At 42.1% G+C, this 72,089-nt stretch overlaps 3 protein-coding genes, 1 non-coding gene and 1 pseudogene across 4 annotated transcripts; 2 read left to right on the forward strand and 3 right to left on the reverse strand.

Annotated features, from left to right (window-relative positions):
- Positions 1-6,452: 6,452 nt before the first annotated feature.
- On the forward strand, positions 6,453-9,245 carry LOC107279089 (proline-rich receptor-like protein kinase PERK1; annotated as a pseudogene).
- A 3,141-nt stretch (positions 9,246-12,386) lies between these two features.
- Positions 12,387-14,878, forward strand: LOC9269880 (leucine-rich repeat extensin-like protein 5). Its single transcript, XM_026020702.2, is given in 3 exon segments — positions 12,387-12,632; positions 13,911-14,193; positions 14,196-14,878. Coding segments are annotated over 3 exon segments (1,212 nt in total).
- A 499-nt stretch (positions 14,879-15,377) lies between these two features.
- LOC4348571 (origin of replication complex subunit 3-like) lies at positions 15,378-21,487 on the reverse strand. The gene is made up of 17 exons (NM_001423022.1): positions 21,296-21,487; positions 20,942-21,190; positions 20,632-20,806; positions 20,373-20,542; positions 20,130-20,260; positions 19,017-19,290; positions 18,831-18,905; positions 18,598-18,674; positions 18,444-18,534; positions 17,949-18,106; positions 17,630-17,699; positions 17,204-17,283; positions 16,945-17,022; positions 16,694-16,769; positions 16,454-16,581; positions 16,049-16,216; positions 15,378-15,920 (listed from the first exon to the last, which is right to left on the reverse strand). The coding sequence occupies exons 1-17, from the start codon at positions 21,344-21,346 to the stop codon at positions 15,815-15,817; spliced, it is 2,157 nt and encodes a 718-aa protein (NP_001409951.1). The 5' UTR covers positions 21,347-21,487; the 3' UTR covers positions 15,378-15,814.
- Positions 21,488-21,569: 82 nt separating this feature from the next.
- TRNAW-CCA (transfer RNA tryptophan (anticodon CCA)) lies at positions 21,570-21,641 on the reverse strand. Its single transcript has one exon. It is a non-coding gene; the product is annotated as a tRNA-Trp (tRNA).
- Positions 21,642-26,601: 4,960 nt separating this feature from the next.
- On the reverse strand, positions 26,602-29,197 carry LOC4348573 (phenolic glucoside malonyltransferase 1). The gene is made up of 2 exons (XM_015758426.3): positions 28,428-29,197; positions 26,602-27,419 (listed from the first exon to the last, which is right to left on the reverse strand). Exons 1-2 carry the CDS (start codon positions 29,115-29,117, stop codon positions 26,739-26,741), a joined length of 1,371 nt encoding a protein of 456 aa, XP_015613912.1. The 5' UTR covers positions 29,118-29,197; the 3' UTR covers positions 26,602-26,738.
- Between the last annotated feature and the right edge of the window lie 42,892 nt (positions 29,198-72,089).

Below are 72,089 nucleotides of genomic sequence, written 5' to 3' on the forward strand. Positions count from 1 at the left end.
CGGCTTCGCCATGCCTCGCCGCACACCGGCCACCGCTCCATTTGCACAAACCTCCGCCGAAACTCCCCTTCCACCATGCACCCGAGTCACCACCACCCTAAACCGCCTCCAGCCGCATGTCGTCGCCACCTGAGCCGCACCCGCGCCCTGCCACCACCGCAGCCGGCTTCGCTGCCGCGCGGGCAAGCCCGGCCACCGATCCGTTTATCCCCTCCACCACCGAAAAACCACCCCCACCGCCAACCTGAGGCCGACGTTGCATTTGCCGCCTCCGGCCGCCTCCTGCTGCCGTCCCAGACCACCTTAATATGCGCCGTCGCCTCCATCGGCTTCTTCGTCTGGTGCCGCCCCTTCGCCCTCGCCATTCACCGCTGGAGTCCTCTACTTCCCGTCGAGGTGAGCTACTCCCCATGTTGCCGGCCTCCGGCCGCTTTTTTTTCCACCGCCTCGCGCCTCCTCCCTTTCCCCTAATCATTCCATCGCCCTCCTAGGTCATCCCGGCCTCCGTCCGCCGTTTCCCGCCCGTGGAGCCGCCGCGGGAGCGCCATCCTGCAATCGTCCCGAGGAGCTCGCCGCCGCGCTCGTCGCCCTTCGCCGCCCGGCGCACGGTGAGGCCTCCTTCCTCCCTTTTCCCTTCTGCCTCCCTTGTCCGGCGCCGCGTCGTGCTGCCATCGCCGACGGCCGTCCGTGCGTGTGCCGCCGCCTTGTCGGGCTGGCCGGCGAGCCCGCCCCTTGCCGCTCTGTTCGCTGCCCGTGGTCCGGGTCCACGGTGCCGCTAGGCCGCGGTGGACCGAGTCCACCGTGCGCCCGCCCCTTTGTGCCGCTGACGTGCGGGGCCCGCGTGTCGGCGCCGGCGCCCCTTGCTGACGTCAGCGAATGCCTTTTCCTTTGAGAAAATAATTGATAATTGCGCAATAAATCATTAATAATTATAGAAATCTATTTAAATGGCTCAAAACTTCTAAAATTCATATCTAATTCATTCGAACTCCGAATTAGGCCATTCAAATTGCAAAATTCATCTAAAATTGAGTTCTACATGTTTGTTTACTTTTTATGTACTGTTTGCTTGGTTTTATTAGGGTTTTTCCTCATTTTGCGTGCCAGCGTGTAGAATCCGTCGTTTCGGAAGATCGCGGTCGCGAGGAAAAGAGTTAAGAAAATCCAAGTGAAGAAGCAAGGCAAGTCACACATTCCCCTTGAGCATGTTGTTCCCAATTTATAAATGTTTTACCGTTTGCAAATAAATATGCATGTTTTGCTAATTACATGGGATCAGGGTTTACCTATCTGCTCGCTTGTGCCATGTTTACTTGATATCTGTTCTTTGTCAACCATGGGTGATAAATCGCTTAGCTTATGTTACTTTGATGACCTAGCTAGAACTATATGATTAGCCATGCTTAATTACCACTAGCTCAGTCGATGGGATAATTACAGTATTAGACATTCTAGTATCTTGTTGAGCTGCGTGCTCGAGACATCTGGCCATGTTTCATGGTCGTAATTATCCAACTAAAATGCGACTGAATGGTGGGCTGTGGGTGCATGGTTTTGTGAGTCGCACCCATGGCAATTAAGGACCGGTTCACGGGAAACCCTAGAAGACTTACAGCGCTTGCCACAAGCGGGAGTGGGTAACTGCTTGATCTGAAGTATAGCTCGACCCTTTCCTAGGCACCGGTGGCGAGGGTGGGCGTGATGGAGTTGGGTAGGCCGGGGTGTCCGGTTGTCCAGCTGCCGGATTCGCCACGGCACAAGAGGGGACCACCCACTACCTTTTGAGGGGTGGGGGTGAAACCTTAGCGTGGTGTGGATGGTTAGGGGAGGGTTATGCGAAGGGTCTCGTCACAATCACTCGACATGGTGACGTGTGCATCATGGGCACATGATGACGCGGTGACATGTCGGTGGGTTGTGTCTTGTGGGTATAGTTGTGCACCTCTGGCCAGAGTAAAACTATTCGAATAGCCGTGCCCGCAGTTATGGGCGATCGACCAGATTCACCGTGAATAGTCTCACACTTAATAAATCGAGTCAATGCACTGTAGTACAGGTGGGTTGGTTGGGCCTGTTCAACGTGGTGTAGCGTTGATCAGTGGAGATCTAATTTACCTTTATTATTCAACAGTTTTACTGTTTGCTAAATAAAATGTTTTACAACCGCCTTTATGCAAATAGCCACAAACCGTCCTTGTATCCCTTTGCACGTTTGCATCATTGGTGTGGCTTGCTGAGTACGGTGGTTGTACTCAGCCTTGCTATTATTTCCCCTTTTCAGAAGTGTAGTGCTTCTAAGCTGAAGACGAAGTTGGAAGACCAAGGCTCAGACCCTAGTTGAGTTTTGCCTGTGGAGTGGAGCTGAAGCCCCGCTAGGATCGCCTTTTCCGCTACTGCTGCTTTTGTTTCGGTGTGAGGACTAAGTGCCTCTTCTGTAAGTATTTTACGCTTTATTTACATTTGGAACTGTATATTACTTGTCGTTTTGTGTACCCTGGCTGGTCCTGGACAGGGATTTAACACACAAAATAGTCTGAAAATTTGGGCTAAATTTCTGGGCTTGACATCCTTGAAGGTTGAGTAGCCGATCCATCATTAAGGTCGATGAAATTTCTCCTCGGTATTGGATCTTGTCGGCAAAGAATAAGCCGATTGGGAGTTGGCCCATTCCAAGTTATCTAGCTGAGCTCATTGGATGATAGAATTCGTAAGCTTGGATGTTTCTTCCTTAATGAATGCCAACAGGAAGGATGCATGGGCTAATTACAGCCGAGAAAATTTTCCTGGATGATTGGTATATTTCATGGTTGATGTCTTCGAATCTGAAGTCCAATGGGTGTTCAAGTTCTGCAGAATCTTCATAAAGAAACCAAACTCGAGCATCTTTTTGAAAGCCTTCATAGAAGCTGCAGAACCAATCTTTGAGCAGTTCAGCCGATAGTTTTGCCCCAGCATCAGTTGGCGTAGAAGCGTATTCTCCGTATGATGTGCATCTCCGATGAGTACTCTCTTCTCCATCATCTCCTACAATCGGCTCTAGTCTTGGGAATTTAGCTTCTGATACGGATGGCCGATTGACAACCTTCATAACTATCAGGTTTAACCAGGTTTGTAGCAGCCACCAGGGTCCACCTGCTCCAACTACTGAGCCGACGGCTATCTTAGCCGATGCATTGTTCAACATCTGGTATAGGTAGCCGAGGAGAATTTTGCCCAAGGAGATTTGTCTCTTTGTTTCTAGAGCTTCAGCTAGAAATTGCCAGTTGGTTGTGGGGCCGCAACTTGATCCACAGAACAGAAATTTTTCTAGCCACATTAACAAAAAGGCCACATGTTCCTGAGGGGTGACCGAGCCCTGACCCATATATGCCGCTACATAGCCTGACCAACCTCCTATGCTTTTGGTCTTGAAGTCATATTGGTTCTTTGTGTTCAAGCTCATAGGGTTGGCTGATGAGGTGACATCCAGACCCGTGATCATGCTGATATCTATGAGAGTTGGGGTCATCGGCCCTTGATTGAACAAAAAGGCATTAATGGTGTTTGACCAGAAGTAGGAAGCAGCTGCCATCAGGGGTTCATCTTTGGCCGAGTTTGCTATAGTAAGGTCAAGTGCTTGGCCGATTCCAATTTCATCCCAGTAAACCCTCTTACTAGCTGATACACGTTTGAACCATGTAGTCCAGCTCTTTTCTGGTGGAACTTTCTCTAGAGACGGCCAGGACTTGAAAGTATTCTTCCAGTGACCTAGATCTGGGTTGGTTAATCTGAAGGGGATCCTATTAATTTCACCAATAATGAACTCGGTGGGGTCAGGATTGCCGATTGGGCCGAGAAAGTAGTGGTTTTCATGCGTCAGACTGGGAATTGCGACTTGGTGGGAAATATGCTACAAATCCGAGGCAACCAAGAGAAGGAAAGCAATATGAGGTAGGAGAAAATCGATCTGCTGCTAAGGAAGGGGATTTAGCCGATGAGAACTTACCTCAGTGTATTCGGCTGATAGCGCACCAGATGGGCTGGCAGAAGACGACATTGGTGCGGGCGGAGATCTCGTTGAGGAGGAAGTCGCCTAGAAATCGCCTTTGCACCGGGGGAATCACCGGAGAAGAGAGAGAAGAGGTTTCGCTTGAGCGGTGAAAACGGAAGTCACGGCGTGAGATTTCTCGGGGGTAACGGTTAGTATTTAAAGTGCTGGAATAACAGTCAAAAGCGGCGGAGTGCGAAACTTGCTCGGAGCCGGTACATGGCAAATCCAGAACATTATCAAATATCCCGGACTTGGGGGGCATGTGTTAACGACCAAATTTGGTAACATTTGTGTCAGGAAAGAAGATTTGATCAAAGCGAAGTCGGAGGCGGAGATCGAGTTCGGAAACAGAGCAGGAATCGGCTGGAGTCCAGATCGGCTACGATTAGGATCGGCTGGGTTTGAGTCGGGCTAAGTAAGCTGATACAGCCGATTCCGACAATATGACTTGTACACGACATCGGGTTCAAGTTAATGTACCTCAAGATGATTGCCACGCACGGATAGAGTCCTGGGAAGGCAATTGTATCTATTAATTAGGATATCTTATGTAAATTCCTTATAGATAAATACGGGCAAAAGTCTGCCGCAAAGACTTATGGTATCTTAGAGTTTGTTAGAGATAATAGTCGTGTCCGGTATGGGCATATCTTGTAATTCTCGGGTATAAATAGACCCCGAGCCCTATGTAATTAACAACATACACGTTCAATACAATCTCGGCGCATCGCCACCTTTTTGCTTTAGTTTTATTTTGACGAGTTCTTGCTTTCGGGTTGAGCTGCATCGGTTTCGATCTTCAACAAGAGGTAAAACTTGTTATGATGAATTATGTTCTCGGGATTAGTGCTTCCATCTTTATGATACTCTAATCTTGTCTATGTAATTCGTCAAGTTATCATATATCTTACATAATCTTCGACAATATCGTCATCTAACCTACAATCGGCTAACATCTGTTAACAGAAGGCAGCCGATTTGGTTAAATAGCGACGTTGACCTAGATTATATAAGATATCTACCACTCTATGAAACTTCCAGCGGCTTGATTGTCTAGATATTGTTCTTCTTTTCGTACTTAATGTTGCATCAGTTGAGTTTGATCTATTAAGTCATGCTTAGAATATCAATCTCTAGCCTGTACTCTGGTTACCGATTAGGGTAGTATCGGAGTTTCAGCCAATCTTATCTGATTTAACCATATTCGCTCTATATGTTTCACTGACATGTTAAATCCGCCCTCTGTGTCAAGATATCGTCGCAATCTAAATATATTAAGCTTCTGTTTAATACATTATACCTATTTTAATATCTTGATGTAGAGTAGTATCGGAGTATTAGCCGATACACGCTAGATCTATCTGATCGGTTATGCTATAGACATATATAATCCTGTTATTAATATATATTTCGATCTAAGTGATTTATACTGTCTCGGCACGATGACCGACCTATCCCAATCACTTGATTTAAGTATATATTAATATAAGAACTATATATCGTTAATATCTACAGCCGATCGAATAGATTTAGTTCCTTACTATTTATTTATAATCGCCGATTGATTCATATGACATCGGCTCAAAGATAAATGATGTGTCATCGGTACCTAGCCGATCGGCTATCATTTATAGATTTAACTGCGGTTTCTTTGCTTCTATTTCTTGTTGATTACAGGATCAAATCAACTGGCACACTCATACATTCGAATGCGAGCTTTGGACCTGCACTGGAGTTAAGCAGATCTCCCAGGCCTCGTGTTTTCTGTCAACAACCGGGTAATTCGGTCGACCACAATAGTTCGTGGGGTACTTCGTACTTTTTCCTACTAAAAAATATTCAATTAAAAAAGAAGTGACCCCTGTTCCCAACTTCCCCATCTCGTTTTTCGCGCGCACGCTTTTTAAACTACTAAACGGTGTGTTTTTTAAAAAAAGTTTCTATACGAAAGTTGCTTAAAAAATCATATTAATCTATTTTTGAAAAAAAAATAGCTAACACTTAATTAATCACGCGCTAATTGCCTCTCCGTTTTTCGTGCGCACTGTTCCGGTTGGGATCGCTGACTTGCGAACACAGATATGGTCCTGAAAAGTGATTTGCTGTCAACAATTTCAGGCAACAAATTATAGCAACGTAACATAAGTACAACCATTAGCAGTCACAAGCTCATAGATGAACTTCAAAACTAGCAGCGCTAGAACATTGGCTAAAATCTGAATTTTGTGATTCATGGATCGGTCTGATGAGGAGAGGAGGGATGAGTCGCCGGTTACTTGATTGGCGCCCTGCTGGCTGCTGGCGCGTGAGAAATTAACTGAGAATGAGATCGAGGCGGATCGGAGGTGCCGACGTTGGGAAGATCGGGAGCGAATCGATCGAGCGCCAAAGCAATACTGTAACAAACAGATAAAGAAACGGGATGCTGCACGCATATGCTCTCGAAAGGAAAGCGTACGAGCGACCGGAGAACGTGTGTGGGAATCGGAAGTGGAAGTGGAGGAGATCAACGCGCGCGGACGGCGTCAAGGGAGAGTTTTTTTTTAAAAAAAAAAAGAGGGAGTATTAGTATTGACATACGTGCAAAACATTATACACCAAATAGTATGTCCGCCTGGCTGCCACAATTGGAAATAGCAGCCGGTCTCTCACATCATGTTTTACATCGTATTCCTACTCTTACTCCCCTTCGATTTCCCCCAAATTGAATTCGAACCAAACAGTCGCCTCACGCCCTCCCCTCAAATATGCAGCCCATGCCACGCCGCGCGCGAGCGCCGCCACCGCGACTGATCACGACTCGGCTAGCTCTCTCTCTATCTCACCGACTAATTAATCCTCTCTCCTCCTGGTTGACTACAACTCTAACCAACTAACTCGCCCGCCATTGCAGAACAGCCACCGGAAGGCGGCGGCGACGGCGGTGGCAACAACAATGGGAAGTGGAAGGGGAAGGAGAAGGTGGTGCCCAAGCACGGCAAGAACCGGCACGGCATGCTTGTCGGCTGCTACTTCGTCCCCAAGGACCCTGGAGCTCTTCGCCATCCTCAGGTGCAAGCTCGTATGCGGCCAGCTCCCCGGTGCCCTCAACAACGTCTTCGAGCATATCAGGATCCTCGAATTCCACCCCGCCCTCCTCCATGGTATGCCCGCTTCGCCGCCCCCTCTCTACCTCTCTCTTTCTGTCCCCTTCATCAATCACCGTCCTCCTCCTCCTCTTCTTCTTCTCCGGTGATGACATGTGTAGAGACGTACATCGGGAAAGAGGAGGATGGGTACATCTACTTCTTCAACAGGTGGCAGTTCGCGACGAAGGCAGGGAACAAGAGGCGGCCGACACAGGTGGCGAAGGGCGGGACGTGGAAGGCGTCTAGTGGGAGCAAGACGGTGAGGAGCAAGAAGGTCGGCGGCATCGACATCGGCCAGAAGCTCACCATGATGTTCTACGAGCGCAGGTTCGAGGGTGACCGGAACCCCATCAAGACCAATTGGGGCATGCACGAGTTCACCAAGATCATTGATGACTCCAAAAACCAAAAACCAGGTAGTCCTTGTTAATTTAATTGAAATTTAAATTTAAATCAATCTGCATTACGTTGCAATCTACTTTCACCATTTTATATTATAAGTCATTTGGACATTTTTTTTTCAAGTTAAACTCTCTAAGTTTAATAAAATTTATAAAAATTAACAACTTCTACAATATAAAATCAGTTTCATTAAATATAAACATTGGATATATATTGATAATATGCTTGTTTAATGTTAATTATTGTTATGTTTTGGTTAAACTTATAAAGTTATACTTACAAAAAGAAAAAGTCAAGATCAACTTGTATATAATATAAAATAGAGAGAGTATATTTAAACATTGTGTTTTGTTCGTCTTGTAATTAACTGATTGATGCTCAAGTGGATTGATCGATTTTGTTGTTTGAGTTTGAATTTTGGATACAATTTGTGCTAATTTGGGCTGATCAATTTCTGTGGATTTTGCCAAGCTTGAGGACCTTGCCGTGTACCACTTGTAGAAGATAAAAGGAAGGAGGACGAAGAGAATCGGTGAACGCTGCCTCCGCGGCGTCGACGAGCCCTCCACGTCGTCGGCACTGCCACCTCCTACGCCACCGCGGCCATTGCCGGACATGGCCGGACCGTCGTCAGCAACGCCGCTACTGCCACTGCAATTGCCGGACATGGCCGGACAGTCGTCAGCAACGCCGCTACTGCCACTGCAATTGCTGGGCTTGGCCGGATCGTCGTCGGCGATGTCGCTGCCTGTACTGCAGCTGCCGGGCATGGCCGGGTCGTCGTCGGCGATTGCCGGGCCTGGCTGGAGAGATGATGTCCATGGCGGACCAGGCGAACATGGCCTCGACGTCGCAGGCGTCCACACCGTCGTCGGAGCTCCTGCAAGACTGGTACGACGAGTTCGAGATCACGTACGGCGCCGTGACGCCGCCGTCTCCTAGCACGATCAGCTGGGAGGCGCCGCAGAGCTCGCCGATGGGGTGGTGGCCGTCACCGAACGGCGGGCTGGTGCAGCACGACGGCTACCTCAGGATGGCGGCGGATCCAACGTGGTACATGCTAGAACACCTGTTGCCCACCGCGGCGATCCCGCCGGAACCGATGACGCCGAAGAAGAGCTCGCCGGCGCCACCACCAGCCGTCGACCACCACCACCGGCTCTCGCCTCCGCATGACGCCGCCGGCTACAACGGCGGCATCCAGGCGCAGCACGAGAATCAGCATCATCCGCAGGAGCCGCAGCCGGCATTGCTGGTGGATGGCGAGGACGGCTACGGCGCCATGGCCGACAGCAACGACACACAGCTGGGCGGCACGGAGTTTGACACCGAACGAATCGCCGAAATGGTAAAAGTTCAAATTCGAGGATAACACCGTCCTTAAGTACAACGAAGTCTTTCCTGACGACGACGAGGTGGTGGCGGCGCCGATGATGATCGACAGCGGTGCGATGGTGCAGAGGGATGTGATGGAGACGACCCATTCGACAATTAGGGCCCTCGTTCGAAAACCGCTGGAATTTCAAGTTTCCCTGGCTATAAATTCTTTGTCTTCAAATTTTACTCGATTTTGTAAGTTAATGTTCATATTTACTATTTGCTCCATGTTTTTAGTTTCGTATAGACCTTTGGTAATTTTACTATTTCACTAAGAACATGTACAATAAAGGGCGGTAGGAGGTCCACATAGGATTTTTTGTTGAGCTGGAAAAATGAGAGGAAAAGAGAGAATGGGCAGGCGACTAATTAACCACCTGGCTACACGCGCGACCCGAGGTGTGGGCCCGTAATGCTACCATCGCTACCAGTTCTCGTTCCTCTGCGCGTCTTTCTGCGTCACCATCGTCGCCATCTTCCGTGGCCGCCATCGTCCCACCACCCTCATCCACGGCCGTGGCGGCCACCGTCCTCATCCTCGTCCGCCATCACCATCTTCCGCGGTCGTTCTCGTCCTTGGTTGCTACCGACGTTGCCCGCGGCCATCCCACCACCCTCGCCTGCAGTCGCCATCCTCGTCCTTCGCGTCCACAACCATTGCTTGCATTCGTCCCGCCGTCCTCATCCTCCGCACGGCAGGGTACATTCATCCCACATCCACACCCGTGTCCGCCACGGTCGTTGTCCTCATCCACTACGACCGCCGTTGTCGTCCGCGGCCGTCCGGCCATCCTCGCCTGTGGTCGACGTCCTTGTCCCTCACATCCGTCCTGCCATCCTCGCTCGTATCCGTTGCCGTTGCTCGCTTCCATCCCACTGTCCTCGTCCTCCGCGGCGGAGGCCCACGTCCGTCCCACCGTCCACACCCGTGTTCGTCGTCCTCGTCCACCGCAGCCGTCGTCGTCGCCCTTGCCCTTGTCCACAGCGGCCGCCACCTTCGTCTGCATCCACCGTAGTGACATACACGCCATCACCTGTGTCCGCCGCAGCCGCCGCCCTCGCCATTGTCCGTGTCCGCCCATGTCCGTTGCCTGCATCCGCGCAAGGTTGGGAAAAAGAAAGAGAAGAGGAGAAGATGTGGGCCCATAAAAACAATAGAATATTTATGTTACATTAAGCATAGGATATCTCTATTGTATACCTTAGTTATAACGCTAACTACAAGTGACGTGTTCACCTATTATATTGCAGCCAACAACGGGCTTTCTTATCAGTCAATACATTGTTCTTAGGATACTCCTGGCCTCTGCACCACAACAGTACAAGTTATGTGTTGCTCTAGAGAGGGTATAGATTATTAACAAAATTCCATCAAAAAAGAAGCGACCTTGAAATTCCGAATAAATATGCCCCTGAAAAGTGCTTTGCTTTCACCAATTTTAGGCCACAAATTAGCAAAGCAACATAATACAACCATTAGCATTCAGAAGTTCGTAGATGGAATACTCATCAAAGCTAGTAGTGCAATTCTCGCTATAACTTTGGTTATATAACTAGTTTGTCATACATCGACTCCGAAGAAATCATAGTTACGAAATTCTAGATTGGTAAGAGAGTGTTAATTGCTCAGCACTAATCATGTCAACATCTCTGTTGATGAAGTGAATAGACATGTGCCCAGCCATTCCAACCCCAGCTCGGTATGCAAATTAAACTACTCCCTCCTTTCCTAAATGTTTGACACCGTTGACTTTTTTTAAACATGTTTAACTGTTCGTTTTATTCAAAAACTTTTGTGATATGTGTAAAACTATATGTATACATAAAAATATATTTAACAATAAATCAAATGATAGAAAAAGAATTAACAATTACTTAAATTTTTTGAATAAGACGAACGGTCAAACATTTTTAAAAAAGTCAACGGCGTCAAACATTTTGGGATGGAGGTAGTATTACCATAGGCGGTTCTCAATTATGGTGGAAACAATATATTTCATTGTTGCCTGCAGAAGTAACAAAATTGTTTCATATACATACACGAGAATACTATTGATTCCAATGCAAAATAACGGGGTCTAACCTCAGAACACACTAATATGCACAGTACAATCGACCATGCTTGCTGATTTGGCAAGATTCAGGAGAAAAACATGGAGAATTACAGTCATATATGAAGGTAAGTTCAAATAATACCTGGGAATGATCCTTCAGACCAAGAGATATCATCAATGACCGTGCTGATGAGCCACTACCACTGCAACAAAGAATATTCCTTTAGTATGCGTCTGCAAGAAAATGGAGTGTGGTACAAGTGCCAAAGGACAGTTTACAATCAGAGCTGGACAATTTATGTAACTAACTTCAGCAACCCAAGTGTCACAATAATTGCGTGAAATAAAAAAAAATCATTGACAACAATTAAAAGGGCCATTGCTGGAGACATTTGCAACTAAATAATGAAATCCAAGAGCAGCTTAAATTTTGTGTGAATTTGAATGACATATACGAATCGATGAGAATAGTAGTGTCATTCATCCAAAATGACAGATTTGTAATGACATGGATCCAATTAACGCAGAAATTTAATGAATGCACCAAACGGGTAAGTACTAGCATATCTCAAAATAGCTCTCGAATTGTAATGATACAGGTCGTTTAATAGTAATGACATTTTTCGAAATGGGTAAAGCAATAATGGCATGGATCCACTAACCGAAAATTCGATTGGGTTGCATGCAGCCTGTTCGGACTAGAAGCAGGAACACTTGTTTTCCCACTTATCTTAACAATAATGATTTACATTATTGTTCTAAATAATAACGTGTAAATCCGAATTTTATTCAAATTTGGATTTTTTTTTTTGGAACTCCTGGTTAGCATAGGCCCAAATTCAAGGCCCATCAGGCCCACGTGTCTGGCCATTAAAAAGAAGAAACGAAAGAAAGAAAGAAAAAGGAAAAAAAAAAGAAAGAAGAAAACTCTCTACCCACACGCCCTATATAGTCCCCTTCGCCGTTGGCGAGCGGCGGCTCTCTACCCGCCGGCCTGCCTCCACCACCGCCATCGCCATGGAACCAGGAGCGGCGTCGCGCGCGACCGAGCCGCCGCGGTCCCCATGAATCACCACCACCGCAAGGTCCACCCGCCCTTCTCTCCCTCCGCCCGTGGCGGCTGCGGCGGCGGCGGCGGCGGCGGCGAGCCCACCGTCAGTCTCACCTTCGTGATGATCTGCCAACGTCAGCCCAATCTCCATGGCTTACGCCGTTGTCCGCAACCCGATGCCCGATGGCGGCGAGTTCATGTATTGGATTAAAAAAAAATCAAAAACGTTCCCCTAAATTGAATTCGAATCAAATGACCGCCTCACTCCCACAAAAAGAAGAGAACATCTCGCGCCACCCCTCAAATACGCAGTCCTCGTCACACCACGCGCGAGCAGCCGGCGGATGGGGACGGCGGCGGCAGCGGTGGAAGCAACAACAACAATGGGAAGTTGAAGGGGAAGGAGAAGGTGGTGCCGGAGTACGGCAAGAACCGGCACGGCATGCCTGTCGGTTTCTACTTCGTCCCCATGGACCTAGAGCTTTTCGCCATCCTCATGTGCAAGCTCGTCCGAGGTGAGGTCCCCGGCGCCCTCAATAACGTCTTTGAGCATATCAGGATACTTGAATTCCACCCCGCCCTCCTCCGTGGTACGCCCGCTTCGCCGCCACCGTCACTCTACCCCTCTCTTGTTGTTTCCTTCGTCATTAGTATTTTAAATAGTGGGATAAGACATTTAGCGGTTGGGTTTCTCAAACAGCAATACCTATAGTGGGTTAAATGGAGTTATTACAGTTAAATTATACATAAAAGCAAATAGTTGGACCCTTCTTTTAACATTTATAACCGAAGAATAGCAGCAGCTATAACTGAGGATTTAAAACCATGTTCATCATTGTCTTCTTCTTCTCCGGCGATGGCGTGTGCAGAGACGTATATCGAGAACATGGAGGACAGATGCATCTACTTCTTTAGCAGGAGGCTATTCGCAGCGAAGGCTAGGAACAAGAGGCAGCCGATGAGGGTGGCAAACGGTGGGACGTGGAAGGCATCTGGTGGGAGCAAGACGGTGAGGAGCAAGAAGGTTGGCGGCATCGATGTTGGTCAGAAGCTCACCATGGTGTTCTACGAGCGTAGGTTCGAGGGCGACCAAAACCCTGTCAAGACCAACTGGGCCATGCACGAGTACACCAAGATCATTCCTAGCTCCAAAAACCAGGTAGTACTTGGTAATTTATATTTAAATTCAAATCAGTCCGCAAATACATTACATTACGATCTATATCTAAATAGGGTGTAGCTATATTTATGGCGTCATACTTTTTATAAAAAAATAGTCGGCATGTATTTATATTGTAAGTTCATAAATTACATATGTAATTTTAGTGTATTTACAATGTAAGTCTCAAAATTACATATGTAAGTACTAAAATTACATATGTAAATTCGAAAATTACATACTAATTGCATATGTAAGTGGGGTGTAAATGAGGTGTAACTACTGTGTAAGTGGCTGAAAAAAATCGACTATATTTCTAGCAACTCCGTCTAAATATTGTGTTTTGTCTTGTAATTAACATTCCATTATACGGCCTCCATTACATATTATAAGTCGATTTGACTTTTTCATAGTTAAACTTCAAGTTTATAGACAAATATAATAACATCTAAAACATCAAACTAGTTTCATTAAATCTAACATTAAATATATTTTGATAATATATATATTTTTGAAATACTACCATATTTTTTCTATAAATTTATTTAGTCAAACATTAAACTGAAAAAAGTTTAAATTAGAAAAAAATTAAAATGACTTATAATATAAAACGTATAAAATGGAGGGAGTATTCATGATCAAGCGGATTGATCGAATTCAATTTGTGCTAATTTGGCTTGATAAATTAATTTTGTGGATTTTGGACAAGCTTGAGGACCTTGCCGTGTACCGCCTGTACAAGATCAGAAGGAAGGAGGACACAGAGCCGGTGAACGCTGCCGCCGCGGCGTCGAGCACGGACAAGCCCTCCACGCCGGAGGCACTGCCACCGCCTACGCCACCGCCACGGCCATTGCTGAACATGGCCGGATCATCGTCGGCAACGTCGCTACTGCCACCGCAATTGCCAGGCCTGGCTGGGTCGTCGTCGACGATGCCGCTGGCACTGCCACTGCAGCTGCCTGGCCTGCCCGGGTCGTCGGCGGCGATGTCGCTCTGCCGGGCTTGGCTGGAGAGATGACGTCCATGGCGGACCAGGCGAACATGGCCTCGACGTCACAGGCGTCAGCACCGTCGTCGGAGCTCCCGCAGGACTGGTACGACGAGTACGAGGTCGCGTACGGTGCCGCGGCGCCGCCGTCTCCTAGCACGATCAGCTGCGCGGCGCTGCCGAGCTCGCCGACGGCGTGGTGGCCGTCATCGATCGGCGGGCCGGTGCAGCACGACGGCTACCTCGGGATGGCGGATCCTGCGTCGTGTAATACGTTGGAACACCTGTTGCCCAGCGCGGCGATCCCACCAGAGCCAATGGCGCCGCCGAAGAACTCGCCGGCGGCGCCACCACCGGCCGACGCCGGCGGCAACTACGACCACCCGGAGCTCGCCGACTACGGCGGCGGCGTCCAGGCGCAGCACGAGCATCATCAGCCGCAGGAGCTGACGGATGGCGCGGACGGCGACGCACAGCTAGAGCTAGGCGCCGCGGAGTTTGATTCCGAACGAGTAGCCGAAATGATATCCCAAATAATGGATGGTGAATTCGTGTTTAAATTTGAGGACGACACCATTGTTAGCTTCAACGAGGTGGCGGCGGCGCCGATGTTGATCGACGGCGGTGGGGACGGCGACGGCGATGGTGCAGATGGAGGTGTCGGAGATGATCCATTCGATAATTAGGCCACTGTGTTCGAAAACCGTTGGAATTTTCAGTTTTCCTAACTATAGAATTATGTCTTCAAATTTACTCCTTTTTTGTAAGTCAATGTTCATATTTATTTTTTTAGATAATGTTCATATTTATTATGGCTGCATGTTTTTAGTTCTGTTCAGACCATTGGTAATTGTACTTTACTATGCATGCGTAACTAATCGAGATCTACTGTTCATTCTGAATTGCTCGAGCATATGATTGCATTTTGGACAAGATGAATTGCCTCTCCGCGTCAGTCGAGTTAGAAGTACGAATAATCCATTTATGGGACATAGACAAAGGGGTTCATAGTCTATGCTAACGGTAGTTTTTCGATCTGTGGATGGTTGCTAATTGTTGTAAGTAGTGATGATTGGCAATTGCTCCACTGAAATGAAGCTTTGCAGCTTTCATGCTGTTGCTGACTTGCTGTTATTGATGCCATGCAAGTTAGTTAACCATTTGTCTAAACTTTTGAAACGCTGATTACTACCAGTATATCGAGATCAATTTTACGAAAATTGAAGGGCACTCGTATGGATTGTTAGTGCGTCAGAATTCACATACTCGAATTACAAAAATTACAAGCTTGATGAGTTAGGCTGCATCAGATGTACAGAGAACAAAGCCGAGAACTAATGCTACTGACTGCAAGAATAAAAGACAATATCCAGTATGCAGTGCAAACAAGCAGTCATAAATTCCAAATGGGCAACGGTAGCTGCTTCATTTTGTCAACCGAATATCAAGTTTCCAGCCGTCGTTGGGGTTTCTGAATAATCCATATTTCCTCCATTTGCACGATAACATCATATAAACTCACATGCCATCATCATTCATCAGCAACCGCCATGTGCAAAAGCTGTGAGCATCACAAGTCTGAAAAACACTGGTTTGCAGTTGGTAAACTAGCGTTGAAGGTCTCAAAGGCCGAATGCGATTCTCTGCACAAGATCTGGCCTTCTCTTGCTCGGCATCCGAAGAAGTCCGGTGATCTGTAGCTCGGTGACAGCTCTGCAAAACCTTGCTCTGGAACCAATGAGTCAAGGATTACCTGGATTTAATGATTACAAGAAATGCTGCCCTAGTATCTGTACAAATATATTTGTGGACGTTTAGTATATTAAATTGTAATAAAAAGGTTAGTTCAAGGATACTGGATCATGGCTTCACTCTCCGCAGCAACGGGTTTTGATTTCTTTTTCGAGGGAGATGTGTGCGGTTTCCTTTTGATTTTTGAATGCACGCTATTGATAATGCCATCGAAAGATATGTACCAGTCATGAAGGTTGATTACATCACCATATTCTTGGGCTAGATTGCACCTGCAAGATTAAAAAGGATAATACGTGTCAGCATAAAAATACATTAAAAAATGGGTTTAATGATCACATCAGGATAAAGGATGGTTAACATGGCATGCTATGTCAACAGAATGACGTCTGTTATTTTGAGCTTTAGATTCCAAACATTAGAACTTAGTATGCCAATTGATTAAGTTTTCACCATATGGCTATTTCCACCAGATGCGCCGCTCAATAAGAATACTTTCCAGGACTTACATAATTGATGTATCATGCATGGATGCCAACACAGCAATTCCATTCTTCCTGCAGCAAGAGCATTTAAGATGTTTGTGTGACTTGACTAGATCAAGCTGGACCATTCTTCTCGGATTTCCAATTAAAGCCTACAATGAGATGTGATAGAATTTAAAACAGTTAATTTGATAGTTATAGATTATTATGTAAGTAAGTAGTACATAATGGTACCGGCTTTCTTTCTGTAAAGGAAAAACTTACAGATTGAAGAATGCTAACATTCTTGAAACAGACGATTTCATGAAAAGGTAAACACTCAACAGAGACCAGAAATTTCCTGTTTGAAATATCTAGGCATTAGATGCTGAAAGAACTTTAAGTTATTGAAAAGCAAACAAAATAGAGAAAGATAATCCCAGTTCAATTGTACTAATCATCTGAATAAATAGATCTAGTAAGTTATATAAGATTAAAATAGTACTTAGTTGATTCAATCTTATAATAACATTTACCTGGTAACATCATCCAACAGCATAGCCACTTTATCATTCAGTGCTACTGTACTATTTCCAGTACTATTTGTTGATCTCCTGATATGCCATGAAAATGATTTTCAGCCAGTTTCAGATAATCGAAACTGAAAAATGCAGTACAGATTCGTCCACTAGAGATACTCAACCTCATTATGCTATTGCAACTTGTTTTGGCATTCTTAATATTTGTTTGGCTAATAAAATTTTTAAATGAAATATGGAATAAAGCAGGAAGTACCTAGGCCACTTATCCTTTGTGATCCTCACACTGTCTGTACTGATTGTGGTGGACTGAAGCTCTTTCACCTTGTTTGTTATCTGGGATTAGAATGAACACATTCTCAACTAGAGTCACACCACAGTTTTAAAAAGTACATTTAGTACACTAGGCTCTATGCCAGAAGCCTTCAACTGGTAAAAACTAGGAATGAGTTATCTGACTTGGTCAAAACAAAAACTGTGACAAATGCTCAAGCCATCTCGACACAAAAGGTATTACTTCGAACATCAAATGACCAAAAGCAATTATCTCCCTTCAGAATGTTTTGAATAAAGATTGCAGACAGCAACCAAGTAAAGTGGCCATCTGAAACTTGAACCCATATGGTATGGCAGTTCATAGCATATCCAAAAAGTTTTCTACAAAAATTAGCAATAAGCATACCTTATCCATCCCGTTTAGATGGATGCTCCAAACTTCTAGAAGACAAAATAGTGTTTCCACTGGAAGGTACCTGATCCAATAAAACACACTCATCAAGAGGAGCTAAGCATTACAGTAAAGGGTCCACCTCCATCAGTCGGTACTATTATGTCGCTGCCCCCAAAATTTTACAATCCCAAATTCCCCTTTGCTCCCATAGTAATTATAAGCTACAATGGATATTAATCAACAATACCCTACTAAATGCCGCTAGATAATCTAGAGCAATGAATCAGAAGCTTCGCATCCAAAAACCTGAAACCAACTCCCATCAACATACCTTATTGTATCCATCACCTGATCTATAAATCTTCTACTAGTTCCTGACTTCTCATTTGGTAGATTGGGTGCCTTCTGAGTGTGCAGGTCAGGGTTTACAGCCTCACAGAAAATATCCAAAAGTTGCACTTTACCATGTTTTCCAGCTTCATACAAGCACTGCATAATCACAACATACGAAATACATTATTCGATGGTATGGCTCTATAACTTAAGCAGAAAAAAAGGCCCTTTGCATGATATTATCCAAGTATTCATAAGTACAAAGGAAGTGATAATCCAGAATTCCACTGTCTCTAATTGCAAATGGTAACACATTTGTTGGTACCCATCAAGTTTAGATCACGAGTAAACCACATTTCGTTAGCTTTTATTTAGACATCACAAGGTCAATAGACAAATGAACTTGAAAATCTGAGTCTTAAAGAAAAAAAATAGCTGGGCAACTCTGTTTTCTAGAAACATAAGAAAGTTCTGGAGAACAAAGAAAACTTACCAAGAGAACTGAACTCCAATCTTTTTGAATATTCATAAGCTCAGACAACCCGTCAACCATATTGTCGCCAGACTTGGTTGAGTCCTTTTCCCTGCAATGGAAATTTTTAGACAAAGTATATTACTGGTGAAAATCTTTAAAGTCAGTATTGTACCTTGTGCATGACGGGAGACCAGATGCATATTTCCGCAATTCTTGGGGTAGTGCATTAAACTTATCATGCCAGAAGTTCTGTGGGATAAGACAGAAAGAAATAAATCCATGTCAATACAAGATATTAGTTTGTACCGAAAGATATGGAAACTTAAAAATATTTATTTTCCAGTTAGTGATAGAAGAACATAATTAGCTAACATTGAATTATGTTTGGAAGAAAATAAAACAGACCTCACGATCCTCTTCAAGCATTCCCATGCACAAGAAGCTCAGAGGTTCGACAGAGAAGTGCTTACTACAAGCAAGCTGCATAAAATTTGATTTAGTACTAGCATCCATCAAAAATAAGGGGAAAAACATAAATAACAACTTGTTAACATCAGTGAAAAGAGATTAAGATTAACATGAAGAACCAACCTTGAGAGCACTAATAAAAGATGTTATGGTCCCATCATGCTTGAAAAAGTAATTTCTAAGGAAAACTGCAACTTCATGACTGATACAGAATCCAGCACATGGTTTGACAAGGATAGCCTCAACAAGTGCGTTCATTCTATCAGAAGGAGACCCCAAGGTCAGCTTGCACGGCTCTAATCTTTGAAGATCTTCTGATGAGAGTAGTTTCCTTGGTGCGTCAAGGGTGGTTGCAATCCCCATCACAAAGAAGATGGGAATTTTAATCACCCACTCGCTGCAACAGATAGAATATTCAGGTTAAAATCATACCCAAGACTATAAATTTTATTAGGTGAAACTAAGGATATAAATGAAAGATAAAACCAGGTTCATTTTCTTAATTGTAAGAAGAATATCTTCTAAAAGAGGATTAAACAAGGGATTGGTGAGTTCCACACCAAAACAGAGAAAAAAATATCATACAACAAATTGGTATGCTTTTATGCTATCTCAGTTATAATGAAGCATGACAAGAAGGCTGAAGTAGAAGACTAGAAGGGGGATAGAAGGGGAAGTGTCATGATGGCAAGACAGAAGACATGGATGCTTATGAAAGTAAAATGCTGCTGTTTTGGCTCAAAAACCGGGGAGGGTTTATGAAACCGAGTTGTTATGTGTGATTTAGGAACTGTAATCTGAAAATGTAGCAGTTGCTCTCTAGTTTAGCTTCATGATTGCGTTCAAAATTTTAGCATCTTGAAACTTTTTAGCTGAAAATAGTGGGATCACGCTATCCAGGGCTAAAAGGTGGGGTCTGTTTTAGCCTTAATCTTGTAATCTGGATGGTGTGGTCACTGTTTTGCTTCTGATAATAGAAATGGGAGAGGATCCTTCCTCTCTTTCTAGAGAGAGAGAGAGAAGATAAAAACAAATACTCCCTGTGTTTCTTTTTGTATGACGTTGGCTAGTTAAAAAATGAACTAAACAACAAGAAATATTTCAGAACGGAGGGGCTATATGTTAAGCAACCATATTAAGGTATAGAACCGTGGTCAAAACAACTTTTATGTACTTCATGTTTGATGTAACCGCAGTTGTTTAAACCCATTGAATGCTATGAAACATAAATTTTACCTTAGCATCATCACAAGCTCTCCCAGGACATCACCAGAGCATTGCTCTAAATCATCAATTACGACGACTATAGGCTGATCATAGTTCTCAGCTGCAGAGTACCAAGATGCAAGTGCAAATATATCCGCTACCTATTCGAGTGACAAAACCAGAACAGACAACAAGTAAGGCTATGCACTCCAGTCTCAAACTCTCAAGTAAAGTACAGCTAAAAAAGACTTGAGAGCAGGCCATGTCACTCACATCTGGAACATCTGAAAGTAGCTGCCTCAACAAGCTCCTGAAGCAACAACCAACTCCATTTTTTTCCGATAATTCAGTCGCCGACAGCTTGGCCAGGTGACATCCATTGGACTCAAGATACTCTGCAAGATCCCGGAATGTCGTGATGTCGTCAACGAACTCCGCATTCTCTGCAAAATTAAGAAGCCCAAACCATCAAACCGAGCAATTCTTCGCCACACCTACCAACCAGCTGAACAAATTGATGGCGGATTCTCACTGGTGAGAACAAAAGCCGTCGGTATCTTCCTGCAGATCACATCGGTGAGGAGAGGGTATGGCTGCCGCACCTCGGCTGCGGAAGGTCTCGCAATGGAGCGGACTGCGGAGAAGGATTCCTGCACCCATCGCAGCACCTGGTCGAACAGCTTGAGGCTGATCCCCCGAAGAACCTCCTGCCCACACGAGCAATCGAAAATTGGATCAATCCCAAGATGAGAAATCGCACTCGTCAGATTCTGCAATTGCTGAGGAATTAAGCGAGTGAGTAGTAAACGAATCGATGGAATATGGGGGAATTGAGTTTGCACATTGATGGTGGACTGGATCTTGGACCAAACGCGGTGGAAGGCGTCGAGGCGGAGCCGCTCGTACAGCTCGTCGTCGTCGTCGTCCTCAGCGGCGTCGTCGTCGCGGGATCTCTTCCCGGGTTTGGGGTTGGGAGATGCCAGCCCGGAAACGTCGATCCGGCGGCGCGCCCGGCCGGACGACGGCAGCGAGGGAGCCGACGAGGAGGACGACGAGGCAGCGGCGCCGCCCTTGTGGAGGACATAGAACGGCTGCAAGGAGAACGGAAGTTAATCCCAGAGCAGCAGCGGCGCCCGCCGGCCGGCGAGAGGGGCAGCAACCGCCTGAGAGAGAGAGAGAGAGAGATGGAAACGCACCTCGATGTTGGTGGCGGCGGTGAGCGGAGCCTCACCGGGCGGCGCAGCCATTGTCGCGCTAACCACGGCGGCGGCGCGGGTGGTTCGGGGTGGCGATCTCCGACGGCGGGGAATGAGGCGGCGGCTGCGGCTGCGGCTGCGGCGGCGGGATTAGGGCAGTAGCGCGGAAGAGGGGGCTTCTTTTGGCGGGAAAGGCTCGCGCCAAAATGAAAACTGGGAAAAGGTAAAAAAAATTGAAAAAAAGAAAAATAAACCCGGATATGGTTCGGGGGTTTGAACCCGACGTGAATCGAACACGCAACCTTCTGATCTGGAGTCAGACGCGCTACCATTGCGCCACGGATCCGGCTGTGACAAATGGTAGGCAAGCTTGTATTCACTCATAAAAAAAAACCATATGCGCATATACATTTATCCGGATACGCTCTGGTGTCACATTCCCACTCACTCCTGTTTAGTTCCAAAACAAAAATTTTCACATATCACATTGAATATTTTGAATATTTCACACATGTATGAAATATTAAATATAGAAAAAAAACAATTACACAGATTACGTGTAAATTACGAGATGAATCTTTTAAGCCTAATTGCGCCATGATTTGAAAGTGTGGTGCTACAGGAAACATTTGGTAATGATGGATTAATTAGGCTTAATAAATTCGTCTCGCAGTTTCCTGATGGGATCTATAATTTGTTTTGTTATTAAACTATGTTTAATACTTTAAATGTGTGTCCATATATCCGATGTGACAACCAAACTGAAAAATTTTCCCCAACTAAACGAGGCCTTATATTAGGTTTTTATGGGACGGAGGAAGTACTAAAATGCAGCTACGTTTAAAATTTATAGAAGTACTAAAATACAACTACTTTAAAATTTAAAACTCAACTACTTTTAAAAGTTGAGTTCAACTAAAATGCAACTACATTCCTTTCATATTATAAGTCATTTTAACTTTTTTAAGTCAAACTTCTTTAGATTTGATAAACTTCTTTATAAAACAATATAGCATATTTAAAAAAATTAAACAAAAACAATCAACAATATTCAATGTCCAATGTAACAAAACTAATTTAGCGCTATAAGTGTTGTTACACTTTTTCTTTATAAATTTGTTCAAACTTTAAAAAAGTTTGCTTTTAAAACAGTCAAATCTACTTGTAACGCGAAATGGTTGGAGTAGCACTTAATTCGTTTCATATTATAAGGCGTTTTAATTTTTTTAATCAAACTTTTTAAGGTCTGACCAATTTTTTGAAAATTTTTAACAATATTTGCCACATCAAATTAGTTTCATTAAATAGAATATTGAATATATTTTAATAGTATATTTATTTTGTGTTAAAAACTTTTATATGTTTGGGTAAACTTAAAAACATTTGACTAGAACTAAAGTCAAAGCGACTTACAATATAAAACGAATGGAGTACGTAGGCCATGTTTAGATCACACCCCAAGATTTTTCACCCTATCACATCGAACGTTTAAACACTTGCATAAAGTATTAAATATAGGCTAAAAAATAACTAATTGCATAGATTGCGACTAATTTGTGAGACGAATCTTTTAAGCCTAATTGCTCCATATTTTGACAATGTGGTGCTACAGCAAACATTTACTAATGACGGATTAATCAGGCTTAATAAATTTGTTTCGCGATTTACTGACAGATTTTGTAATTAGTTTTTTTATTAGTACCCGAACACCTCATGCAACACCCTAAATAATACCCAATGTGGCACGTTAAAACCTTACACCCCTGGATATAAACACCCCCGTAGTAGCAAGTCTCATTGTATCCAGCAACTATCTCGTTTTTCTTTAGCACACTTCCCGAAGTATTAAACGATATATTTTGTACATATTTATATAAGTTTCTTTAAAAAATTAAACAAATCTATTTCTCAATTTTATAATAGTTAGTAGTTAATTAATTATATGCAAGTATGCTGAGAAAAGCTAACCATTTAGCTTCTAAATCGAACGCAACCTAAATGATAGCAGAAGCATCCATGTTCACACTTCAGAAAAATTCGCCAGATTTGCAAGCTCATTATTTGCCTTATGCTGCTTATGCATATACTTATTTGTATGTCTTATTAGTAATTAAAAATAATTTACAGATTACTAATAATAATTTACAAGTAAAACTTTTATATACACGTTAATAAAATACAGTGAAAACCCATATTATTAATTCTAAAATTAAGTTTTAAAATTTAAATTTTAGCTTATGCTCGTAAGTGGAAAGATGAGGCAGTTCTCTCTAATGCTTCGATCAAATAAAGCATTGAAAACCTTGTCTTTGAGTATGCGTACTTTCCGCATATCTATGGTATTTGTTCTTTTTATTTGTCTTAGATTGTGTTTTCTTAGTTTATGATCACACTAAGCAACGAACAGTTACTTCGAAATGCTCCTCTAGTTATAAATATGACAACATTTGATTAAACTTTCGAAACTTTCACCATAAATAGCGTTTTAGATATTTATTTTAATAATTATCTTCATAGATTTTTCCTGAAAAGTATTTTGGACTTAATTAGATTTTATGAGCCTACTCTAGTATAAATTTGATTGTCAAAGATTTTAAAACGTTTGGCTGAATCTTATTCTACCCATGTCAAATATTCCCTCCGTACTTATAAAAAAAGTCGTTTAGGATATTGTTTAAGTCAAACCTTGAGAATATAAATCATCAATAACTCTCAAGTTATTGAGTTTGAAAATGTAAAAATTATATTAATAGATTTGTCTTGAAAAATACTTTCATAAAAATATACATATATCACTTTTCAATAAATATTTTTATAGAAACAAAAAGTAAAAGTTGTGTTTTAGAGACCGTGTCGCTGTCCTAAACGACTTACTTTACGAGTACGGAGAGAGTATTTGTGAGTAAATAGAGAGCGAGATTTTCAGGCAAAATACGGGCAGAACGTTCCCAAAAACGTACAGTAGTCAGCAGTCTTCTGCATCTATGGCGGGATTGGTATGCATTAATTGAGAACTGAAAAATTAGGCATGAATTGGAATTTTTATTTCTCGTTGCAACATAATTTTCGTTTTGTCCTTGAACGGTTTAACCTACTCTCTCGGCATATTACACCAATCTCTACTATTATAAATATTGAAGATATTTTTGCTAGTACTTGGTACATCATCCGTGTATGAGTCAGTTTTTAAGTTTGTTCCTTTTGAAAATATAAATCCGTATTTGAGTCGGTTTTTAAATTCGTTCGCTTTTAGAAATATAGGAGGAATCATATAAAAAATCTCTTTAAAAAACTCGCATGCTAATTTAAAATGATCGGACTCCTAATTACGGCTCATGATTTTCTAAATAAATGATCCAAACGAGTTCTCATAGTAGATTTTAAAACATATAATAATAATAAGATTAAAATAGCATTTATCCGTTGCAACGCACGGGTATTTTTTTCTAGTCTAAATATATACTCACTCCATGTAAAAAAGCAACCTAGGAGGACCCTCCTAGTTGTCCAGATTTGTTCAATTAGAAGATATCACATTACTACCTTCTATGTTGTGTTTTTTTTTTTTTTGACCGAGGGACCTAATATAAGGGATCATTGTCACTTTAACAAAAATTAAGGTGGTGACCAGAAGACCCATATACCCCTCAAAAGGTAGAATGTACTACTCCAGTAATCAAAGTAAACTGCAAAAGGATACTTCAACTAACGGGATGTCAGACACATCTCCCGCAATGTTAGACATAACTCAAGCGTGGGACTTAGACCCTGTTTAAGTTCGCGAAAAGAAAAATTTTGGAACTCGCATCGGATGTTTGACCGGATATTAGAAGAGGTTTTTGGACACGAATAAAAAAATTAATTTTATAACTCGCCTGGAAACCGCGAGACGAATCTTTTGAGCCTAACTAAGCCGTCATTAACACATATAGGCAAATCATGGACTAATTATGCTCAAAAGATTCATCTCGCGATTTCCATACAAACTGTGCAATTAGTTTATTTAATACTCTTTGCATGTATCCAAAGATTCGATATGATGTTTTTGGGAAAAAAAATTTGGGAACTGAACCAGGCCTTAATTCAATCAATCAACTATAATGAACAAGTTGCAAGTGACTGTACCCTAATTTAATGGAGAAAATTATTTTTCAATCGTATGAATGATTTATCATCAGTTCAAATCATCATATTCGTCGTATATTTAACAATAAAATTATCGCAAAATTAAGATTTTAGGGTTTAAATCCTTAGCACTAATTTTATGTTTGGGTTATAAATGTCAAGTTTTGTTATTCTGTGATAATTTTTTATTAAATATGTAGTTTTATGATATTCCACTTTAAATTCATAGTTTTGTGATAAATTTAGTGTTAAATCTGTAGTTTTATGATACACCATGTTAAATATATAGCTTTATGATAATTTGGATAAATATATGTAGTTTTTACTCTTAATATAAGTATAGCCTTTTAAATTTTGATATAGGAGTACGTTAAAGAGAAAAAGTACAATATGCCACTCTTTTCGTGTGGTTTCAACAAAATGCCACCCATTAGAATAGCAAGGATAAAATGCCACTCAATAGGTTATCTTTAGGTTATTTTGCCACTTTGAGGAGTTTTAAGACTGCAATACCCTTGCTATGGATAGAGAGGAAGGGAGAGGGAAGCGCCGGGGAGAAGGCCGAGCTGGTGCTCGCCGGCGGCGGGCGGCGAGCGCGCGGGGGTGGACTGCAATGGGCGGCGCTGAGGAGGAGGACAATAGGGCGACGAGGTGGAGGCGGGTGGCGGCGGAGACGACACATCAGAGGGAGAGGAGGCGACGATGTGTAGGGCACTAGGGCGGCGTCGACGGTGGGAGGAGGACGGCGGCGCTTGCAGCTCGCCGCGCGTGTGCGCACTCGCTGCCTCCGATGACGACGGGGGAGGAGGACAGAGTAGGTAATACCTCCATCTACCTCGTCGCCCATCTTCCTCCCAGCGTAGCGCCACCGTCCTCCTTCCCCGTCGCCGCTAGCCGCCCTCCCCGCGTGCTCGCAGCCCGCAACCGCGCTCCCCTGCTCGCGACCGCCGCCGGTGAGCACCAGCTGCCGCTCCCCTCTCTCTCCCTTCCTCTCTATCAACAATAGGGGCATTATGGTCTTAAAACTCCTTAATGTGGTAAAATATCTCAAAGCAACCTATTAAGTAGTATTTTATCCTTACCATTCTAATGGGTGGCATGTTGAAACCCACTAAAAGTGGCATATTGTTCTTTTTCTCGTATGTTAAATTGGTTAAGGACATGGTTTTATAAAACGTAAGAACCATAAAAACTAGGGTTATATATCTCTTGCCAAAATCCCGATGGTTTTGGGTGACCTGGTCCATAATAGATAGGGTTTTACGAAAATTACATTTTATTTCATTATACTAAAATCTATAATTAGACATAAAAAGAACTAGTTCGAGTCAGGCTCGCCCCATCCGCACCCAACCACAAACATCTCACGGAACGCCGGCATCTTGTCGGCGGCGATCGCCACCGACGCCTGGACCGACCCAGCCTCCCTCCCGGCGACGAGCACCACCTCCCCGTCGTGGTTCATGGACGCCAGCTCCGCCCTCGCCGCCGGCCTGCCCAAGCCGAACTCCACCGCGTACGCCGGGAACCACGGCGACCCGGCCATGATCATCGCGCGCCCGGGCGGGATGCGCGCGAACTTGTCGTGCCACCGCGCGCGGTCGCCGAGCGGGTCGCGCCTCGCGGCGTCGACGGCGCCCCCGACGGCCGCGGCCGCCCGCGCGTGCGCGTGCGCGTCCGCCCCGGCGGCGAGCTCCGCCCCTTCCAGCGACGCCGCGCACACCGCGACGCAGTTGCCGGCGTAGGCGCCGGGCGCCGGCGGCGACATGAGCGCGCGGGCGTCCGCGAGGAAGACGGCGAACACGGGGCCGCCGCCGTCGTCGGCGAGGCCGCTGGCGCGCGCGATGGAGACCCACCCGTGCGCCGCCATGGCCGCGAACGTGGACGGCGTCTTGCCGCCGCCGACGGTGGCGCGCTGCTTCAGGAGCTTCACCGCCGGCGCGGCGAACGTGAACGTTCGCCGGCTGAGAGGGCATTGGCGCAGGGGCGCGTGAACGATCTGCAGGAGATTGTCAGTGACACTCTCAAATATGCTTATCAAATTGACATTGTAAGTTTGTAATTACTTTCTCTCTGTTTCACAATGTAAGTCATTCTAGTATTTCCTATATTCATATTAATATTAATGAATCTAAATAGATATATATGTCTAGATTCATTAATATCAATATGAATGTGGGAAATGCTAGAATGACTTACATTGTGAAACGGGGGGAGTAAGAAACTTCACAGTTTACTCATTGAACTTAAAAAATGCTAATTTTCATGACGAAATGCTCCATTTTCGTTTTTAAGATTGACTATTCCAAATTCATAATCACTAGATCCTCAAATGCAGAAATCACCAGATTTATGTGTAATTTTTTAGGCACTTTTGTAATATATCTTAGTCGTTGCAGAGGTCAAAAGTCACGATACATTTTCTTTTCTTTTTTACAAAAGATGTAACTGAGGCATCTCCATCTCCATGATCAAAGATAATCAAGCCCGTCCTTTTCAATTTTCATAGCATTACGAAGAATTCGATCTGAAGCCAATACAGATGTCATACGCTCTATTGGCACTGATTCAAATTAACATCTCACCTCCGAATTTTCAAATCTTGCAAAATCATAGTAGCAAAAGAAGGGGCAACCAACATCTCGGCTTATGGCTGACGATGAATCAAGAGTAACACACGAAGAATTTCAGGATAGTTTTGAATGGAAGAACATGAACTCCAGAGTAATCAGAACTACAGTTTCCCATATTTTTGTTCTGAACTTTTTGTCAGAATTTTTAACAGAATTCATTGATTACAAATGGAACCATGTCAAATACCGAAGGTGTCCAAATTTTTCTACGAGAGAATGTTAACTACTTGACTCCTCATTGCGCATGCTGAATTGCTAATACTACTGTAATTATTATTTGAATTTGTCATGGTATATCAATTTCATTTCGATTTCTTTGGTCATGATGGCTAATTAAGCTAGAGCATGGTGGGAACAGAACAGAGCGAGCTCACCTTGGGCAAGTCCGGCGCGATCTGCCGCAAGAACAGCCGGGCCAGCTCGCCGTCGCCGTCGAACCGCACCAGCGTCCGGTCGTGGAGCGGCGGTGGGAGGGCCTCCCTGACACTGGTGGCCACGGCCGCTGCGGCGGCGGCGGACCACATCTCCAAGAATCGCCAGAGGCCGCGGCCGTCCGCCGCCGCGTGGTGCATGGCCACCCCGACCGCCACGCCCCCGCCACCGCCGACGAACTCCGTCACCTGCGCCGCCATGACGGGCGCGGGGAGCTCGTCGCGGCGGATGTCCGGGACGAGCTGCCGCAGCGCGTCCTCGTCGTGCTCCTCCCCTTCGTCGACGAGCCTCCCGAGGTCGAGGTCCGTCTCGGCCTCCACGAACGCCACGCCGCCACCGGCCTCCACGACAATGGACAGCGATTCCTCCTCCGGCGAGTAGACCAGCGCGCCGGCGAAGGGGTAGAACGCCGGGAGCACCGCCTCGAGGGAGTCCCTGAGCGCGCGTACGACGTCTCCGAACGGCGGCGGGGACGGGAAGAGGAAGACGCGGCGGACGGGCGGCAGCGCGACCCAGTACGCGTCGAACGGGGAGAGCGGCACGCGGCGACAGCCGCCGCCATCTCCGTGCGTCGGGAGCGCGACGGAGGTGACGCTCCTCGTGCGCACCGACGGCGGCGGCGGCGGCGGCATCTCGGGGACGGCGAACTCCTCCACCGTGTTCCGAATTTCGCCAAAGCTTGTGGGGTGGTTTGACCACCAAGCGGGGTGGCGCTGACCACCGCCCCCTCGACGGGAGAAAGTTCGGACCGACAAATAGTGGGCCAAATAGGCCCAGAAGTTCTATCCAGGCCCAATACAGATCGAATAATGGGCCAATAATGGTTTATGCAATGTAGTTGAGGCCCAATACGCATCGAACAAAAGCTGGATGAAAAATTTGGATATTCGTGCACGTTTTTTAAACGTTTCGAGCGGAAACTTCCTATATGATAGTCGCTCTAAAATATCAGATAAATATATTTTTTAAGTTTGTAATAATTAAATCTTAATTAATAATATGTTAATACCATCTTGTTTTATGTAAAACACTTAATTTTATCTTCATAACTATATGAGTTTCAAACGCCATCGCAATGTGATGAAACAATATAGGATTACTGCTATTTACTATGGGCTTCAATTGAGAATATTAGGGACAATTACTAAAAAAATAAAAAAAATCAAAATAATCGACTGAGCTATTTTATCGAGTGGGATCACCCAAGTGGTCTGCTACTACGTTTCGTTTTTGTAATTGTCATTCTTTTATGTGTTTAATGTTGAAAGAAATATTCTATAATGTGTCTGGCAGAAGGATCTCTTGGGTGCTTTTTAGTAGGACTCAGGTCTTAATCACTATTTCATTTTTTTAATCCTTTCGAATTGTTTACCCACATTTTAATCCATGTGCCTTTGAAATTTCCAAATTTTTATGATGGTTGCTTAGGACTTGATCTCGGAAAGGGAGGCGAAAGAATGCAGCAAAGCCATCAATTACCATCTTCAATGACTTGGGCGAAAGAAGGGCTTATTTTCAATGATACAAACTCATCCATTTATTATCTTTGTTACCTTGTCTTTATACCTGCGAGACATTCCATTCCTTTTCTTCGGTAACTTTGATGAAATGTAGTACGATGTCAATGACGAAATTTGTGATAATCTTTATATGCATTTTAACACAATATCGATATGGTTTTTTACTGCCAATTTGGTGGATTTCTACCTGCTACGTCACTTGTATTACTGCTTATCAATTTCTGGTTTTGGTGGCTAGCAGTGTTGCCATAGCGTTAGCACACACATATTACTAATTGTTCCTAATTTAGAAAGCTAAGTTCAAGAAAACCCAAAATCAGAGAAAACCCTAAATCCCCTCCCCCTCCCGTGCGGATCCGTCCGCCGCTCCACCCCCCATGCACGCAGATCCGCCAGCGGCGGCTACGGAAGGGGCAGATCTGGCGTCCCTCCCCCTCCCGCATGGATCCCTCTACCTCTCTGGCCCCTACACGCAAGGATCAGCCGCCGGCGGTGACGGGAGGGCCAGATCCAGCGCCCCATTCCCCTCCCATGTGGATCTCGCCGCCTCTCCATCTCGCGCAGCGCGAGGATCCACCGGCTGGTTTGAGTAACGAGGACAAGGATGATGACGATGATGGCAGGTGGCGATGGCGGAGCTCGAGGGTGGTGGATCCGGTGGCATCGCTATCGGGATGTGCGGATCTGCCATCCCCGACCCTCGGTCCTTGTTGACAGCTGCTACGGCAACGACGACCCGCCTTGGGGAGCTAGGGTTTTGGCCAGCAGTGGGCTAGGGTTTTGGCTAATTTTTTTCTTGAATTTTTATATATTTCACCGAAATTATTTTTCCACGCAGTCGGTATATGTGACTGGATGCGAAAATGAGATTCGCATGCGGTTGTGCTGGCCGCATGGAAAAATATGACTTTCGCAGACACCTGGGTGCATGCGGGCTGCCTAGCCACCTGTGAAAATCGATTTGGCCGTATGCAAAAATTAATTATGTAGTAGCGATATTTGATCTTGCCGAAATATCTAAGTAGATAATTTCCTCAACAAGATTATCACAACTTTTTTGTGAGATGGTTGAATTTTTATTTCCGGGAGGCAAAAGAAGGGACAACTACTCTCGTCAATTTTATTCCTAATTGCCTACCATCCATCATCACAATTCATGCCTCTCACATTCTAGCAAAGCACATTTCAATTTCTCCCATTACTCATTTAAGCAACCAGAAAGAAGCAGTAAGCATAATATAGCCATATAGTCTAGTAGCATAAAACATTACAACCATTAAAAGGTTTTATGTTTCATCCCTATAGCACAAAAACAAACTAAAAAGCCCGACACAGAAAACAAGAACAACAAAATATAACAAATATCATCATGTTAATCATTCTAAATTAAATAGTGTTGCATGGATTGAAGAGTGATAAATATGGTAACTTCTTCATCACCTCCATGGTCACCTCCTCCAAGGAAGAACCATGCACACGTCAACCCCTATCACGTGCAAACAATATTCCTAAAAATAGTTTCCTTATCTATGAAAAATGAAGAGCATATGCCGTGCACAATGGGATAATTTGGACAATACCACCACACAGATAAGTTAGTTGCAAAATACAATCCTATATATGTGAGACCCGTGTGTCAACCATAACACACAATGGTATTTTCCAACTCTGTGATTTTTGCGATCGTATTAAATAAATTGGCTTGTGCACAATTTAGTTGGTCAGAATATAAAACACATCATATAAACTTTAACAAATTCATTCCTTGCTTCTAAAACAGAAAAAAAAACTAAAATATGCCCAAAAGCTAACAAACTCTAGAAATAGATGCGACCATGAGTGATCATTTTTAATAAAACTAAATGGCCAATAAGTATATATAATACATATAAATGTATCAAGTGAAAAAACTGTACCTAGCTTGAAAGCCTGTAAGTGACCAATATAGTTGTGTTGCTAATTTTATATTTCAATTGCTTCAAGTAAGTTCTTCATATGGTTTTTTTGGACAATTCTAAAAGTCATATGTAACTCAAGCTGAAAAGTAATATACCATGTGGTATGCGTATGTTAATACTACCATCAGACTAGTTCAATAGAAACCGAAAATTTAGATGCGAACTCTATTTCATTCTTTATCTGGATTTATTTCAACTTGGTGACTAGAAAAAGTGAGGATGGAAGCTAGATGTGGTTGGGCCAGAGTCTTGTGTGTACATGCAGGCGAGATCATGGGAATATGTGTCATATGGATTAACTAATTTGCATGGTTTGAAGAAGACATGCTTTATTAGCCATGGTAAGACATGGCTCTACCAGCTTCATCTGACAAGATACATATTTTGCTGCTATATTGTAACTATTGTCGAATTTGTCTACAATGAATCATAAAGACACCAATATAATTATGATGATACTGTTGATGGCAGTTAAATACCAAATTTACACCGTCAATACATGCATAATTTTGAAAATATAAAACATCCAATATAGTGGTAGGTTTTAATTTTAACAATTTCCACGAGTGTTGGTATATATTTGGATACAGGTGACAAACAACCAAAGTTGAGATGAAATATACATAAAGGAGGGTGTCGACGGGGGATACTCGTAAACTAGATGATGAGGGTACTAGGGTACGTTGGTACGAGGATTTACACGATTTGACATCAAGCAAACAAGGAGACAAGGATTATACTGGTTCAAGCCCCTCGTAAGGTAATAGCTCTAATCCGGTTTATGTGGGATTATAGAGAAAACCACAGAGTGCAGAGAAGACAACGGATCTCCGAGATTACCGACGAGATCCTTGTCAAGAGGGGCTTGATGAGATCTTTCGGCGAATAGGCTTCAAGTCCTCCGGATTGCTTATGTGGTGGTGGGTGTCTTGCCCTTAGGATTCGATGCCCTGAACCCCTCAGGGGGTGTGTATTTATACCGCAGGTCAGCTTTATCTCCAAGTAGAACTCGGAGACATCGGACCCTGCACGATACAATACCATGTTTCTCTTATCTGAGTAGGACACATATATAGCCCTACTCATAAAGGATATTTACCATACCGATTTGCTGATTTCCTTACTTTACACTTGTCCTTTCCATATATCACGATATATACCGTATTCGTATATCTCATAACTCCTAGGATAGAGGGTATGCCTTATCCGTGGGGACGGCTGATTAGCGACTGACCGCGCGCCTACAGCCGCGCGCGGTCAGTCCAGCCCCTTATGTCTCGTTGTACTACTACTAGTATACTATCCTTCCTCTTTATACTGCTATACTAGTATTTTATACTACTACTAGTACTATACTATGTGTATGTGTGTGTATATATATACATACATAAAAAAAGTTTGTATTAGCACGTATACAAATTTTGTATACACGCGTATACAAACTTTGTATACACGCATATAACAACTTTGTATACGTGTATACAAACTTTATATACGCGTGTATACAAAGTTTGTATAAGTGTATACAAAGTTTGTATATGTACATATAACAACCCAAAAAATACACGTATACAAAGTTTGTATACGTGTATATAAAGTTTGTATATGTACATATATAAAGTTTGCATACATATGTATTAGAAAAATTGAAAAAGATACGGAAAGAAAAAACAGAAAAAAAAAAGAAACCGTAAACTGAAAATATACGGAAGGAAAAACAGAAAAAAAAAAGGAAACGTACGCCAAAAAAAACGCGCCGTCCGCCGCCCTCCTCTCCACGCGCGACACGTGTCCAGTCGCACGCGGGAGGGGGCGCGCGACTGAGCGCGTATTAGCAGTTTCGCTTATCCGTAACCCTGACAGAGGGGAAGAATTACATTAATATCCAAGCCCATGAAGTCTTGGGCCCACAAATCCAACGAAATACTAGAAAATGGGCCCAACCACCATGTGACTGGGCCAAGGACTTACCTACCAGGGCCTAGGAGAAAGCCTAGGGCCAGAAGGGCCAGCTAGCGGTTGGGTCGGCCAACCCAGAGACAGCCCACCTGGCCCTCAATATTTATAGGTCAGTAGTTATCGACTATCCAAGGCGGTTGTGAACATTTCTATCGGAATAAACCACCATGGTGCAATGGCAGATCCATAGGGTGGTCCGGGTGGTCCCTGGACCACCCAAAAATCGGCGATCGACCCTAATATTAAAAATAGAAAGAGAGAAAATAGCGATCCCGCCCGGTGCCGGAGCGCGCACGCGCTTGGATCGATGGGATGGAAAGAAACTTAAACGTCGCGTGACTTGCGTCGGGCCCAATGCGCCTCTCTCCTCCACGCCCTCGCGAGCGCCAATGCGAATCACACGATCTGATCAGAGCACCGCGCAACCGCCGGCCCACGCGCTGACGCCATGATGCCAACGCGTGATAGCCCGACGCCTCCCCAACCCGCCGCCTTTGCCGCCGTAGTGCTGCACTGCTGCAGTGTGTTATGCCACTGCGAGGAGCCATCGTGAAGATGGGGAAAACTAGAAAACGGAGTCACGGACTCACGAAGACCTGCCTCCTAACCTCCTTGTTACAGTGCGCCGCCACCGTCGCCTAGCCGCCCGCGCCAACAATTTTAGGTTTTCTACTTGTGTACTGTTTTCAATTTTCAAATTTATAATTTTGAACTCTTGTGCATTGTGATATTAAATTGTAGTACTAAATTGTGGATTGTTGAAGCATGAAGAAAGATGGAGATATTGCATCTCTTTTTTTGAAAACACGCTGCAAAGAAGAATGCTTCTAAATTGCCTTCTTCCTCGGTTATGATTGAGGAGCACACTCAAGAACAAGTTGTTGAGGAGAAAAAGTAGACCCGATAAGAAGAAAACATAGTATGTAATCTTCTTTAGACTTTTATAGCCATAGAAGCTTCTTTAAATCGAAATTTTACTTAATTACTAATTATATATGCTTTAAGATGCTTTATTAATATATCATATTAAACTTTTGGTGATTTGGTCTATTCTATTATCTATACTTGCATTGTATATATTAGCATCGTTAGATTTACTGTATTTAGAAAAAAAAAATTAGGTCGGACTACCCATATACTAAATCCTAGATTTGCCACTGCCATGGAGGACACTTGTCAGCTCAAGAGTGAAGATGCTCTTTTGATGCTTAGAATCTCCACACTTCTAAGGCCTATAAATACCCCTATCCTCTTCATTCACAACACCACCAAGATGTACAGATGAATTATAAGAGGCTCTTTGTATTTATTTATGTATACTTAGAATAAAGAAGAGACAGTGAGGACGAAAGAGTTGGAGGAGTTTCGGAATTGTTGATAACTCTCTTTATTTCTTTTATACCTTAGCAATTATTTTGCTCGAGTTGAGAATATCTTAATTAAGTAACTGAGATTTATCTTGTATGGTATACTTCTTAGTTAGTACCTATTTAGCTTGGTGGATCACTGTTCACTATTATTCATTAAGAGATAGTGGTTACTTTGTGTTTAGCTAACGCTAGAGTAGTAATTAATTGCATAGAAATGGTGTCTAGATGGTTAATTACTAGTGTTTGCTGCGTATCCCACAGTACTTAGATTGGTGTAGAGGTGGTGACAACCCTTGATATCACCGTAGTCCTCCCTGTTGTCTGGGTACATAGTAGAGCGCGTTCTGATAGCAGCGAGCAAACCAATGCCTAAAGTATAGCGATAGGATTAAAGTTAAGTTTTCTAAACGACCCTGTACCAAATTAGAAGATCATCTTTACACTTTAGTCTACATTTAGTCTAAGTGTCCTTGGATGAACCTGATGAAGAGCTAACTAAAACAAAAAAAAATATAATTAATAAAACACATGCATCAACAATTGATCTTTTCATATTCATATTCAAAATTAAAGAGAGTAAATATTTGAACTTATGATTCCCACTCCTAGTAATTCCATCATGTATCACATATTTACTAAATACCATCTCCAATTCTAACCATTCCGTATGTATCACAGATTCAGTAGAAATATTATCTCCCCATGACTTATCAGCGGCTAAGTGTACTCCAATAACTTTACCTTCCTCCACAAAGACCATCCAATACAACTATAGTGCCCTCACATGTATACTCGATCGTGCTCATCTTTAACGGATGGATATGAATCACACTATACATAAGAATAAAAATGATCATTTTCTTAAACTATAAATAAAATAGTTCTCTAATGTACATATATATAGTTACACAAAATCTCCTGTTAGTAGTGCTTTTAGTTCATCATTATGCTCCTTATCCAAATCCTCACAGTCTCAATAGGATTGTGTGGAGCGATGTGCCCAATTATAAACACAATGTCATCTTTATCTACTTTATCTATAGAGAACTGAACGCATTGGTGTTCAGGCACACAATTAACTGAAAATAGTTAAAGATCACAAGCTATGAGGTGGTAAAACATTTTCTTAATTGGATAGATATTTACATTGGAGAACCTAATCAACGTTCTTGTTATAGTGCCCATATCAAAATTATGATCGCACTTAAAAAATAAAGATATCCCCTCATCTTTATGCATAAGAAAACTAGTACCACTTCCAATAAGTTTATTGTGTTTATTTATCGCAATGATCCTAATTATACTTTTACGTAATGGTTATATTGATTCCATCAAGGTTTTGTATTCATTTGACTTCATACTCAAACAACCCACACACGAGAGTAGAAAATATTAATGAAAATGATTTTTTTTGGTAATATGATAATTAGCCGATTTAAATGTTATCTTACTCCTGAACTTATTGGTACTATATATATATATATATATATATATATATATATATATATATATATATATATATATATATATATATATATATATATATATATATATATATATATATATATATATATATATATATATATATATATATATATATATATATATATATATATATATATATTGATTTCAATGGGAAAAAAGGAATTAGCACATCTCTATTATCTATAAAGTTACAACCCACTACATTCTAAACGTAACCTACAAACTCAACCAGCAAAGATAGCACATCATCATCTATTAGCATTTATTTTAGAGTAAATTTCACAAAACTACATATATACTTTAAAGAATCTATCACAAAACTATAAATTGAAGAAGGTCTATTACAAAACTACAAATTTATGACCAAATTTATCAAAGAACTATATATTAAACTTCGAAGATCACCAAACTACAGATTTAGTAATAAAATTATCACAAACTACATGTTTTGCACCATGTTATAAGTACAAAACTACAACATTTATAACTCTAACATAATAGTAGTGGTAGATATTTAAACTGTAAAATATGTAATTTTGTGACAACTCCAGTATTAAATCTATAGTTTTGCGATACTTGGTCTTAAATTTGTAGTTTTGAGATAAATTTTGTGTTAAATTTGTAGTTTTTTGATACAACGTCTTACATTTGTAGTTTTTACGATAATTTTGTTAAAGTACATGTAGTTTTGTGAAATTTACTCTATATTTTATCATATTCTAAAGTTTTCAAATACAAACATGTTAAATCATCATCCCACATAATTTACATAATATTTCAGCATATATCTATTTATTTTCTACAATATCCTATATACTTTATCCCTACTTAGTTAATGTTTTCTATCTTCTCTCATTAGACCACATCATATCAATTGTTTCTAGCCTTTAAATGATTAATCTGTTGTCCAAATTATTTCTCTCATTTTTTCTCTCATAAAGTCATCACCTTACTTTTAGCTTTTTATTATCAATCTATATAGTATTTAAATTATCATAAACCACATATCAACTTAAGTGATTTATAACCTTTTTCATTGGTTAATAAAAATACAAATTCTTAAGCTTACGTCGTCTACCTATATACATTCTCCAAAGCCAGCTTTTGTGTTCATAAGAAGAGTAGTTTTACAACTATTTGACAAGCAGAACCATGAACCCTTCTGTGTTAGCTAAGGGCCTAGTTAGGGAGCTTTTGGCACCTACAGTTTTCTTTCAGAATAAAAACTCTCCTAAATCGTTCAGGTTTTTATGCAGATTCTGAGAAGCTGTAGTTAAAGTGAAAGTGCATCTAGGCCCCTAATGATTTTGGTGATTAATTACAATGCGATTAAAGAGGACTAAAATTTTTATTTAAGCAAATGTGAAGGTTGTTATATCCTCAATGAGTTAGCGTAATGCATATCCCGCCAAATACGTTGATGTGATGTGATGTGGCAAAGGAGCAAATGGTATATTGTAACTTTTCTTTTCATTTGAGTAAATAGGAATGCCGCACTATTAAGAGGGATGATGCATTGACATATGAGGAGTGATCAAAGTGCTCAAAATCAATTTTTAAAAGTGTTTCTCCTCAATTTGAGTTGTTCTAGACATTTTCGGAGTTTTCCGAAAGTCATTTTTGGACTTTCCGAAAATGCACATAACCAAATTTCGCTCCTGGAAATTTTCGGATATGTCCGAAAAACATTTTCGGACTTTCCGAAAATGACTGTGGAGGCAAATATGGTTCTGTTTATTTTTGGACTTTTCCAAAATAGATTTTCGGAGTTTCCAGAAAACTTCAGCAAATTCAAAAATGCTTTTGTGTTTTTCCGGACTTGTTCGAAAGCTATTTTCGGACTTTTCCGAGAACATCCAGAACGGTGTTTTTGGTTCTGGAAATTTTTGGACTTGTCCGAAAAGTTTTCGGAATGTCCGAAAAATCTCTCATTGACTTTGTTGTTGGTGCTGAGCTGGAATTTTCAGACATGTCCGAAAATCTTTCGGAATATCCGAAAATCTCAATTATTGTGCATAACGGGCAGAATTTGGGTTCTGGCTATAAATAGCCCCCCTCACTTGTGAGTGCTGCTGGTTCCATTCCAATTATTTGTGCCCTTGGCTTGCTCTCTCTCTCTAGCACTTTTGAGCTTTGCTTTCTTATTTCCCCTCTCACCCGTGTTCGATTCGGATTTGGTGTGTGTGTGAGAGTTGTGGATTCGAGTTTGTGTGAGTGCTTGTTGTTGACTTCGTGAAGATTTGTGAGCACTTGCATCATCTCCAGGAGTTCTTTGCTTCATTTGTTACTCTTGGAGGTTGAAGACTCCTAGGCGGCTAGGTGTCGCTCCCGAGCCACCGATCTACTTATGGTTGACCGGGAGAAGTTTGTGAAGGTCGGATCTCACCTCCGAAAGAGAAGAGATACCCTTAGTGGAAGGAGGAGTGCTTAGTGCAACCTCTTGAGGAAAGGGTTAGCTAAGACCCGGCTCTTAGTGAGCTCCTCAACGGAGAGTAGAATCCCCTCAAGGATTCAAACTTCGGGAACAACTTCGTGAGCTTCATCTTTGGTGATTTTACTTCCTCCCTCTCCACTAGCTTTGCTTGTTTGAGCCGCTATAGTTCTAGTTGCTATTTGTGCTAGCATATTCTTGTTGTAGGCAACTAGATCTAGGATTTACTTTGCTATTTGTGCTGACTCCGAAAATTTTCGGATATCCGAAAATTTCGGAAATATCCGAAAATTACTGCTTTCGCTTTTAATTGAATTTTTGAATTAGCCTATTCATCCCCCCTCTAGGCCTAATTAACACTTTCAATTGGTATCAGAGCCTAATCTCCTAATTAGGTTTAACCGCTTGGAGAGATCATGTCGGGCCAAGCGGGGGATGGGAACGATGGTGATAAGGGAGCTAAGATCCCTTATGACTATCCCCCTACATCTACATCTTATGTGAGTACCTATAGCGACAAAGCTCTGTACTTCAATGGTACGGACTATGCCGCTTGGAAGCATAAAATGAAGATACATTTGAAGTCTATTAACCTATTTATTTGGAGAATAGTCGAAAAATGCTATGTTTTGCAAAATCCCGAAGATCCCACCAAGGAGGACGACGAGAACGAGCACAAGAACGCTCAAGCCGCTAATGCAATACTTAGCGCCTTGAGTGGAAGTGAGTTCAACCGTGTGGATGGCATTGAGAGTGACAAAGTGATTTGGGACACGCTTCGGAACTTGCATGAAGGCACGGATAGTGTTCGTGAGTCCAAGGTGTAGATCCTCAAGGAACAATTTGAGAGATTTGTGATGTTGGATGGTAAGAGCCCAAGCGACAATTTTGGTGACGATTTGTGGGTGATTATCTGTGATGTCAATTGATTTTGGTGATGATTTGTGGATGATTTGGGGATTTCAATTTGATTTGGGAGCAACTCGCATGGGCGCATGGTGCAGCGATGGTGCTTAGTGAGTTCGGCTCGATTCGAGCTGGTCTTTTTTTTTCTTTGCTCGAGCAAAGCTAAAGGTGCCAGTTTAATTTTCCTCATAGATGTCGGTTACTAATATTGATATTGACCCTATGGCCTTTTTTTTAAGTAGTGCACCGTTACGAGACCATATGTCAGCGACACATGCTCCTCTAATCCATAGTTGTATGCGTGTGGACGAGCCTCCTCCGTGTATGCGTGTGGGTCTACCGGGCAACCTAAAAAAATATTCTCTCTTCGAATCCATAGTTGCAGACTAGCACGGTCATCAAAGCATGCAGTTGAATGACAAGGTGGGGCCGTTCAATTGTACTCGTAAAACCCGAGTGACTGGAAAATCTATGCCGGACCAACATGCATACTCCTAACAATTTAAGACCGTTAGAATCAAACTCCACAAGTTTTTTTCCCCTTCTTTTTTGACAAAATACAATTAATAGTTCTATGGCCGATAGTAGGCTGGCCAGTTAGTACATCATCAGAGTATAGTACTTGTACTAGCACATAGTCCAATATTGTACAGAGTACTAATGTACTAACGCAATGTTACCTTGCTTTAACCGGTCCATGGACCGGCCCAATGCAACCTTTTCGCTGCGACGACTCGAGTCGTAGTACACTACTGTAGTTCGTACAACTCGAGCAGCACAAGTACATGGACACGTAAGCGTTAATGTGCTCTCTGCCTAGCATCGTCTCAATCCATACAGACAGCAAGTAGACGACACGACCAAGAGCCCAGAACAAGCATATACTCGTATGCAAGCTTTAGCTAGCTTTGTGTACTATATGTGTGTACGAGTAATAATAACGTACTTCATCCGTCTCGTTCTCATTTTAAGAGTAGTTGTTGGTTTTCATGTCTAACGTTAAATCGTATGTCTTAATATTTTATGGCTAGTATATTTATTGTTATTAGATGATAAAATATAAATAATAGTTTATGCGTGACTTATTTTATTAGTTTTTTATGATTTTTTTAAATAAGATGAACGATCAAATATTGGATACAGAAATCCACAACTACGTTTAAAATGAGACGAAGGAAGTACATAGTTGAACAAGAGATGGCCTGGGTCTCAGTCGACATGGCGCAGTGACAACTACTGCTAGCTAGTAGTACATGAGTACTTTATAATAAAATGATTTCTAAATTAATTGTTTAGTAAATACTGATGTTAAGTAAAAAAAATAGCTTTTGTCACTTTGATTGTTATTTTTCAAAATTTTAAATTGCTTAGATGTTCTAAGTATCCGATTGGTTGTGAAATCACTAAAATGATGCGATTTATGAGAATCAACACACAAAAAAAACGGATATCATGGTATAAAATCTGAATCCTAATAATCTTTATATTTTAGGAACAAGGCATGCAGTACGTTAGTACGTGAATGCATGAATGTTGAACAAGAGATTGGTCTGAGTCGGGTCGGCACAGAAGAGTGAATACCCAGCACACGCATGCAGTGATCGATGCAGGGCCGTCGTCGGAGATGCATATTCGATCATTTCACCGTTCTATAAAAACAAGTTACTACTCCCTCCGTTTCGTGTAAGTCATTCTAGCATTGCCTACGTTTATATAGATGTTAATGAATGTCTAGATTCATTAATATCAATATAAATATGGGAAATGCTAGAATGATTTACATTGTGAAATGGAGGGAGTACTAATTTTTCTTTCATCAATTTCATACATATGAATATATGTAAAAAAACAAAATACCACCGGTTTCTTAAATCCCAGGACACGTATTTCTCTCTTTATCTATTTCTAATATAATTACTATCTACTACTTTTATAAACTTTGATACAATGGTCACTTAAAACTAAGGGGGTGTTTAGATCTACAGGTAAATTTTTTTTTTGCCCCCGTCACATCGAACGTTTGAACACATGCATGGAGTATTAAATGTTGACGAAAAAATAACTACTTAAACAGTTTGCATGTAAATTGCGAGATGAATCTTTTAACTCTAATTGCGCCATGATTTGATAATATGGTGTTACAGTAAACTTTTGCTAATGATAGATTAATTAGCCTTAACAAATTCGTCTCTTGGTTTACAGGCGGATCCTGCAATTTGTTTTGTTATTAGACTACGTTTAATACTTTAAATGTGTGTCCGTATATTCTATGTGACACGCCCAAACTTTACACCCGTAGATCTAAATACAGCCTAAATTTATTTTTAAGACAATTAATCAGGATGAGTAAAAATAAACATATTCCGACGTGGAATGGAATAGTACTCCAGTGACCAGTGGTGATGCATGTGGACGTGAAGATGACTGACCGGCGATATGACGTGCATGGGCCATGCATGCACAAGCACACGGTAGGACTAGTACAAGTAGTAGTAGTATCTGGAGAGGAGACGTGACGAGGGAGGGGAACACGTAGAGTACTCGAGGGGCGACGTCATTACGTTTGTCCCCGTGCACATGCAATGCAAACAACGCATCCTGAAACGACGTCTCCATGTCTCAATCGCTCAGCGTCCGACCGTCTCGCGGCCGTCATCATGTCACGCGTCGTGGGGTCCACTCAGGTGGCGGTCTTGTCAGACATAAAGCTGCTAGTACAGTGTACTACATGCATTGACACTCATGCTGTGTTTAGTTACTTTCAAAGTTAAAAAGTTTGGGTTGAAATTGATACGATGTAACTGAAAAGTTGTGTATGTATAACAGGTTAATGTGATGAAAAAAGTTAGAAGTTTGTATCCAAAGTTTGGATCTAAACACAACCTCAAGGGCATGTACAAATAGGGATACTGCAACGAGAGCACTCTCTACGAAACTCTCCTTACAATGGAGGATACCCCTAGTGGCCCAACGAGTGTCCCTAGCCTAAAAAGCCCACGTAGGTATTTTATTATACTACCCCTCTCCTCTCCCTCTCTCTTCTCTTATTTACCGGCGCGCCTCCTGCCCTCCGCGTGTGCTCGCCTACTCCCCTCCACCACTCGCCTCTCCCTCTCGCCGCAGCCGCTCGCCACTCTCCTCCGCCCGTCGCCCGTCTCTACTCCTTCTCCCATTATTCCCACGCCGCACTGTGCCAGATCCAGCGCGCCGCCGCTCGCTGGAGACGCGAGGCGTGCCCTCCCCCCATCCCCTTGCTCAGCAATGGCACGGTCCTCGGCCTCGTCGGACCCGGGGAGCGGCGTCACGGGGCTACCCAGCGCCAGCGACGACGGGAAGACGGCTTTTTCGGGTCAGGCTCACCGGAGACGCGAGGCGTGCCCTCTGTCCCACCCCCACCCCACCCCCCTGCTACGCCACGGAAGGAGGAGGAGGGGGCACAATGGCGTGGCGGTGGCGGCCATCGCACTTGGTTCTCATGGCAAGGGCCGCCTACCTCATCTTCCTCAAGTTCCGCCGCATGCTTGACCTCGCCACCGCCGACCTCGCCGCCACCGATGAAGCCTTCTCCTCCCCTTCCTCCGACCCCCCCCCACCCCCGCGCACGCGCTCCTGGTCTCCACCTCCTCCTCCGGCAACAGGAACACGTCTCCCTCCTTATCCCCATCCTCCGGCCAAGGGGTGGAATAGGAATACGTACGGGGAACCTGTGCCCACAGGAGCTGTCGCCCCCCAATGCGTCTCTCGGCTGTGTTGCTCGGCCGAAAAGTGGCAAGAGATGTGTCCCTCAACCGGGGGACGCGCTCCATCGTGGGGAGCCGGCGCGGACGAAAAAGCGAACGCCCACCGGTGAGGGGACGACCCAGAGCTACGCATTAGTAATGGCCTAAGCTGTGCACGGACTACTCTAACAGCTAGTACTACTAATTTTTGGCAAGATGATGAGCAAGTAGGCTGTGTTTGGCAGACTGGATTGGAAACCCATGTTCCGTGCACGAAAAACAGAACGATCCATTAGCACGTAATTAATTAAGTATTATATTTTTTTAAAAAAATGGATCAATATAATTTTTTTAAACAACTTTCGTATAGAAACTTTTTAAAAAAAACACCGTTTAGCAGTTTGAAAAGCGTGCACATGGAAAACGAGATGGGAGAGTTGAGAACAAAGCCTAAGATACTACTCATTCATACAATAGTTATTTATAAGTATATACTACACTATTAATATACGATCCCACCTCTCATACACATAATATTTTGGAGACTGTGTTATAGCTGATTATAAATTTGTAGCCTGTTTTACTTCTCTCTCCTCTCTGGTCTCTTCCGCATCTCCTTAGCTCACATGTAACCTGCTGCTATTGTACCTGCTCTTACGGGTGGCCACGGCGTCCTCTGCTCTGCGTGTGGGTTGGGTTGGCTTGGATCAATTTTACTGTGCTTTATCTACTGCTGGATGTTACTGGAGTATAAATCAGGGATAGGCTTCGTGAAGTGGTGATCGGGACTGAGCTACGTCAGAAATTCAGAATGGAGGTGGAGGACTTTCTCTAATTTAGATCGGATTTAGTTTGATACTGGTGTCTAATCACACTACTACAAAATATCAAATATTTGCCATTGCTGTAGGTGTCAGTAGTGCTAAAACCGGTAACTATAGGCCTTTTCCCACCTCTGCGGGTTGAAATCGTAAAAAACCGGCACCTTTAAGTAATTATAGATGTTGGTTCTAAGTAAAAACCGGCACCTATTATATTTTGTGGCAATGGTGGCCCTATGGCGGAAGGGGATAGGGCGGCTGCGGGTCGACGACATGAGGGGAGGTGGCGGTGGTCCGACGGCCCGGCGGCAGCGCCCTCCCCTCCGCCAAATCTGGCGGGACGGGAGGTGGCGGCGGTGGCCCAGCGGCGGAAGGGGATAGGGCGGCTGCGGGTCGGCGGTGTGAGGGGAGGCGGCGGTGCTCCGACAACCCGGCGGCGGCGCACTCCCCTCCACCAGATCTGGTGGGAGGTGAGGCGGCGGCGGCGGCCCATCGGCTAAAGGGGATACGGCGGCGGCGGCTCGGCGGTGGGAGTGGAGGTGGCGACGGCGGTGCCGTGGCAACGGCGCCCTCCTCCTCTCCATCCGACGACGGCGGCGACGGGGGAGACGTCAGTGGCGTCCTCCTCCTCTCTTTCCGATTCTCGATGAATTTGATGAATGCGTTCTTGATGAATGTATTTGAATGTGATGTTGATGTGTTATTGATAAATGTGATGTTGATGAGTGTTCTTAATGAATGTAATTTCTGAGGATTTGAGGAAATTTTGGGATTTGGGTAGTAGATGGGATCGGCTTGATGGCTCAATGTATCGGCTCGATGCATCGAGCCGTTTTTTTTGGCTCATGGGTGCCTCAAAGGTGCCGGTTTTGGAACAGGCACCCTTGACCCTCGGTAATCAATGCCGCCAACCGGGTGCCGGTTGGGAAAACCGACACCAAAGGGGGTTTTCCAACGGGCACCATTTACATATTTTGTAGTAGTGTCACTACTACAGAGAAGCTAATCGGTGCCGGTTGGGAACCGGCCTTAGGTGCCAGTTTTCCCAACCAGCACCATGTTCAGTCATTGGTGCCGGTTTTAAAACTAGCACCTTTGAGGCCTCAGGAATAAAAAAAAAGCCGGCTCGATGCATCAGCCCGAATTGAGCCAATGCATCGAGCAATTTCACATGAAACATGTACATGAAGAACACATTAAGAACATGAGATGAACACACAAGTCATACACAAATAACTGATGAGCACACAAGAACACAAAACACACAAGAACACATGAGTCGCCGAGTCCCCTCCCGCCAGCCGTTGCCTTCCCTCCCACCACTGCCGCCGCCCCCGCTCCCCTCCTGTCGGGTTGCCGCTCCCGGCCAGATCTAGCGGAGGAGAGGCACCACCGTCACCGTCGCCTCCCCTCCCGCCACCGCCTGCTGCCACCGCCCCCGCCTCCCCTCCTACCGGGCCACCATTCCCAGCCATATCTGACGGAGGGGAGGCGCCGCCCCCGCCTCCCCTCCTGCCAGGCCGCCGCTCTCGGCCGGATCTAGCAGAGGGTGCCGCCTCCACTGCCGGGCCGCCAAGGGTGCGAGAGAAGAAGAGGAGAAGAGGCGAGGGGAGGGTATGAGAGAGCAGAGAGCGGAAAGAGAGAAAAAAGAAAGAAAGAGAGCGGAAGTGGATAAGAATGATGAGAGCGGTGACATTATCCGCTTGACTAAGCGCTCGGCGGCTCGGCTCACGGCTCGGTTTTTAAAAGGTGTCGGTTGTTTTAAAAAACCGACACCTTTTATTTATTGTAGTTGTCGGTTTTTTAAAAACCCGACACCTATAATTAATTAAAGGTGTCGTTTTTACTAAAAACCGACACTTCAAGTATAGAGAGGTGTTAGTTTTTTTATAGAACCAAAACCTATAATCACTTAACAGTGTCAGTTTTTTTTGTGTTTTTGGACCGCGAAGGTTGGGAAAAGCCTATAGGTGCCGGTTTTAACACTTCTGGCACCTATAGTGCCGACACCTATTTGAAGTTTTGTAGCAGTGAATTTTGAACCGACGGGGTACGCACATTATGAAAATAGATAAACTATAGCTTTTTTTTTTTCTAAACTAGGTTCCTGAGCACCCCATTAAGACATGTATATAATTTTGAATTGTTAGATTTGTTTCAGGATTTGTGCAATTGAGCAACGAAAAAATCACAGCGCACTCATATGTAAGAGGATTCGGTTCCACGACCTCCGTTTCACGAAAATAGCATGTTACGGAGGAATTTTGAAAGTTACATTTTAGTTACGTGCAAATTACAATATAATTACATCATGATATACTATAATTACATATGTCGAATTTTTGGAAGAAATATTATTAATAAATATATATGTAGTCCCTTAGTTTTCTGAATTAAAGAGGGGAAATTCTGTTTTCTAGGACTCTAGGCTAGGATCGGGCCGAACACCAAGCCCTAGCTCAGCACGGCCCATTCTTGTTATATAAGCGAGCGAAATGATCACTTTGACTGAGTTCTTTTTAGCAACTCGAAACAACAATTCACTCGTCTTCTGTAATCATAATTTTTACGGTATGTTTTGTGAATAAATTTTTTATATAAAAACCTTTAAAAGTAATTAATTTTATAATCTACAATAGTTAATACTTTCTCTGTAAAAAGTAACTCTTAGAGATGAATTTGAACGAGCATTTGATATCCTATCTTACTTACTATAAAGTTATAACCCATTGACTCTAATGTTCAACATATAAACATGCCACCTCATCATCTGCTAGCAATAATTACATACATAATCTATGTAAGCATGCAACATCATCTATAATTCATGAATTCTACAAATCAACATCCAATCATCTTCCTTCATATTATTTTTCACAATATTTTTAACATATTATATGTATCCATCATTTTTATAATCTTCAGCATATATTCATCCATATAATTAAAGTGCGGGATATCATATTTCATCTACAATCTCATGTAAAGTTTACTAATATATTTTTCTCTGAACATAGCTTGATAAACCAGTTTTATTAATTGTTAATAACTAATATAATTTTACTTTTAGCTTGATTAAAAATATTAAAAATTACTTAGAAATTTCCATAACAAAGGGCGAGGAATCACCTAATTTTTTATAAGACGAAGGGTGTACGTGTTAATCATACCCTACTAATCCGTTCAATTTTCCGAAACACGAACAGCTCGAACTGGCCTTAACCTTGCCCCACGAACAGCGGGGTGTTTAGTTACTTTCGAACTTCCAACTTTTTCATCATATCAAATATTTGGACACATACATGGAGCATTAAATGTGAATGAAAAAAATCAATTGCACAATTTGCATATAAATTACGAGACGAATCTTTTGAGCCTAATTACGCCATGATTTGATAATGTGGTGCTACAGTAAACATTTGCTAATGACGGATTAATTAGGCTTAATAGATTCGTCTCATAGTTTACGGTCAGAATCTATAATTTATTTTGTTATTAGTCTACGTTTAATATTTTAAATGTGTGCCCGTATACGTCAAAATAATTTTAAAAATTATGTGTATCCGTTTAATTATGTCAAAATAATTTTATGACGCCATATTTTTCACCAAAAGTTAGTCGGCATGTATTTAGATTGTAAGTCACTAAATTAAATATGTAATTTTAGTGTATTTACAATATAAGTCCCAGAATTACATATGTAAGTACTAAAATTACATATGTAAGTCACAAAATTACATACTAATTATATATGTAAGTGGTGTGTAAGTAGGATGTAACTACTGTCTAAATATACTACTAATATATACTAATTACATATTTATACTTTAATTACATATGTGTTTCGCTGGTCGGTACAAATACTCATACTTGATCGAGTGCATGCAGTGAAGAAAAAATAGTAGTAAAGTTCTCCAGTAGACCGCTAATTAGCGACCTGTAACCTATAAAGCACAACTAGTTACGCGTAATTAAGTATGCTAGCACGAATCCTATAACCGATCCAATGTCTCAACAAACGACTGTAATCAACCAGAAAATGTGTCGCAGAAAATTTAGCAAAACCGTTTTAAAAATAATGTGTGTCCGTTTAATTATGTCGTTTTCACGTGAACTGCAGGATCTGACATTGCCTCCGGGGGTGTACACTGTAGCGCTTTTGAAGAATAGCTGCTGCAGGCAGACAGTCTACTCCTGCGGTCCTGCCCTAGCAGATCGATACAACCAGTACTAGTAGTATGGCCTGTTTAAATCAGGAAAAAAAATTTTAAGTGTGGATGTTTGATGAGATGTTTAAAGGGTCGTCGGTTATGAATGAAAAACTAATTTTATAATTTACCTGAAAACCACGAGACGAATTCTTTTGAACCTAATTAATCCATCATTAGTATATATAGGTTAGTATAGTACTTATAACTAATTATGGACTAATTAGACTTAAAAGATTCGTCTCGTGATTTTCCTCCTAACTGTACAATTAGTTTTTTTAATCTATATTTAATACTTTAAATATAACATATTATATTACTACGAATATAAATATACCTCGGTTCAGATTCGTTATACTATGATTTATATTTATTATTTTTTTTACGGAGGGAGGGAGTATGTTGTTACCTGGTGCGTGCTAAAAGGGTAAATTTCCAAGATACTCCCTCTGTCCCATTTTATTAGTCGCTAGAAATATGTGCTTGTGAGGGGGCACAACTCCCAAACGACAACTATAAAAGAACGGAGGTAGTACTTTTTACGTACAACCGAGTTATTCAAAATAGGATCCAACCAGCGAATCTGTATACGTCCATCAGCCTGCCAGTACGCTATATTCAGATGTGACTGGCAAGCCACTACTGTATGAACGGTACTCGTGTCTGACCAGCTGTCGATCGACTTGACATTTCTAAAGTGTACTCCCTCCGTAACAGAATATAAAAAATTTTAGAGTTGTACTACATAATTATTAGAAAAGTAGGTAAAGTTAAATAAAAAAAGATGATGATGGGTTGAGAAATGGATATAGATGAGAAAAGCGAATGGTGGAGGGTTGTGATTTCTTGAGAAGAGAATGTTGGTAGAGAAGTTGTTATATTTTTAGACGGATGGAGTACTACTTACCTAAACCAAACTAGGAGGGAATGTGACTCCGGGATTTGACAATGTGGTGTTATAGTAAACATTTACTAATGATGGATTAATTAGGCTTAATAAATTTATCTCGCTGTTTACTGACGGATTGTGTAATTAGTTTTTATATTAGTGCCCGAACACCCCATGCGACACCCTGTATAATACGCGATGTGATGTCAAAAGTTTACGTTCCTCCATATAAACACCCCTTAAGTGGTATTTTTGGGATACTGTACTCCATGTCTAGCACTACGGGCGTCAGCACGCAGCCTGCAGAGCATTAGTACACCGTACGTGCGTCGTTAACCTACTTGATGGCCAACCAGTAAGGCTTTGTTTATTAGTTTGCGAAAACAAAATTTTTTAGGTGTCATATCGGATATTTGACTGGACGTCGAAAGGGGTTGTCAGATATAAATGAAAAAACTAATATCATAACTTGCCTGGAAACTACGAGACGAATTTATTAAACCTAATTAATACGTCATTAGCACATGTAGGATACTGTAGCACTTATGGCTAATCATGGACTAATTAGGTTCAAAAGATTCGTCTCGCGATTTCCATGCATACTGTGCAATTAGTTTTTTAATTTATCAATGTTTAATGCTCTATGCATATGTCCAAAGATTCGATGTGATTTTTTCTTAAAAAAAATGGTAACTAAACAAGATCTAAAACCCTTGAAAGCAATGTGTGACAGGAGCACGTCGTCCTCACCCCCGAACAATCTAAAGGAAGGATTAAGAAAACGTAGGAATAGAAAAAACGTAGGATTTTGATAGAAATGTAAGTGTAAAATAGAATTGTAATACGTAGAAAAAAATACACGAATGATAATTTGATTGAACAACAGGAAAAACACGTAGGAATTGGATGACAGAGATAGACTCAAAAGAAAGTTACCAATAGGTTAAAACTCTTGCTAAATTTCCTCCAATATCTCTACATGATTGTCCATTCCATAAAAATTTCGAAAGATGGATAGGATTCAATCTTTTGTTTCAAAGGGCTTCATAGGAAATTTTTCTATAGGATTGAAATCCTCCAAAATTTCTATTTTTTTCCTCCAAATTAAAGGGGCCCTAATACAGATTTTTCCTCAATTTTCATTTGCACTTTTCAAACTGCTAAACGGTGTATTTTATCCGAAAACTTTCTATATAAAAGTTGCTTTAAAACATCATATAAATCCATTTTTCAAGTTTGTAATAATTAAAACTTAATTAATCATGCGTTAATGGTTATCTCGTTTTGCGTGTTCGCTTTTAATATTCTTCTTTGGAAGATTCATGGAGACTTTATATTTTTATCTATTTATCCATAAAGAATTTATCTTTTAAGCAATATAGGAGTATTGAGGATTGTGAAACTGGGTTATAATCCATTTCAATTTGTTAAAGTATGGGATAATACAATTGTGAAAGTGGGTTATAGATCTATTGTAATTTGTTATAGTATGGGATAATACAATTGTGAAAGTGGTTTTTTAATGATTTGTTAAAGTATGAGATAATTTTATTGGAGTTTGCTAATAGGTGCATTATATATTTTTTTTCTTTTGTATTGGTATGGATTAGATGGACTAAACTACAGTATTTTAGGACGAAAGTAGTATCATTTTCCCGTGGTAGACTATTTTTTCATACACGAACAAAATCTGTAGGCGATAGATGGTGGAGGAGCATAGGCAACAACATCTCGAGATGCCTGAGAGGTGGCTCTGTCGTTGATGAGCACTACAAAATCCGTCGTCGCCGACGCAGACCCCGACCTTCCCGTTGCTGGATCCACACCTCCAAAGGCTAGTGCCGTTGTCGTCGTCGGTCCTAAGGTCACTGTGGTTGTCGTCGCCACTCTCGTACGTGCTCAACACCGACGGATCTGCATGCCACTCACAAGGTCATAACCATTACTCTCTGGGGCCGCATGCTTCGATCATGGAGTTGGGATGAAAAATTTAAAAAGTTACTATGCAACTGTAAATCTGCCATTAGCCCAAATACTCCCTCCATCCAAAAAAAAAGACAAATCCTAGTTTCCGTGTTCAACGTTTGACCGTCCGTCTTATTTAAAAAAAATATGAAAAAAATTAAAAAGACAAGTCACACATAAAATATTATCATGTTTTATCATCTAGCAACAATGAAAATACGAATTACAAAAAATTTTCATATAAGACGGACAATCAAAGTTAGACACGGAAACCCATGGTTTGTCTTTTTTTTTGGACGGAGGGAGTACATCTTATTCTGTCTTCACAGTAGCCTCATGTAAGAAGCTTTTGGTCTTTGAAGCATTCTGGTCTTTTTAAATAATTTCTCTATCCAATTAAACTGAGAGTGGCCTTCAGCAAATTACTAATTTTTAGGGTCTATTTTTAGCTATGACACATTCTTGCAATGTCTACAAACAGATTATACAAATTTTGAGTGTGTTTTTGCAATATTTATCTAATCTTTATAGTTTGTAAACATCACTCTACCTCTGTCCTAAAATAAGTGCAGTTGTGGATATCCGTGTCCAACGTTTGATCATCCGTCTTATTTCAAAAAATTTAAAATATAGTCACACATATAGTACTATTCATGTTTTATCAATGAAAATACATATCATAATTTTTTTTTCAAATAAAACGAAGTATGAAACATTGGGCATAAACAATGCAAAACTGTATTTATTTTGGGATGGAGGGAGTATTAATAATGTATTATGGTATTTTTAATAGTCAAATAATTGAATATATATTAATAATGTATTATGGTATTTTTAATAAGTTTATAGACAATTATAGTAATATTTATAATATCAAATTAGTTTCATTAAATCAATAATTCAATATATATTTTCATAATAAATTTGTTCTGGGTTGAAAATGTTATTATTATTTTTTTTTACAAATTTAGTTAAACTTGAAGCAATTTAATTTTAACCAAAGTTAAAACGTTTTACAACCTGAAACTATGTGCTAACAATAATTTGCACTGGTTTAATTAGGTTTACGGCCAATATTGAATAGTAAGTACGATCAATGTACCAGAATGCTCAACTAATTAATCAATGTGCCATGGTGCATCGGGCCATTGCTGTAGTGTAAACATTGGCAGGCAAGGTGGGCAGGCAGCATGAAAACATCTGTACCACCTAGGCACAGATCAGAGATAGAGAGCGCCAGCCAGCCATGGCGAGAGACAGACACACAGGTGCAGAGATGCCATGGGCGCACTGCATTACCCCAAGTGCAATCAACCGCTCTCTCTACAGTACTTTGCTCTAGTGGCTGGCTGCAGGTAGACGACGACAGCGACCGCGTACTTGCAGCTACTCCTAGTAGTAGGAGCCAGGAGTAGGAGCCAGGAGTAGGAGCTATGGCTAGCTGCGTACTCCTACAGATGGATGGAGTTGACGGCGGCAGTGAAGTGAACTGACCTCCCCCTGTCCATCCATGTCGTGGCCGGCCGGTGGAGTAAGTGCGATACGACGGCGCGCGCCCACCACCACCACCCGTGTCGTCGTTGTCGTCCTCATCTTCTTCATTCAACCTTGGGCTTGGCTTAGTTTCTAATTTTTTTTTCCTAAAAATATAACATTAAATCTTTGGACATCCAAATAGAGCATTAAATATAGATACAATGAATAATTGCACAGTTCGCACAAAAATCGTGAGACGAAACTTTTGAGCCTAATTAGTCTATGATTAGTTATAAGTGCTATAGTAACCATATGTGCTAATGATGGATTAATTAGGCTTAATAAATTCACCTCGTGGTTTGCAGTGAGCTATAAAATTAGTTTTTTCATTCGTGTCTAAAGACCATTTCAGACATGCCTGTCAAACTTTCATTTCTTTTCTGAAAGGCCGGCCGGTCAGCCGCCTCTCGATACCTGCGCCGTGGTACATAACGGTGCCCCTCTTTTTGTGCTTACTTGCCCTCCTTAAGATGAGAGAGAAAGAGAGAGAGAGAGGGAGAGAGAGCTCCAGTGGTCGCTGGAGCAATGGCAATGGTGGCGGAGCCCACGGGAGAGCATGGATGTCGGCGTACGGACTCTGCAGGGGCCGGCCGCGGATTTGTCTCGTCGCCGGCTGGTGTGGTGTGCATGCACGCGAACAGTGAGCGTACAGTGCGAGCGAAGCGACAGCTAGCTTAGCTTGCATATGCCAACGACGACGACGACGATGGCGCCCATGGCCGGCAAGTGTACTGTACGTACGTGCCTGCAGCTGCATGATGCAGGGAGGAGGGCACAAGTTTAATTTTGTGCGCTCGCATTTTTCCTTTTTCCGGCAGAGGACTGCTCCTACCGCCAGCGGCTGCAGGCTGCAGCTAGCTGTCACGCCCCATCCTATCGTTTTTACTACTCCTACTTCAATTCTATCTTGGTCGATAATATCGTCACCTACAGTAGTTTGGACTGCCCGACTGGCCATGCCACCTGGGTTTACGTACGTATCTGTGTTCAGTTACTGTCGCTCGCCTTTTCCTTCTCTCACTCACTAGGGTTAGGCCTTGTTTAGTTCCAAAGTTATTTTTCCAAACTTTCAACTTTCCTTCACATCAAACCTTTCATACACATATAACTTTCCAGTCACATCGTCTCCAATTTCAACCAAATTCTAAACTTTGGACTGAACTAAAAACAGCCTTAATTTGGATTTTGCTGCCTTCCGTCTCTTTTACTACTACTCCTTCCATCCCATATTATAAGAGATTTTAGATGGATTTGATACATCTTAGTACTACAAATCTAGATAAGGAGCCTATCCAGATTCATCTAAAATCCCTTATAATATGAGATGGAGAGAGTACTACTTACTCCCTCCGTTAAAAAAAAAAAATCCAATCCTAAGTTTAAACCTGAACACATGTTTGTCTAATTTCAAATCTAGGATTGAGTTTTTTTTTAACGAAGGGAGTATCGGATATGTTGGAGTATTATGTTCCCTTTAAATCAAAGGAAATTCATAGGAATTTTAGAGGATTTCATTCCTATAAGAATTTTTCCTACAAAGCCCTTTGAATCAAAGGAATGAACCCCATGGAATCCTATGAAATTCCTATGGAATGCATTTTCCCATACAAGTTTTGGAGGAATTTTAACAAGAGGTAGAATCTCATGGAAAAAAAAATCCTTTGAGTCTTTATCTCTTCTCAAATTCCTGTGTTTTTCCTGTGGTCCAATCAAACAGTCATTCTTACGTTTTTCCAATATTTTGTAATCCTCTGTTTTACACTTACATTACTGTCAGAATACTACGTTTTTCCTATTCCTCCGTTTTTTCATTCCTATGATTCAAAGGGGCCCTTAATTAATTGAGTAAATTGCACTGGTGGTCCTTAAACATGTAAAAATGTTTCATTTAGTACCATGAACTTGCAAAGTGTTATCGAGGTCCCTAAACTTGGTTTATTATATCATCCCGGTCCAAAGTCTCATTTGACCGTGGTCTTGCCTACGTGGCATGACATGTAGACGACGACATGGCACAATATTATTATTATTTCTTTTTTTTCTCACTTCTTCCTTTCATTTCCATCTTCTTCGGGCTCTTCAACGCGGGGAGCTTGAGGTGGCTCTAGTAGAGGAAGAAGATAAAAGAATAGGAGGAAAAAGAAAAGGGGAAAGGAAAAATAAACCCATGTCATCGTCCACATGGCGTGCCACGTAGACAAGACCACGGTCAAACGACCCTTTGGACCAGGATGATACAATAAACCAAATTTAGAGACCTCGATATGCGCTTTGCAAGTTCGTGGATCTAAGTGAAACCTCATGATAAGTTTAAGAACCGCCAGTGCATTTTTCTCTAATTAATTTCACGTAAGGTTTTTCTCCCACATGTTTTCAATCCTTGCTCAACATTAACAGCCCCAAATGTCGTATTTTCAAACGAAAAATAATTTCTGAATAATACTTTTATATATGTGTTCTTAATGATATAAAAGCAAAGGCTAAAAAATAAACTTCAATGAAGAACCCCAAAATCACCTTCAAATTTAAGGTTGAAAATTCAAATTTTGGCTGATAAGCATATAAGCATAAGCAAAAAGATGAGACCGTAAACTTTGTCGATTACTTTAGGATTTTTTTGCGAAAATTTTACGCCAATAGCAAGAATTAGTCATCACCAAATTTTTAACTATGTGTCAATATTAGGTTTAACAATTAAATCTCCAAATACATTTTCTAGGTTTGAACTTGTAAAATTGTCACGTGATTTCTTTACCTATTTGCAACTTTGCCTACGTGGAGTGCGAGCGTGGAAAGAGCCGTGGGACCCACAAGTCTGTCAGCTCGATCTCCCCCGCGGCATGAAGTGGTGAGGCATCTTCGCATCCTGCACAAGCCGGTCATAGTTGGTATTTCTTGCAACCACAGATAAATCCGCAAGTGTACGGAATACCACTGTAGCACTTTATTTTCGGGTGACCCAAAAGGATATCGAACTCAGGAAACATGTGTAATCTACCTAAGACTAAGACTATCCAAGGACAACAACTAGTGGTAGGCAGGCTAAGCTAGACAGGACTTTCTATGAGTTTTAATTATCTATGCTAAGCAAAGGTAATTTTCTATCTGTTGCTTCGGGCACCGATCCCTGCTGGTCTGCCAGTGTGGTTCCGGCTATAGCTCTATGATGTATCCGAACATGGAGGATTACTAGGACGGGCTTCAGGGCTGTCACCACCTGCCGCCTACTTCTGACAAATCCGTGGGATACACAACAAATAAAGGTAATCTCTAACCTAGACACCACGTCTAAGTTATTAATTACTACTCTAATACTTGCGCAGGAACTTCCTTCTCTATCTGGAGTCCTAGTACTAGAGCACTTAGTATGAATACTAAACAATGAACCCGCAAAGATGGAAATATAACTTACTCAGACTAAATAATTAAATAACATAAGAAAGGAACACGAATACTTACTTTACAGAAGAAGTTCTCCGAACCCAGAGCAGAGTGTACTGACAGCTCCGGTACTCCTCCAGAATTGCTCCTAGGAAGCTACACTCGTCGAGGTAGAAGTTGGATGAGCGCCAAACTTCCGGGCACTCCTCCAAAGCTTCCCCTCACTCTCTACCTTATTCTAATGTATAAAAGATACAATAGAGTATCTTGTAATTCAGTTCAAAGTTGTGTGTTGGAAATGAGAGTGAGCTCCTCCTTTTATATAGGCAGGTATGACGGTTACAGCCTATGTGAAATGTCCAAAATGCCCCGGAACTGCCATTGGGAAGTGATCAGGAGCGTACACGTGTAATCTGGCGATGAACGGCCGCAGAACGGGTTCGGCCGAACTGGTGGGTTCGGCCGAACCCAAAAAGTGTCCTCCCAGCCTCTCATTTGGCCGGTAGGTTGCTTAATGGGTCCCCAATAACTTGCACTATATTTTGGCCCAATTCTAAGTGGTTTTTATCGACTTATGGGCCCTCCAATCCGGGTAAACGCATCCTAAATATGCGGAGGTCCATTTTGTCGCATGATGGATGTGTTTTCTCCTCAAAATAACTGCATAACATATTTCACTAACACTAGTGGAATTGATTAGTAATAATCCCTACCACTAAGTTGGATGCCATATGTTAATTCATTATATACAAGTATTGACGGTCAAATATTATGATTTAAAGACCGTCAACAGTCACACTGTCCAGGGAGGATGGCGCCACCCGACTCAACTTCGTGCAATCGTGCTCAAGCGACTTGGAGACAGCTGCCAGTGGAGACGACGCCGTTGGGAGCAGCGTAGTGAAGGGGGCTGACCTAGGCCCTATTAGAGAGGAGAGTGAAGAAATGGGGGAAGCCCACAACGCCAACGAACCCAACTACAACGGTTTTCGAATGAAGGGGCGACAGAGAAGAGGTTATAGGCAGACTAAGTGTACAAGTCTGCACGTGGAAGTGGAGTCGTAGACCCTGCGAGTGACGAGGCGAGGCTAGCCTGGAGGAGTGAGCTCAGGAGGGAGGCCTCTCGAGTAGCGCCGGCGGTGGAGATGAACAGGGTCCATCTTGAGCAAATATTCAGGCGATGGTGGTGTGGACGGCATATGGGACTGGATGCGGGACATGGGTGATGGCGGTGAGGGAAGGTTGGCTGCATGCCGAAGGAGGAGATGAAGGAGAGGGATAGACTGATTTGTAGGTCCCACAAATATTTTCCACCACGTTGGCACTCCATAAAGCCATAGTGGTAATCGTAATAATTACTAGGTGATTCCCCGCGCTTTGCTGCAGGAATTACTAAGTAATTTTCAATATATATATATTTTTGCTACAATCAAGCTAGGGATAAAAAGAAAACAAATGAAATATTAGAGTTTATCAGTATTTATCATGAAACAAATGACCCGCGCTTTAATGTGGAACATATTGATAAGTTTATGTTAAATATTATAAAAATGATAGATAGATTTGTAAAAATATTGTGAAAATGATGTGAGTGGTGATGATTGGATATGTTTGCATGTTGATTTGTAGAATTAAATATATTGTAGACAATGTTGCATGCTTGTATGAGGTTGAATATGTTCAGTGGGTGATAATGTGGCATGGCTGTATGTTAAGCTTTAGAGTTTGTGGGTTGTAACTTTATAGGAAATATAGATTAGAGATGCTTAGATTTCCTCTACTCGTTTACTAGAGTAGTTTCAAATATATCATTTATACTTTTTAACTTTTTATCGCTCATGTATTTTTGCAGAGAATTTATGTATGTTTAAATGTACATCCTCCATCCAACTTTGATCATGATCATATGAGGAAAAAATAAATCCAAATTTGATAATCATATATGGGAATTCTTTTTTTATTTTTATGAAAGATATAAAGGAAGTAAAGTCCATCGTGCGTCGGGTGGGAACTTCAATGCAAATTTGCAACTTTTTTGTTTTGAATTGCATGAATGCTCAATCTTTCATAAAAAAAAATAATCTTAATTAAGAATGTAAACACATGTATATTTTTATATTTATAGCTAGGATTGAATTTTTTTTTTATCGGAAAAGAGTACTCGTGCACAGAGAGGCTGGGTGCAAGTACAACAGCTGGTCAGGTTGTGTCGGGCACACAGTACAGCAGTACTAGTACGCGACTCGCGTGCGTCACGAGCTGCCCGTTGACCGGCGCGAGACCAGCTTGTGGGCCCGGATCTGTGGACTCTGGGCTTACGTCTTGTCGAAGGTGGGGATCCAAATGGGCCCACGGTGCAATGGGCCCACAACATGTGACCGCCCCAGGAACGGAGCCCGAGGCCGTGTAACCGAACAGGCCTGGAGCCAGGCCCACTCGCAGCCGCACGGCCGCACTCACGACTAAATGCCAACACTTCTTTAATTCCAGCCTTCCTGCTAAAAATTGAGCTTTCATGCTGTAACACCACAGGTGAGAAAGCTAAACCCAATAAAAGCTAATATTATATTACTTGCATAAACATTAAAAGAAAATTATTTTCGCTAATTAAATATCTATCCGTGGTTGCCTATGATTTGCATCATCATAGTGTTTTAAGAGTACGGCACACCGTGCACAGTGTTTTGTTTTTTCATCACACCTTCTACAACTGTATAATAGAAACATACACAATATTTTCCTATAAATAATATAGTAGTACCTAGCATAAGAAAACATGGTATGTAGTCCACTACACGTCCCCCGCCACCTCGCCCTGCAACTGCAAGCGAGTAGAGATCGATGTAGACTCCGTCGAACCATTAACAATTCAGTGCTCCCCGCACATAGCCAGCCCAGCTATCTGCTATAGTAGCCACTATGATAAATAACTTGTATACATGTACATCCTTCACCATCCGTTCCGAAATAAGATTATTTGTTTCAAAATAAATTTATTTTTAAAATCATGGTATTAATTAGAGTTTGTGAAAATAGAGTATAAATGCACTGAGAAGTAGATATAGTTGAACAATTACATTAAAATTTGATAAAGTTGAGGTATTGTAATCTTTTCCTTCATATTGTTATATGTGGGATAAATAAAAAATAAACCTATTTTTAGACAGAGGAAGTACACTACATATGGTTATCGTACATAATTTCATTTAATATTTTAGCTAAAACTAATAAATAACTTGTACTTATGTACGAAGACACGTACTACCTTCATTTTCAAATTACTTGTAGTGCGAGAAACTCGTGGCCCCAATGTTTCGCTTATTCGTGGAATAAACCAAACGAAATATTTACAAACGAAAAATAATTTGTGAATACAATTTTTATATACGTGTTTTTAGCGACCTAAAAGCAATGGTTAGAAAATAAACTTCGATAAAAAAAATCCTAAAATTGGCTTCAAATTTAAGATTAAAAATTTAAATTTTAGCTGATAAGTATAAGCATAAACACCCTCGGAGAATCCAACTCAAACCATTTACAAATCCTTCGTTCAAGCACCCATAGAAAACTACGCCTATCAGCCAACTAGTACAAGGTGAGTAGGAACAGTGGAATACGCCAATATAATGCAAGTATGGATAGAAAGAACGAGAGAACAACTGCAATCGATCTACCAGCTACAGCTACGTAACATCGTATGTCATGGAACGGGGAGGATATCTGCGTATAAGACACTCTCTGGGACTTTCAGACCCTAGCTAGTACTGAGTACTCCCTCCGTTTCATATTATAAAATACTTAACTTTTTTTAAAATTCTTTTAACTTTAATTAAATTTATAGAAAAAATTATCAACATCTATAATACTAAATCAGATTCATATATTAAATTCAACATTAAATATATTTTGATAATGTGTTTGTTTTGTATTGAAAATAATACTAAATCAGTTTCATATAAAGTGTTTGTTTCAGTATATATTCCCACAAGCACAGTTGCTAGCTTGCTAGACTCTTCCCCACCCAATACGATTCAGCGCTTTTAAAACCCCAAGATTTTATAATTATCATCCGATCAACATACTTTCTCTCCATTCAAGCGTTTGAATCTAATTGAGTAAATATGAGCGTATAAAACGAGAAAGCTATTAAGCACATGCTTAACAAGGTTTTATTTATTTTAAAGTTAAGAAATGGATTTATTTCATATTTTTAGAGCAACTTTTATATAAAAAGTTCTCACACAAAACACATCATTTAACAGCTTAAAAATGTGCTAACGAAAATCAAGGTTGGATCTGCATGTTAACTAGAAAGGAAAAAAAGGCCTTCATCCCAAGATATAGCAACATAGTATCTAATTAGACACATCCTAGTTATATAAGCTTCTACAAATATCAAAACCCAACGGTTTACATGTTGTGAAAACCGTTACACATATGCTCATTGCCGTAGGGTTACCATGCCCATTGTCATCAAAGCCGTGCATTGCTATACTCATAAATGTTGTTGAACCTAACTAATAGAAGGAAGCAATAGCATTATACAATGAAAAAGCATGAGAGGACGAACAACAAAAGAAGCAAAGGACATTTTTTTTAAGAAAATAATGTTAGAGAGATTGGCTCAACGCGATACTGTATACATATATAGACCTCAACCCTCCATACTCACTCTACCGATTTATGGAATAGGATCAGGAGGAATGGAAAGGGGAGATTAATTACTATGGAAAACTAGGCAATTAGCCATATTACATTCCAACACCCCCTCGCAGTCGCAACGTCGAGTTAGCGCACGTTGAGACTGGAACAGAACTCGGTGAAAACCGGAGACGGAAATCCCTTGGTGAAGATGTCGGCATACTGAGAGGAGGTGGGAACATGGAGAACCCGAACGGCGCCGAGGGCCACCTTCTCCCGGACGAAGTGGAGATCGATCTCAACATGCTTGGTCCGCTGGTGCTGAACCGAATTGGAGTAGAGGTACATGGCGCTGACGTTGTCGCAATACACTAGGGTCATCGTGGATGGAGGGGAGTGGAGCTCATGAAGCAGTTGTCGAAGCCAGGTGACCTTGGCGACCGCATTAGCGACGGCACGGTACTCGGCCTCGGTGTTGGAGCGGGAGACCGTGACCTAGCGTTTGGATGACCAAGACATCAGGTTGTCACCGAGGAAAACGGCGTAGCCGGAGCTGGAGCGGTGAGTGTGGGGGCAGCCGGCCCAGTCTGCGTCGGAGTAGACGATGAGGTCGCTCTTGGAGGAGCGATGGATGTGCAGGCCCAGCTCCAAAAATGCAAGATCAGTGGTACATCATTGGCGGATTTTTCAGCGAAGGGGAATGTGTTTTCGTCAAACACAACATGCTGAGAGATAATAAGCTTGTTAGTGACTGGATCGAAACGTTTATATCCCTCGTGTTCGCTAAGGTATTCAAGAAACACACACTTGGTGGAGCGTTGGGAGAGTTTGTGGGGCGCGGTAGCGGATAGGTTAGGATAACACAAGCAACCGCAGACTCGAAGGTGTGTGTAGGAGGGATGGACACCGTGGAGGGCGAAGTAGGGAGTGTGGTGTTGGAGGGTTTTAGTGGGGTGACGGTTCATGAGGTAGGTGGCGGTGTGGAGAGCCTCAACCCAGAAGGATCTGGGGAGGTAGGCCTGAAACATAAGTGAGCGGACAATGTTATTAAGGGAATGAAGAGTATGCTCGGCTTTGGGAGGGTCTAATCCTCGAATGTTCGCGTCTTGCGAACGGTTTAATATAGGTTTTGTAGTTTTTCGTTCTAATGACTCTTCTGTTTAAGCTTGTATATAGTATTTTGTTATTTCGGTTAGCCACCAACCAATCGCTTTTTCCTATTATGAAATTGTTCAGATTAGATTTTATTTCTTGAAAAAAAATCCGGTGATGCTTAGATTTTTTATTTGTACTGAAATTTATACATGCAAATATAATTCATAATATAAAGTTTATAAATAAAAAGTCTATAATATAAAGTGTATATACATAAAGTCTCTATATATAAAGATTATATACATAAAGTCTATATATAGAAATATATAGAAAGTTTATACAAATAAAATCTATATATAGAAAGTTTTTATATAGAAAGTATACTTGTAGAGAGGTCCATGAAAATACTACATATAAAAAAGTTTCCATTAAAAAAGCTAAAAAATGACTATAAAGAAAAAAAAAGTAATTTGAAGAAAAAAAGAATGGAAAAACAGAGAATTGATATATACCTATACGGGAGAATTAACGCGAAAAAAAGGACAACAGGAAGTTCAAAAAGAATCACGTAAAAAGGAAAAACGGGAAACTAGGAACAGAAAAACGACCGCACCTGCCTGTCGCGCATCGCCACGTGTGTTGATCCTAACCTGCCTGACCCGTTCGCGTCTTCGGAGTCTCGCTCACGTTCGCGCAGTAGACTCGTGCTTTACCGTTTTGGCACTACAACAAAGACCTCATATAGAGAGGTACTTTCGTAGAGAAGTTTTGTAAATTGCTTATAAGATCAGAAGTTTTATAGTGTAGAGACACTTTACTTTTACTCTAGAGACATATTCAGCACAGTTTATTAGATTTTATCTTGTAAAGGTATTATTTCGGCACTTTAAAATGTGCCTGATATGTAAATACATTTTCTTGAGACATTTAAAACTATGTAGAGACACTTTTTAGAATGATAATGTGTACTAAAGGACTAAATATGAGTAATTAAAGGCACAAACATACAAGTAATGATATGGAGTTGACTTGGTTAGTACATTGAAGATAAAAATGATTTGTCTAAGAGATCTTGAGTTTAAGGCTTAATAAATGCAAGGAAACTATTTTATTCTCCTTTTTTGACTGGTTTCATTTGATTGTATTTCTTTTTTGGACTAGTTTTATTTGTTTATGATACAATTTAATGTCTATAGAAAATGTCTCTACCATCTTATAGACATTTTATAAAATATCTCTACGTTTGTAGAGACAATTCTGTTTGTAGCATAATTTGGCTAATAGTTTGTTTTATTTGGGTAAGCCAGATTATTTAGTTTAGCTGTCATGATTTGGAGTGGTTGGTTTGAGAGCCGATTAAATGTGTGTGCGCGGCTGGCTAGGGAGGCTTAGCATTTATCTTGGAATGGAAATATTATGGATTAGCTGAGCTTAACCATAGTCAAGGAAGGTTTTTGCGTTAATTAGTACTATTTGCATTAGCATGCAGATAGAGATCAGAGAGGTGAAGACTCGTGCAGCTGGTTGAAAGTGGAAATTTGCTATAGTCGACAAGCTTCTGGCCGGGCTGATGATCACATACATGCAGGCGAGCAGAAATTTGCCGTGCTCTCGCTTGGCTGTTTTGTGCGGCTGCGTATTTGCGCGAAGGTTGGAGCAGTGGCGTTGGTTTGGAGATGATGAGGCGTGATTAGCGCGTAGGGCTGTTAGGAAGATAAGAGATAGATAGATTTTCTATTTTATCAGTTAGTTTCCTTTTCGGTTGGACCATGGTATCTGTATATATACAGGTCTACGGTCGATTGAAGGAGGCCCGAACAAATTTCAATCTACTATTCATCTCTTTTACTTTACTTTTTAGTTCTTTTCTATTTTGTTTTCATGGCTGAGTTCTAGCAACCTAGAATTTGGTTAATCTTTACCGTTTTACGCTGAAAAACGGTCGTTCTTCTCCACGAAAGCGAGGAGGTTATCCTTTGCTAGTTTGCTCGGAAACTAGTCGTTCATCGTCACGTAAGTACGATATTTATCCTCTTTGCTAATTTGCTTGTAAATTAGTCGCTTGATTCCGCGAAAGTGAATTAATCTTGAAATCGGTTTCACTAGCCGATTTTGATCTATCGATTTTGGCGACTCCATTGTTTACACCGCAAATCGTTAGGTGATCTTGTGTTGACCACGAAAAAGCGTCAACAAATTCACCATAAGACACTTATCAGACATTTTTTAAAATGCCTCTACAGTATTGTAAAGGCATTTGAAAAGTGCCTCTATATTACTAGAAAAATGCCTCTACAACGCATTTTTCTTGTAGTGTTGGGGGAGGTGTGAGGGCAAGACATGCACGTGGCAACACCATTGGTGAGGAAGAAGGTACGAGCGGTGGAGTTGTCAAACTCGCGGCCGTTGTCGCATTGGATGCTACGAATGGGTGTAGAGAACTGAGTCTTGACATAGGAAAAAAAATGTGAGAGAGTGGAGAATGTGTCGGATTTCCAACGCAGGGGAAATATCCAAATATAATGAGAGCAATCATCAAGAATGACAAGATAGTATTTAAAACCAGACACACTGGGAATAGGAGAAGTCCACAAATTACAATGAATTAACTCAAAGTTTGTCTTAGCCCTAGTAAAAGGGGTAGTAAAAGGCATAGGAATGTGACGACTGAGCTGACAAGCATGGCATAAAGTAGGGGAGCCGCCTTTCGGTGGAGGGATGACCGAGGAGTGAGCCAAACGGGTGAGAGCGTCATGACCAAGGTGTCCGAGTCGGCGAATGCCAGAGGGTGGTGGTGGTGGCGGCAAAGGAGCTGGCAATGGTTGAAGAAGTTCACCGGAAAGGAGTAGAGGTCACTGCGACTATTGCACCTGGCGATCACGGTCCTGGTAAGTAGATTCTTCACAGTGAAACCAAACTTGTCAAACTCGATGGAAAGGTTGTTGTCGGTGACAAACCGACGAACATAAATGAGATTCCTGATAACGACAGGAGAAACAAGAACGTTGGTATGAACAAACATTCGGTTGGCATGAATAAAAGAGGCATGGCTAGTAGCGGTCATGGGCAAAAGGGAATCGTTACCGACGATAATATGTGAAGAGGTGCAAGAGTTAGGGGGGGGGGGGAGATGGGAGAGGACAAGATACCGGTGTCCAATGTCATGTGACAAGTAGCCCTGGTGTCCATGTACCAGTCGGTGGAGGCAGGCGTCGTTAGCGTGCCAGTTTGGAACAGGCCGGCGAGGGTGTTCTGGTCCCAAACCGGAATAGGGCCGGCCACACCGTACCAGGCTGTCGGTTGGGCCAACGGCTACTATGGAAGGAGGTCGGCCTGCAGCTGCTGCTATGGGGCGAAGCCCGGCTGGCCGCCCTGGAGAACTAGGCCGGAGGTCGTCCCGGTTATGGCCGCGCCCGCGAAGCCGCTAGGCTGTGAACCCAAATTGCCCGGGGCACGCAGCACCGAGCAACATCTGGATGGTGCGGGCCCAAGGGTGTTGTGGCGTGGGCCAAGCCGAGGTGATGCGGGGCTGGTTGCCCTGGCCGCCTGCACCCTGCGCCGGCTGGGAGCCGCCTCCTTGGTTGCCGCCTTGGTCGCCGTTGCCACGACGTCGCCGGTTACGGTTTGTTGCCGCTGCCCTAGTTGCCGCCGCCTTGAGAGTTGCCACTACCGCCTTGAGATTGGTTGGGGTTGCTGTACCCCGTAGCGTGCGCCGGGTTCTTGCCGCCGGTGCCGTTGCGGTTGCCGCTGCCGGTTGAAGCAAGCAGGGCGGTGGAGTTGGTAGAGCGGTTGGAGCTCTTGTTGATCTCAGCGAGGATGAGTTGACTGCGAGCTTCGATGAACGACGGTAACGGGCGTTGTAGAGGAAGAATTGTTCGGAGATTCTCATATTTAGGGTTTACCCCTTGCAGCATGGCGAGGACGAGCTGCCGATCGGTGACAGGGTTGCCGAGTTCGCTTTGTGTGTCCGCCATAGCTTTGAGGCGCCGGTAGTAGTCGTTGGCGGAGAGATCGCCTTGGAAGAAGTTGTGGAACTGCGCCGACAAGGTCATGGCGCTGCTCATGGTGGCCGAGGAAGATCTGCTCGAGGCAGAGCCAAACGACACGCGCGGTGACGGCGGGTTGCATGACCGACTCCAGGAGGTCGGCGGCGATGGTGCCATAAAGCCATGTGAGCACCACGCGGTCCATCCGAGCCCAAGATGCACGGTCAGGGAAGGAGGTGTCAGAGAGGATGTGGTCGTTGAGGGCGTACTTGCCGAGAGTGATGAGGAAGAGAACACACCACTTGGTGTAGTTCACCGCGCCGAGATCGAGGACGACGGGGACCAATGCCTTGACGTTGAGGACCGACATGGCCTGGGCGTGGAGAGCGGCGACGGCGTCGGTGTCGAGCGCCCCCACCCCCCCGGAGCTGCCGTCCTGTGCGGGAGGGTTAATGCCAAGCGCAGTGAAGAGGCTGATGAATCCGACGAGCCAAGATTGGCGGGGTGCGTCGACCTGAGGGAGCCCTAGGGCAGCACGAAGCACTGTGGCATCGACAGTGACGGTTGGGGTGGACTAGACGTTGTGTCCGTCGAAGAAGAAGAGTTGGGTGGGGCAATGAGGGCAAGAATTGTCTCCTGGACTGCCTTGGTGGCGGAGGCGACGTCGTCCCTAGATGCGGTCGCGTTGGGGCGCAGGGTGTGCTGGATAGCGTCGGCAGCAGCGTCAGAGAAGGCCGCGATCGCCGCGGAGAGAGCTGCACTGTCGAAGGACGACATGATGCCGGCGAGGATGAGAAGGCCGGCAACAGCTACGTGGGAGGATTAGGGAAGTGCGGAAGCGATTGATCGGTGGCTATCTGATACCATGTTGTTAGAGAGATTGGCTCAACGCGATATTGTATTTATCACGGAGTGTTACATATATAGACCTCAACCTTCCATACTCACTCTACCGATTTATGGAATAGGATCGGGAGGAATGGAAAGGGGAGACTGCTATGGAAGCTAGGCAATTAGCAATATTACATTCCAACAAATACTACAATTTGAAGAACAAGAAGAGGAGCGACTCCAGGCAGTGGTTGACGACCTGGAGGATGTCGCCCCGTCCTAAGCTACCGGTCATTGTTGTGTCGCCTCAGGCTACCGCTGCGTCCACCTGATTGTGCATGTCACAGGGTGCTCGTGTTGGGATACGTGTAGGCTACGATAGCATAAATTAAAATTTTCTATCGCGTAAACCAGGAACCATGCAAGTATATCATAGATCGTTACCACTCGACGCGCTGCGCTGCGGAAGAAGACGCTGAGAAGTCGAAGGAACTCTCGCGAAGTAGCGCGCGTCGATGTAGAGGAAGTAGTCGATCGCACCGGCTCGACCTTCTCCTCCTCGTTCGTTCTCCTCGCAGTACTCCCACGCCGATCAGCACCGCAAACCAGCGATGCCTCTACCGGTATCCACACATACAGGGACGGAACGCCACGCGCAGATGTGCTAGCACCCGCACGCGGCTAGGGTTTTTCTCGGAGAGGGAAGTGATGGCTAGGGTTTCTCACGTGATGCAATGCCTCCGCCAGTCACACCCCTCACGAATATATAGGATCCATCACTCGGGCCTCCAAGACCCGTAGGACTCCTATTCGGATCCCTATCTGAATTAAGCTCATATTTGATCTCCATCCAATCCCCTTATTCCGGCCCATTAAGCATGCGACCCTGTAGGTTCATATATACTCGGCTGTAACCTGAAAACTCTTTTTCGGTCTACGCATCGACAACGGTCCCTAGCAGAACGTATTGACCCACCGGGCATACATAAAGATCATATCGGCTGAACCTCTAGTGTATACTTGTATGAACCCCTTTGCCTCACGATATCGATTAAGCTCAAGGCTAGATATGTGCCATCCTCTAATAGCTCAATCATTCACTCGAACCTGTTGATAGATTATATAACTTGTGATTGACTCCTCAATCATCTTTGGCATGGCCATGCACTTCCATAATCTACAACATCGAGGGGCCCAGAGATATCTCTCCATAGGAGGGGCAAATCCCATCTTGATTATTCATATCCCACTACATGTTTCATAGCATACCCGAAAACTACTTTTATAATTACCCAATTACGGAGTAGTGTTTAGCAGTCCCTAAGTAAGCTACTACACATGTTGGGAATCATGATAATCTCAGGTCTAAGGATTCAACACCAACACTAAATGAGATCACTGATGACACAACACATATGGCTTTTGTAGTGTCTCATGTTGGATCTATCCAACATCATGTTCACCAATATATGTCCACATTATTAATTTGGTATCTCTATACCATGATCCATGAAACATGATCATCAATTAATATGATCATCTAAACATATTTGTTCCACATATGATATTTGATCAGGGATCCTTTAAAAATAGCAACACACAACATAAAGAGTCTCATGAAAGAATCACATATTCATTAACCAATAATGAGTTTATCTATTTCAAGTAACAAAGTCAGATAAATATATAAACATAGTGTGTGATACAATCATCTCTATGATTGCCTGTAGGGCATATCACTAACAGCTCGTCACCATGGCCATCGACACGTCGTCATCTTGTGAAGGATAGCGCCGAGCTCATGGGAGGCAACCATGCATATTTGACCTTCTTTACTATGATCATTTAAAGATAATTCTAGTGAAAGAAATCTAAGGTGGCGCCGCTAAGGAATGTTGTTTTTTTTATGTCAATGATTCTTTCAACAATTAATCTTGAACAGTCATTTCGCAATTTATTTGGCAATTCCTAAGATGCCGGTCATTGTGTCAAGCTACCACCTCATTGTGCATGTCGCTGTGCTCATCACAATGGCCATGAACGCATCATCGTCTTGTGAAGGATAGTGCGGAGCTGATGGAGTGTGTGTTTGGTTCGTGGTAAGCCTGGATAGGATATGATCATCCATATTTAAGGGATATGTTGGTCTTATTTTTTGTTTGGTTGTGTGAATATGGCCATCTAGTTGCTTGTTCGATTGGGTGGATGAGAATGGATTGAATGAAAAGGACACCATATTAATTAATAATAAAATATGTTAATTATCATTAATATAGCTATAATTTATACTAATTAACAATAAAATAGACTAATATATCTAATCAACACTAATTTTGACAAGTTAATCACTAATTAACAACAAAATACATTAATTATTGCTAATCAAGAACTAATGATTAAGATTAGCAAATGTGGATATCCTTATCTGGCCAATTTTGCCGGATACACTCATCCAACATCTTAATGGGATATTCCTTCTCTGGACCGCCCTATACATCCTCACCCACCAACCAAATACACTTAAAAACTAGATCGTCCCCAATTAAACACACCTGAAGGGGAGGCAACCATATTTGACCTCTCCAGCCGCCAACATCCGAAGCTTCCTCAGGCCTTGTTCGGTTTGAATGAGATTGAAAGGGATTGAAGGATATCAAAGGAAAATAATTCCACATCACAATAGATATGGAATAAATTCCTTTTAATTCCTTCCTTTTGGGGTTTAACCTAACATTAGACTCATGGGGTTTGGTAATGGTCATATCCAGCCGCATAATTAAAGATAAGTCACCTTCTTTACTATGATCAATTAAAGATAATTCTAGTGGAAGAAATTTAGAGTGGCGCTGCTAAGGATTATTGTTTTTTTTATAGCAATGATTCTTTCAACAAATAATATTGAACACTCATTTTGTTGCTTATTTTACTGACACTCTATTTTCTTTGGTGGTTTGTGCATATATTTGTCATTTCATTTAACAACCCCAAGTACTATCCCTAATGAATTTCGAAATTGGCAAGTTGGTGTTGGAGGAAAAATAATATGGCAAATTATTCTGGGACCAGGGTTCCAAATACGTATACCGGTTTGTCCGAGATAACCAATCATCATTGAAAAAAAAAATCCAAATCAAATTCATATAGCCTTCCCGGCCAGTAAGATAATATAACTGGTACTAGTACTTTCGGGCCATTTTATTTACCAACTGGTGGTATTTCTCTGGAACCTTTATGGGGATACCTATCAAGGAAAGGAATTATCTTCGCTGTAGAGGCTAGAAATTCTCACATTAATTGGTGAAAAAGAAAAGAAGAGTACAAGTAGAAATACAATCTAAAAATAGCTGAAATTCGGAATTAAAAGTATGCAATATTTAAAGAGGAGTCCATATAGGAACCCAATACGTGAGTAATTAAAATTCGGAATAAAAATAAAATAAATTTTGAAATTAGAAAAAGAAGAAAGAAGAGTTTGAGTAGGAATACAATTTAAAAATAACTGAAATTCGGAATTAAAAATAAGAAATATTGAAAGAAAAATCCATACAAGAATCTAATACAAGATTAATTAAAATTCAAAATAAAAAAAAAATCGAAATTAGAAAAAAGAAAATAAAAAAAGAGTTCAAGTAGGAATACAATTTAAAATTAACTTAAATTTGGAATTAAATATAAGCAATATTGAAATAAGAGTACATATAAGAACCCAATAGTAGATTAATTAAAATTTAGAATAAAAAATAAAATAAAATCCAAAAGTAGGCATATTAAAAAGAGAGTTAAAGTAGGAATACAATTTTTGAAACAACTGAAATTGAAAATAAAAAATAAAAATATCAAAAGAACATAATACAAAAAATAAAATAAATTCTGAAATTAGAAAAAAAGATTTCAACTAGTCATACAATTTATAAATAACTACAATTGGTGATTAAAAAAATAAGACTATTGAAAAAAAAGATCATCTACAACAAATGACGAGATTATTTAAGTAACAGGGCCTATAGAGAAGTAGAGTGGTGGCGGTTGATGAGACATCTAAAAACTATTAATAAAACACCAAATAGAATCCTAATGACGATTAAAAGGAAGAACGACGTGCATGTCGTGAAGCAATCGGTCAAAGCGGTTGGCAGGGACTTCTAGAAAGTTAAAAAATAAACCCCAATGATAATCATGTTTGATTTTTAAAATCTCAATTACAATAAAAATGAGAGGTGGTGGGAGGGTCGTATAGGAGTACAATGGCAGAGCCGCTGATGGTTGGTGGGTCTTTTAGAAAGTAAAAAAATGAATTCCAATAATAGTTATGTTCGATTTTTACAATCCTAATGACAATAAAGAGTATACGGCGGATGGGTCGTAGAGGAGTATAGTGGTAGTGTTTGACTGAATTTCTAAAAATTATAGAGAAACATGAAACCCAGCGAGACAATAAACTCTCAAAGCTATAAGGTTCAATTTTTAAAGGTTCGGGCTTCTAAAAAGGTAAAAAAAAAAATAAACCTCAATGATAATCATGTTTGATTTTAAAATCTCAATGACAATAAAGAAGGGCGGCAGCGAGCGAGCCGTAGAGGAGTACAGTGATGAAGTCGCTGATGTTTTGGCGGAACTTCTAGAAAGTAAAAAAATAAACCTAAATGATAATTATGTTCGATTTTTAAAATAGTAATGACAATAAAGAGAAGATATAGTGGACGATTGTAGAAGAGTATAATGGCAGCGTTTGACGGGACTTCTTGAAATTATAAAAAAGAAGCCTAACAGGACAATAAACTCTAAAAACTTATGTAGTTTTTAGATCCAATTTTTAAAGGTTCCAAGGAGAATAAATAGAAACAGTGGTAGATCGAGTAAGCTAATAAAGAATAATATGACAGAAGTAAGAGGTGGAAACTGG

This window comes from Oryza sativa, chromosome 10, assembly GCF_034140825.1.
Source record: "Oryza sativa Japonica Group chromosome 10, ASM3414082v1".
NCBI lineage: Eukaryota > Viridiplantae > Streptophyta > Magnoliopsida > Poales > Poaceae > Oryza > Oryza sativa.

What these genes read in the sequence shown, in the direction of transcription:
- LOC4348571 (NM_001423022.1), bottom strand. Translation starts at nt 21,346, where the DNA reads ATGGCTGCGCCGCCCGGTGAGGCTCCGCTCACCGCCGCCACCAACATC. An exon ending in GAGCTTGTGATGATGCTAAG is followed by an intron (nt 19,291 to 20,129) that starts GTAAAATTTATG and finishes TATCTGTTGCAG; the next exon opens with CGAGTGGGTGATTAAAATTC. An exon ending in GGTCTCCCGTCATGCACAAG is followed by an intron (nt 18,535 to 18,597) that starts GTACAATACTGA and finishes TTTCCATTGCAG; the next exon opens with GGAAAAGGACTCAACCAAGT.
- LOC4348573 (XM_015758426.3), bottom strand. Translation starts at nt 29,117, where the DNA reads ATGCCGCCGCCGCCGCCGCCGTCGGTGCGCACGAGGAGCGTCACCTCC. An exon ending in TCGCGCCGGACTTGCCCAAG is followed by an intron (nt 27,420 to 28,427) that starts GTGAGCTCGCTC and finishes AATCTCCTGCAG; the next exon opens with ATCGTTCACGCGCCCCTGCG.